We start from the raw sequence: 65,640 nt of genomic DNA on the forward strand, positions 1-65,640 counted from the left end.
TGGGTATACAGTTTTATACTATAAAGTATTCAAAGATAGTCTACTTCCTTACCTACTCCGTGCCTTTTCAGACATACAACAAGGCTCTAAATTCAGCAAACACTCACTAGAAGCTCACATAAGCTTGATATTGAAACCGGGCAAAAACAGTGTTGATCCAGGTAGCTACAGACCAATCTCGCTGATCAATGGGGACATCAAACTCCTCGCTAAGATTATTTCCAATAGAATACAAACAGTACTACATAATCTAATCGACCAGGAACAGGTAGGGTTTGTCCCACACCGAGAAGGCAGAGACAATACCAACAGACTGATCAACATTATGCACTGGTCTAAACATCACAGCCTACCGCTTATGTTATTATCGACAGATGCCGAAAAGGCATTTGACCGGGTTAACTGGACATACATGTTCGAATGTCTTAGTTACATAGGCCTTGGCCCGAAAACCTTAACCTGGATACGAGCACTATATGACTACCCCACTGCTAGAGTACGTGTTAACTCTCAGCTATCTAATTATATAGATATACTTAACGGCACACGCCAAGGGTGCCCCCTGTCACCCACCCTATTCATTCTTACACTGGAACCACTGCTGTGTCACATTAGACAACAACCAGGCATTTCAGGAGTCAATATAGCTGGCAGACATCATAAAACTGCAGCATATGCAGATGATTTGCTATTTTTCATTACACAACCCATCACGTCCATACCAGCCCTCAATCAATTATTAACACACTTTGGCTATTTTAGTAATTTTAAAATTAATTTCAATAAATCTTCAGCGCTCAACATCTCACTAACAACAGCAACATTACACGAATTATCCCAAGACTTCCCCTATAAATGGTCCCCTAATTATCTCACCTACTTAGGGGTTAAAATTACCAAAAACTACGAAGAATGGACTCAACGAAATTTGAAGGACATCCTTACAGGTTTAAAAAGGGACCTAGATAGATGGCTAGATAAACCTATTTCCTGGCTGGGACGTATGAATGTAATAAAAATGAATATTATTCCACGTATATTATATATTTTCCAGACTTTACCGCTATACACTCCGGACACAATGATAAACTCTATACAGAACGCCCTTACAAAATTTATTTGGCTAAACAAAAAGGCCAGAATAAAACATAAAACCTTGATCAGAGATAAAACAAAAGGGGGAGTATCGCTACCAGATTGTAAACTATATTATATCTCATCCATCCTCAACCGAATTGTAGACTGGTCCCATCACGCTGATACTAAATTTTGGGTGAATATAGAACAACAGTCAACCTTTACTTATTTACTGCACTTACCTTGGTTGGATAAGAGATATCGTCGTCTGAGGTTTATGGATCACCCCCTTTTGCACCATACCCTCTCAATGTGGGACAAACACCGAAAACAATTTAAAATTACTTATTTCCCGTCCCCCCGTCTCATTTCCAAAACAGATTTTCAGAAGGTTAAACCTTTTACGCAAGTGGATCATTTTAAATTCGCTCAGATAAAACATTTTTATCAAAGCCTAGGAGGTTCAGTCACATTAGGTAGAGCTCTAACACCATTTGAAACAATGTGCTCATCAAGCTCTCCCCCGCGGCACAATATATCACAAATTTATGCTCTACTACGCAACTCTCAGCAATACGTTAGCCCTTCATACCTACATTCATGGTCTAAGGATCTACACATCGACTTCCAAGAGGATCAGTTCAGTAATTTCATGACAAAACTTTTTAAGAGCAGTAGATGTTGCAGAATCCAAGAGACAAACTATAAGATAGCTACTAGATGGTACCTGACTCCCTCCAGGCTTAAACTTATATATAAAAATACCAATGGGATATGCTGGAGATGTGGGGTAGAAATTGGTTCTTTAATACATATCTTCTGGACGTGTCCACTCATACAAGTTTTCTGGGGAAACATCAGAATCGCCATGCGACACATATTAAACTTTGATATACCTGACGACCCAGCATATCTATTACTTTTTCACATGGAAAAATCCCTCCATGACTTCATGTCCACCATAGAGCCACATCTATTAAATGCGGCCAAGATTCTGATCCCGCTTCATTGGAAACAACCTATAACCCCGACATTAAGAGATTGGTATAGGAAAATAGAAGAAATCCATAAATTCGAACAACTTTCTCTCATTTCGGTAGATCAATCCAATACTTACAGCTCAAAATGGTATAGTTGGCTTTCTTTTAAAGAATCTGACTACTATAAAAGGACTATCCCCTAAGGGAAATATACTAATCTGCTCCAGGGATTCTTCTGCCCCTCTCTCCCCTACCTACAAGCTTACATTGTAACTATGTGCAATGTTTCTTTCTCAGATTACTCATCATAGACTAATGTAATGTGTAAAAACATGTATGTTGATGGTCTTGTATCCTTCATCCCCCTTTTCCTTTCTGTATCCCCACTTCCTACGTTGTTTCAAAATTTAATAAACAGATATTTGAAAAAAAAAAATAAGTATAAAACTATAAAAAAATAAATAATGAAAATCAATTGAAAAGTTGCTTAGAATTGGCCATTCTGTAACCTACTAAAAATGACCTTAAAAGTGAACCACCCCTTTAAGGTTGCAAGGTACTTTTTATCTAAGACAGATGACAACACAGAATATCAGGTGGATTTTCTTTGTAAATTATTAAAGTTTGTGTTATATTACAGGGCTCAGGGCTGCCATCAGAAATCACGGGGGCCCCACACAACAAAATTTTTTGGCCCCCCTTGCCACTCCTCCCTCGCCCATAAGTACAAAGGCCACACAAGACACAAGCATTAAAACAGTAAGTACCCCCTACAAGTTTAAACAAGAGCTTTGGTGCCCAAAGCCCTCTACAAGTTTTGGTGGTAAGTGTTACATCTCAGTAATGCAGACAGGCTGTTATCAGTTCACCATCTTTATTTCAAACACAGAGAGAGACTAGCTTCCCAGTCTCCTCCCACTATTCCCAAGGCTGCAGCCTTCTAACATCCTTCAAAGGTAATTAACTTTATAAAACTTAACACAGCTTATGCAAATGCACAACATCTTCCCCCCCCTCCATTATGCTTCAAAACCTGGAAACCTTATAAAGTACATAGTCATCCAGATGCCTAGGTAAGTTGCTTGTGCGTGCTGAACTTCGGCATATTTCAGTTGCCCGTTCAACAGGGGGTGGAGTATTGCCTGATGGGTTTTCTGGTGTTTGTGGCTGTGTAACCACATTCGGTGTATCATTCCAGAAATGCCAGTTAGAGGCAGTGTCCCGCACCTGTGAAGGCTCAGAAACAGGTACTAAACTGCTCACATGCCAAGTAGATCCATCCTGCAATTTGTAGGTGACTGGTCCCAACTGATTGTGGATCTGAATGGGGTCAGACAATATGGGATCAAATTTTGACCTGGTTGACGGTTTTCTTATTCTCACCCATTGCCCAACCTTAAGGGTAATTGTCTTGGCTTTTCTTCTTGAATCATGGTAAGTTTTTGTTTTGCCCTGATTTCTCGCAAGTCTCTGGGTTCCATTACTTTTACCCGTGGACGTAATCGTGTTAGGGGCAGCCATAGATTACGGCCTATCATCAGTTTTGCTGGTTATGGGGTGCAGACCTGTAGTGCTGTAGAACTGTAGTTAAAGCCTTGCTGAATAGAAGGCCTTCATGTAGGTGTACCTTAAGGCCATTCTTTAAAGTCTGATTAAAACGTTCCACACCTCCATTGGCCTGTGGATGGTATCGCGGTGTTAAAATATGCCTTATGCCCTTCAATTGAAGGAAATCTTCAAATTCTTTTGACACAAACTGTGGGCCATTGTCTGTAATGATTTCTAATGGAAGTCCCCACCGTGAAAACCATCCTTCTAAGGTAGTGATGACAACTTTTGAGGTAATGACCCCTGCTGTAGCTACCTCTGGCCATTTAGAGTATAAATCATATGCAACCAACAAATACCTCTGGTGTTGTGGTGCTACGGTTATTTCTCCGCATATATCCAACTGAATTGTATCCCATGGGGCTTGGGGAAAAGGCCTAACTTCTAGTGGAGCAGCCGTTTTCTTCAAATTTTTCCCACTGAGTAAGCATGGTTCACAGTTTCGAATCAAGGTTTCAATTTGATTGTCTATGCCAGGCCACCATACTGCTTCTCTGCAAAGCTGTTTTGTTCTTACCACTCCCAAATGTCCTTCATGGGCCATCCTGAGGACTCCTGGCCTCAGTGCAGTTGGAATTACTGCCCTGTGCCCTCGTACTAAACACACATCTTTCCAGGGTGACAACTGTTCTCACTTGGTAGTATGACTGTAGGTGTCCTGGTAAAACAGAAGGCCATTCTCCACGTAAGTAGTTTAGTATTTCTTGAATCACTGGGTCATTCTAAGATGAGGTCACCAAATCTTGTGGTGTAACTGTGAAGACTAAGGAATTGGACATCATCAATGTGTCTTCTTCCTCCTGTGCAGTCGTCTCCTCAGACTTGAGGACTATACGTGACAGGTAATCTGCAACTTGATTCAATTTTCCTGGTCTGTAGCGAACTTCAAAGTTGTATTGATATAACCTATCTGACCATATATGAATACGAAGAGGTAGATGGCCAGATCATGGATGTAGACAGCAAGGAAGTTAGGGCTTGGTGATCAGTTCTCAGGGTAAACTTCCTGCCATAAAGGAAATGATGCCACTTTTCACAAGCCCATATACAGGCCAGTGCCTCCCGCTCTCCTGCTGCGTATTTCTGCTCAGCTGGAGAGAGCTCGAGAAGCAAAAGCAACAGGGTGCTCCACTCCATGCTGAATCTGTGATAAGACTGCACGTATGGCAAGAGCTGAAGCATCACAAGAGACAAATGTAAGTGCCTTTGTTGAAAAATGCGCAAGGGTTGGTGCTGAAGCAATACGATGTCTCTGCTGGTGTCCACTCCCAGTGCACATCTTTTTTAAGTAAGGCACGGAATGGTGTTGTGATTTCTGCATAGTCAGCTACGAAACGTAGATAATAGTTTGTGAATCCTAGAAATGAAGCGAGTTCTGCTCTGTCTTTTGGCTCAGGTAATTGATGTATGGCCTCAATATTGGATTGCAAGGGTTGAATTCCTAGTGATGAGAGTCTATGACCTACAAAGTCAACTTCAGTTTGTGTGAAAACACATTTTGTTTCATTCAAGGTGAGGTTATAGTCCATCAGCCTGTGAAATACCTGATCAAGGATTGCATTGTGTTCCTCCAGAGACTGTGCATGAATGAGTATGTCATCCAGATAAATGGTTATCCCAGGTATTCCTGCAAAAACAGTTATCATGATTTTCTGGAAACAGCTTGGAGCAGAACACAGCCCAAATGGCATGCGTTTGAAACGGTAAAGGCCCTGATTTGTAATGAAAGCTGTCAGGTTTCTGGTCTGCCAAGAGAGGGGTATTTGTAAATAGCCTTTACGGAGGTCCAGCTTTGTGATAAATTTTGACCCATGGCATTGGGAAATGAGGTCTTCTGTAGTGGGCAGAGGGTAACAGTCAGGTATTATTGCTTTGTTTACCTGACATAGGTCCACACATAGCCGGATTTGCCTATCTTATTTTTTAGCGATTACTAGGTTGGAAACCCATGGGGAAGAGTCAATTGGTTCTATAATATCCTCCTGCAACAGCTTATGCAGCTCTGTTTCTACTGCAGCACGGATCGCTAGAGGGGGCCTGCGCAGAGGCTGCATCACTGGAGATACCTGGGTGTTTAACATTGGATTGTGAGAAAATTTGCATATGCGACCCAGCCCAGTAAAAACCTGGGGATATTTATTCTTCCAGATAGTGTCTACTATGTGTATTTCAGTATTTGTCTGACCAAGAACTTTAAATCCCAGTGCATGAAACAAATCCAGGCCCAGTAGGTTTGCACCCTTCTCTGTGACAAAAAATGGAAAGCTTCCCAAATGCTTGTTTTGGTGTGTAACAGGTAAAATTTGGGTATTACTGTAACCTGTTAAGCATGTTAGTGTATCTTGGAGTGGATAATGCCGAAAATATGCATTGTATGTAGCAGATTTATAATAGAAACCTTTGCTCCAGTTTCCAAAAGCAGTGGAATTGTGACATTAGCAATAACACAGTGGCAGAGTTTGAAATTTTCAGTATCATTACCAACTGCATAAATCTCACTATTATCAGGTGTAAAGTCATTTTGTTCTAGATTATGAACTGGTGTGTCTGGCACTGAGCGGCAGAATTTAGCAAAATGGTTCAATTTGTTACAGCGCCTGCAGCACTTCCCTTGTGCTGGGCACAGTTTCATGCCACCTTTATGGCGGCTGCCTCCACAATTGAAGCAGTGTGCATTAGTTGTACTGTCAGTCAGCTTGGGTACATGAACAGGGACCTCACTCCCTCCTGAAGTGGGCAGCATATTCCTGGCCTCCAGCAAAGCCATTTCCATTTGGCACCCCAGCTCCACAGCTTTTTGTAATGTAAGTGTATCTGGTTCCATAAGCAACCTCTCTCTAAGTTTAGCATTTGTAGTTTTTTCAATAAGTTGGTCTCGAATCATTTCATCATGCAAGGGACCAAATTTGCAGGGGACTGCTAGCCGCCTCAGCTCTGCAACATAGTGACGTATAAGTTCCCCTTCAGCCTGACAGTGCCTGTGAAACTGAACTCTGGCCACTAAAGTATTTGGGGCAGGTTTAAAATAATTCTCCAGAGCCTGTACTGTGGCAGTTTATGAGGAATCTGCTCCCAGAGTTGTGAAAATGCGATATGCTTCAGAGCCCAGGGAGTGAAGTAACAGGGCCCTTTTTCTCTCAGGGGAGGTCTCATCCAGGCCAGATGCCAGTAAATAGATAGAAAACTGTTCATACCAGAGATCCCAAGACACTGCAGGCTCTCCTGGGTGCTGCAGAAACTTTTCAGGGGGATGCACAGAGGGTTCAGATGTCCTTGTCGCCATTGTTACATCTCAGTAATGCAGACAGGCTGTTATCAGTTCACCATCTTTATTTCACACACACAGAGAGACTAGCTTCACAATCTCCTCCCACTATTCCCAAGGCTGCAGCCTTCTAACATCCTTCAAAGGTAATTAACTTTATAAAACTTAACACAGCTTATGCAAATACACAACAGTAAGGACACCCTACAACATACCTCCCAACTGTCCCGCATTACGTGGGAGAGTCCCGATTTTGCCTGCCTGTCCAGCCGTCCCGGATAGTCACTAAAGATGTCCCGCGACCTGCCCGACGTTTCCACTGTACGGTACTTCCTGGTTGTGACGTCCGGTCCGAAGACTCGCGAGAGCATATGCTGCAGGCGCTGCCCAGCCGGCGCCGCCATCTTTATTTTACTGACTGCGGGTCACAGAGGGCTGCAGCCAGAACCCGCTCCAGTCAGCCACACTGACACTCTCTCACACTCTTGGAACAACAGGCCCTTTCTCCTCTGAGCAGCAAGGGCTGGCTGAGAGAGGAGAATGGAGAGCGGGCAGGCAGAGCGCATAGGAGAAAGGAATGCGGGGCTGGCTGAGATCAGAGGAGAAGGCGGGGGGCGGAGAGCAGAGTAAAGCATGGACATGGAACGAAGGGAGGGTGAGATATTGAGCAGCAAGCACGTCGAACACAGAAGGTAGGGCTAAGCAACTAACACGGACACAAAAGGGGGGCTGACAGTAACAAACAGGGACACGGAAGGAGGGATGAGCAACAAGCAGTGACACAGAAGGAGGGCTGACAGTAACAAACAGGGACACAGAAGGAGGGCTGACAGCAACAAACAGGGACGCAGAAGGAGAGCTGACAGCAACAAACAGGGACACAGAAGGGGGGGCTGACAGCAACAAGCACTGAGGGGAAGGTAGGGCTGAGCAGCAAACATGGAGGGAAAGGGAGTGTGTTTAAACTTTCATAACCAGCCAAATTTTGTAAACTTAATATGGTAATTAGGAGGTGTGGTCAAAAAATGGGCGTGACCAAAAATCTACGCGCTACACGCGCCAACCGGTTTTGTCCCTCTTTCTTGCTCTGAAATGTTGGGAGGTATGCCTACAAGTTAAAGAAAAAACATTGGTGGCCATGGACCACCGACAAATACTAAAAAAAAACCATTGGTGCCAGGGCCACTACATGTTATTTTTTTTTTTTAAATCATTAGTAGGGCCCCTACAAGTTATTAAAGGGGACCCGTCACCCAAAAAAATTATTTCAAATCCTATTTTATCATGTTAGTCAAGCAAAATGAACTTTACACTGTATAAATTATTTGAATCTTGTTTCCATCAGTCTGGGAATTCATAATTATAGCAAGCAGGCAGGAGCCATTTTGTGGACACTGTTATTAAGGCAAGCCTTGCATCATCTCAGAATCTTATTTGTGCACCAGAATGTGGGACCTGATGTCCATTCCCATGCCCTGGCTACACAATTAAATGGTTAAGAGAACTGGGGCAATGTAGGGAGAGCAGTGACACCTAGGAAGTCCCTAATGGAAAGTGAAAGTAATTGCTTGCCCCGCCTCTATGCCTAGGCATAGAGGAGGGGCAGGCAATATTTGATTGACAGCTGATATTTTTAAATGAGCTTACAACAGCTATGAACACTTTAATAAAAAAAAAGAAATTGGATTTCATATTTAATTTGAAAAGGACTTTTATTATACAGATTTTTATGTCTGGGTGACGGGTCCACTTTAAAAAACATATGTGGCCAGGGCCCCTACAAGTTATTTTAAAAAAAATATTAGTGGCCAGGGTCCCTACAAGTTATTTAAAAAAATATATTAGTGGCCAGGGTCCCTACAAGTTATTTAAAACAAAATGTGGCTAGGGCCCCTAAAAGTTATAAAAAAAGAACATTGCACTTAAGGTGGCCATACACGGATAGATCCGCTCGTTTGGCGATGTCGCCAAACGAGCGGATCTCCCTCCGATATGCCCACCTTGAGGTGGGCAATATCGGGCTGATCCGATCGTGGGCCCTAGGGCCCAACGATCGGATCCTTCACGTTCGCAAACGGGCGGTCGGATCGCGGGACCGCATCAATGAACAGATGCGGCCGCGATCCGACGGGATTTTTAACCCCATCTGATCGAGATCTGGCCGATTTTCGGCCAGATCTCGATCGGGGAAGCCCGTCGGGGGCCCCCATACACGGGCCAATAAGCTGCCGACTCGGTCTGTCGGCAGCTTTTATCGGCCCGTGTATGGCCAACCTTTACTTTAGCTAGGGAACTCAGGTGCCTGTATCTTCAATTTCCTGTGCTCTGATTTTCCAGTGAAGTGTAAGTCCCGGATAAGCCACATGGTGATTGGATAAACTGAAGGGGAGGTCAAAACTACACCCATACAATCCCCATGCAGCTTTACCGGGAGTTAGACTTCACTGGCGAATTAGAGCATGGGATATAGGCACCAGAGCTCTGGCCTAACCTCACTTTGGAAGTCTGCAGCTCACTGATGGCAGGGGCTATGCAAGTTCAGCACAGCCGGGCCCCCGTTAACTCCACAAACCATCCGGGCCAGAGACAGCAGTACCTTCTTTCCCCCCCGATGGTGGCCCTGATTATAATTATTTCACCTTTAATGGGTAATTCTTTCTTCAAACACATAGCACTGCCATGGGAACTGCCTGTGCCAGAGCCGGGCCAGGCCAGCCAGGCGCCCTAGGCAACATGGCCAGTGGTAGCGCCAGTTGGGTGCCTGCATGTGTGAATTGACGCTCGTGCAGCGTGCGTATATGTGCAGAAGTGAAATTACACTGAGAAATAGCAGTGGCAGTCGGGGAGAGAGGGGACCAGACATGGGGTAGGCGACAGAGAGGGTACGTGTCTGGTGCCCCCCCAGCTTTGAGCCCTAGGCACATGCCTACTCTGCCTACCCCTAGTTCCGGCCCTGGCCTGTGCACTAGAATATGCCAATCTATTTTTGGGTCTATGGGAAGAGACTGTGGTGTTTGGCCATGGTTTATATAACCATCAAAGAAATATTTTGAAATGGCTTGCTGGACTTGATTGTTGTGTTTTTCTTGAAGATGTTTCACCAGTCATCTGACTGGCTTTCTCAATTCAGAATTAAAAAATCAAATTGGGAATTGAGAAAGCCAGTTGTATGACTGGTGAAACATCTTCAAGAAAAACACAGCAAGTCCATTTGATTTGACTTATTTCTACAGATATCCCAACCCCTCTGTAAGATAGAGGGTATTCGGATAAACAGCTAAGAAAATGTTTATTATGGGACATTGCATTCTGAGAGAGAGAAAATTTTTGTTGGCAAAGAAAGAAAAATCTGATTATAAAAGTGGTGTAAGATTCACAAGTACCTACAGTACAAATAGCAAGGAAATCAGTAATATTCTGAATTCACTTTGGATAATGGGTTAATGGATGAGACTTTGAGGTCAATCTTGCCAGATCAGGTAGAAGTATCTTATAAGAGAAGCTCTAATATGAAAGATATTCTATGCCAAAGCCATTATGGCAGCCAAATAATGGCAGAGAAATTGAGCGGGTCCTCCTATCTGTGTGGAGATTGTAATATGTGCAACCAAATGCAAAAGAAATTTCATTGATATGTTCAGGAAAAAATGGGATATAAGAAATGATATTAGATGACACCAAACTATCCAGCACAATTAATTCCCTCCAAGATGTGATATCTTTTTAGATCTTGACAAACTGGCAATCTGGGCAGCTAAATGCCAGATGAGATTCAATATTAATAAATGTAAAGTCATGCACTTAGGATCTAAAAATATGCAAGCCACTTATACCCTAAATGGGACTTCACTAGGCCAATCCATAATGGAAAAGGACCTTGTGAAAATAAACTTGGCTGTAGCAAGCAATGCCAGTCAGTGGCATCAAGGGAAAATAAGGTCTTGTATCAAAATGGGCCTAGATTCACAGGAGGTGGGGTTATTCTTCCTCTGTACAAAGCACTGGTAAGGCCCCATCTAAAATATGCCATACAGTTTTGGTCTCCAGTGCTCAAACAGAAAGGGTCCAGAACTAAACTGGTAAAAGATATGGAAAATCTTAGCTATGATGAAAGACTGGCCAAGTTGGGGTCGTTCATAATGGAGAAGAGGCAATTAGGGGGTGGTATGATAACTATGTTTAACTATATAAAGGGGATCATACAATAACCTCTCTAATGCTTTATTTAACAGTAGGTCCTTCCAGCTGACAAGAGGGCACCTATTCTGATTAGAAGAAAGGAGGTTCGATCTAAATATTCTAAAGAGGTGTTTTGACAGCGAGAGCTGTGAAGACGTGAAATTCTCTCCCTGAATCAATCATATTGGCTGAAAAATTAGATAGCTTTAAGAAGGGGTTGGATGGCTTTTAAGCAAGTGAGGGAATACACTCACTTTTCCGATTGCCATCTTGGAGTCAGGAAGGATTTTTCCCCCTCTGAGGCAAATTGGAGAAGCTTCAAATGTTTGTTTGCCTTCCTCTGGATCAACATCAGCTAGACAGGTTATATACAGACTTAAGTTTGACCTTGATGGGCATGTCTCCTTGTTCAACCTAACTTACTGTGTTATATTGACTGCAAGACAAAAGGAGTGATTTATTGCATTGAGTGTCAATGCCAAATAAGATATGTAGGGAAGAAGGGAAGAAGGGATTACATAGTCACATATAGTTACATAGTTAAATTGGGTTGAAAAAAGACAAACTCCATCAAGTTCAACCCCTCCAAATGAAAACCCAGCATCCATATACACACCCCTCCCTACTTTTACATAAATTCTTATACCCATACCTATACTAACTATAGAGCTTAGTATCACAATAGCCTTTGATATTATGTCTGTCCAAAAAATCATCCAAGCCATTCTTTACGGCATTAACTGAATCAGCCATCACAACATGAACCGGCAGTGCATTCCACAACCTCACTGTCCTGACTGTGAAGAACCCCTTATGTTGCTTCAAATGAAAGTTATTTTCTTCTTATCTAAAGGGTGCCACCAGGTCTTATAGTGAGCAGAATTATGGGCAGACAAGGTAACCAAATGTGTACATGAAGAACAAGGAATAAGGAACGTGGTCCAGTGACAGGCTGGGTCAATACAAATCAGACAGAGCAGAACTAAATCAGGAGTCAGGGACATAGTCGAGGTAACAGGCCAGGGTCAAAACCAATAGTAGCTCAGTACAGAAACAGGATCTGAAAGAATTGTCAATAAACAGACAGAGGTTAGTACAGGCAGCAAAACAGGAATGGTCAGAATACAGGCAAGGGACAAGAACACAAAATCAGACACAGAGCACACCCAGGATCTATTAAACATAGAACGACGTTAGACAATGTGAATATGGACGTGGTGTTTTTAAATAATTCGCGCCAAGCCCTATGATGTCAGAGGCAGCGTCCGAAACCCGGAAGCGGACCAAGCACGCGTCACATGCAAATCAGCACGTGACAGAAGAGGAAGACACAGCACTTTTTAAAGAGTATAATGCACTGGCACATCCTTGTCTTTAACACAATATTGGGAAAATGTAATATTGGTTGGTAACAGAAAAATCTTTGCATTGCAAACAATTTTGCCTTTGCAAGCCCTGTGCCCTTTACATGACAGTAGGATAGGGTTTGCCAATTTTATTATAGTTTTAAAGTTTTTATAGTGTGCAGTGTATATAATAAAACAGCACTCCATATAAAAAATGTGGCTTTATTGCAGCACACTGCTGGTCATAATGACTGACGCATTTCGGGAGACACTCCCTTAATCACAGGCTTACAGAAATTATCATACCATTGCCTTATATACACAAAATCACAGCGGCCCCTACTGGGCATTGCATAAAAAATATTTTAATTTACAAACTGTTCTTAGTACTGATGATCTTTGTGTCCATCAATTCCTCTCAATATAAATAAGCTATGTCATGTTGTGTATTCAATCCCTTAGTTACCCTTGTATCTAGCATTACGATCCAAAAGGCCTCCCATAGATTCAAGGAAAGCATACATTGTCACCTCTAAGGGGTATTTTCACCTATTCTATAACTTTAATGCTGAAATCCTTGATTCCATTTGGGGAACATTAAGAAAAATGCTTTCCTACAGGAGACCCCTCATCTGCCTTTTCAATTCCCCTAATGTCCCCTAATTCTTTCCTTCAAGCAACAAATAGTATGGCCAACATATTGCCTATGGCAGCATCCACATTCCAAAAGATATACAATGCATGTTGTATTGCAATTATAAAAGCCTCTGTTTTGTTAAATCAACTCTGTATTACTTGATTTAAACCCATTACTTACAGTAATGACTTGAAGAGTCTTGCATGTAATCACTCTTAGGGGCATATTTATCAAAGGTCGAAGTTCGAAGTTAAAAATTTTTCGAACTTCGAATTCAAAGAGACCAACCAAATGGTGGTCGAAGTTTTTTGGGGTCGAAGTGGGCCTACTTTGAATCGTATGAAGTAGCGCTACTACGATCTACTTCGATTCAAAGTTTTTTTAACTTCGACCTTCGATCTCCTAAACTCCCCCAATTGCCTCCATACAGATTCTAGGAGGTCCCCCATAGGCTAAAACAGCACTTCGGCAGCTTTTAGGTGGCAAATGGTCGAAGTCGAAGTTTTAAAGAGTTTTAAAGAGTTTTTTTCGACTTCTAATCGAAGTTGGACTATTCGATGGTCGAAGTACCCAAAAATGACTTCGAAATTCGAAGTTTTTAACTTCGAACCTTCACTTCCACCTTTGATAAATCTGCCCCTTAAAGTTATGTGGGATGGAAGAAACCAGACTGGGTGCCAAAATCCTGCCCAAAGTGGGCACTTTCTATCGGACACATTTTACATCACCAGAAGACAACACTTTAGCAAGTTTAGTATCATTATATAAAATGAGGAGGTATTTTCTTACTATCCCACACATCTGGTTATATTCCTTGCCTCAGGCAGCATGGAACGGCCAGTAACCAGGGGCGGTAAAAAGCCAACTCTGGTAACTTTGAGAGTTGAATTTCTATTTTTAATATTAGCAGTGCACTAGTGGTTGACCTATCCTGGATTCACTCTGATGCTAAAAGTTGAAAGCGTGGAGTGGGGGCGACATAGGGGCTCAGGCGGCAGCAGCAGCCCATGAAACACTGCTGTTCCTCATTGTATTCAGTCACAAAATAAATCTTGTTCTAATTGCTATCTAATGTCCACTTGTAGCCAGCCGACGTATATTTCTTATTATTTACAATACCCCTGCTGGCCTTTTCATAGGATTCCTAAAAAGATCCTTCACATAACCCCTCCTATGCAATCTACAACCCAGATCCCTGAATTGCAAGAAAAGAAGCTCCCCATTTCATATAACGATACTAAACTTGCTGAAGTGTTGTCTTCTAGTGATGTTAAATGTGTCCTGAGACTTGTGAAGTTATTACTGTAAGTACTGGGTTTAAATCAAATGTCACAAGGTTAATTTATTAAAACAAAGGCTTTTATAATTGCAATACCAAACGTATTGTATATGTTTTGGAATGTAGATGCTGCAATAGGCAATATGTTGGCGTACTATTTGTTGCTTGAAGAAAAAGAATAAGAGAGCGCATTAGGGCCTTGAATCTAAGGGAGGCCTTTTTGATCTTAACGATAGATACACGACATTACATAGCTTATTTATATTGAGAGGAATTGGGGGGCACAAAGATCATCAGTAATATACAATAATATAATTAGAAAAATAGTATTTTCCTTGAGTGATTCCTTGAGTTCAGAATTTTTCAACAAGACTGTGCTTCTGAACTCCATCCGCCAGTGGGTCATTCAGCTGCCTTACTGAGCCACATATACCAGATTAATCCGTATGGGAAAACTTCGCCCATGGGTAGTCTCTGCTCATTCACAAACTGTTACACTGCTTCTGACAAAGCTGCCATAGTGATAAAATATGGTTTAATGGATTGGTATATAATCTGGTATATGTGGCTATACAAAACATAACTGAGTCTGAGAGTTTGTCAGACATCATTGAAGGGATATTAGACCAATTATAATGATGGGTTAGGCTGCTGTGTAATGTGTGATAAACTGGCTGGTAGTGGATTAAATGATTCTGCTGTGTTACTTCAGGCAAAGCAGCCAGACAAGCCCAATAACTTCTGGACTCCGTGGCATAATTAGATATTACTGGGCCCCGCAGCAAATTATTTTTCAGGCCCCCAAAATGTTTAAAGGTTGACTTGTTTTACCAATATTTATTGAAACTGTTTATAAATTAGTGCCTCATGGGGCCCCTATACTTCCTGGTCCCCCCCTGCAGCCGCAGGGTCTGCTTCCTCTGTAGTTACACCCCTGCTTCTGGTACATTTATTATAACATGGCAGGTAGGTGTGGCCTGTCCCATTATTGCTCTCAGCTTAGACAGGAAGAGGGAAACAAGAATGAATGAAGAACATGGCAAAACAGCAGGAATGCCCTTAATCAAAATGGCCACACAAGCAGGTTACTGTAATAAGAATAGCCATATCACCTAAAATTATCATATTTATGTTTTGCATACTTTTCTTTCTCTACAATCATTATAAGTGCAGCATTATATTTCTCAGCAATTTGTAAAAACTTCCAACTATGAACCTGTAGTGTTTAACAGCAGCTCTTTTAGTAAATGTTTGTTCATGTTTATTACTATGCAGCAGAGGGGACATTAGAGAGCACCCTCTATAGCAGGCAGGATACTATGCCTTAGGGATGATGCAGCCATGTAGAGCAGAGCTGGAACTTCTCATCTTCTTTGTTATATGGCAATAAGCTTTGTTCTTATTGGTTCAGGAATGTGACTGGCTGTGTTGCTTCACAGAATGGTTATTTTATCTGTTTTGTGAAACAAAACTTTCATTTTGTGTAAAGAATGAATCCTGTACTATAAAAATCTTGCTTTCTGTCACAAATATCTATTTTGTCATTCAAATCTAGCTTGACTAGTTAGTTACACTATTATATATTATGTCCAAGTTTTTTTTTACATAATACATTTTGTAAGTAACTTTGCACATAGTGATTTAACTTCACGAGGTGGGGACCGCTCCAAGTTCACACTCCCTATTCGCTGCTCCAATCGGGTGCTCAGTCCGCAGTGTCCCCACTGCTAGAATTCACTTAGACATCAAAAAGGAAGGACGGCACTCCGGTACATGGAATATGCTTTTTATTCCAGATTCATACAAGGATCCAACGCCCTACGCGTTTCGGGAATCACTCCCTTAATCATAGGCATACACCTTGGACCAAACAGACAGGTTATATACAAAACATAAATAGCGGCCCCTACTGGGCTCGATGTAGTAATACAGTTTAAAACACATATACTTTATTATCTATTAAAACCAGTCTACTAAAGGTCAAAACCTCGTTTTCCATATTAAAACAGACAATCCTTGTAAAAATGTGTGAATTTTACTATACGCCTTGGAGAATGGGTAGCCAGTAATTAATTCGTTAATAATTCATAATCAAAGAGCAGGAGGGGAACCTTTACAATAAAAAAGGTTTCAAATGTATATATATAATATATTTAGATATGTAAAAAAGTAGAAAGATGTAAATAGAGAAGCATCAATATATATGAAAAAATAAGCAAAAATGAAAATAAAAAATAAGAAATAAGGAGGGTGGGAGAGAAAAGTAATTATTACTAAATACCACTCCAGTTAGTGGCCCCAGCACTCTAATATAGATATAACAAATCATGTCTAGTGTTCAGGCCATTAGATATCCTAGTCTCCAATTTTAGGATCCAGAACGCCTCTCTCAAATTTAGTAAATGCTCTGCATCTCCACCCCTAAGGGGTAGTTTCACTTGTTCAATGACTTTAACCGACAGATCGCGGATTCCTTTTTTCGAGCATAGTGCAAAATGTTTACCTACGGGAGTTCCCTCATCCTTATTCTCAATCGATCTAATGTGTTCTCGTATCCTTTCTTTTAACAACGGGTAGTACGGCCCACATATTGCTTATTGCAACTTAAACATTCCAATAGATAAACCACATTCTTGGTATTGCAATTGAAAAAGCCATTACTGTGGAACACCCTACCCGTTGCACTAGATCTGAAAGTCGCCCCCGTGGAGATAACCTTACAGGTTTTACAAATGTTGGCCCCGCATCTATAACTCCCCTTAGTGGACAGCCAATTACCCCTGTGGCTCTTACTCCCTGTAACCACTAGGCTGGGCGCCAGCATTTTCCCTAAAGTGGGTGCTTTCCTCGAGACACATTTGACGTTAGTGGCAGATAAAACTCCTGACAATTTTTCATCATTGTACAGTACTGGAAGGTATCTTCTGACAACATTACAGATTTTCCCAAACTCCTCACTGTACTCTGTGATGAAAAATATATCATTATTACTCCCATTAGTGTTCAATTCCCGATTTGAACTGGCCAAGGTATGGGATCTCTCATTGATGCGAATTTAACTCGCTTTATCACATGATGTTTTAATCATCTCCTTGGTATATCCACGCCTCAATAGTCTATGTCCCAAAAGCCCTGACTGTTCGTTAAAGGTGGTGTCCTTGCTGCAATTTCTCCTATATCTAACAAATTGACTGTATGGTATACCCCGTATAGTATGCTTAGGGTGGCAACTGTTAGCCCTTAAAATAGTATTCCCCGCAGTGGGTTTCCTGAAAATGTTGGATTCAATTTTACCTGTGAATATATCCCCTTCCAGTGTGAGGTCCAGAAAATTAATCTCTGATTTGTTGTGATCAAGTGAAAACTGAAGGTTGTATCGGTTAGTGTTTAAATAAACGTGAAAGTCATTAATCAATTCCTCTGGTCCATTCCAAATGAACAGAAGGTCGTCTATGTAGCGACCATACCAGATGATGTGCTCACGATAGGGGTTTTTAAATCCATAGACGTTGGACCGCTCCCACCAACCCATGTACAGGTTGGCATAGGTGGGGGCAAAGGAGGCCCCCATTGCGGTCCCCCGTCTCTGGAGGTAAAAATCCCCATCAAAAAGAAAAAAATTGTGCGTTAGGAGGAACTCCAGAACCAAGAGAGTGTAATATGTGAGATCCCTTGTGAAATGTTGTGTATCCTTTAAAATTTCCGAAATAGCATGTATACCCAAATCATGTGATATAGTTGTATACAATGATTTGACGTCCATAGATATCCATCTATATGTGTCCAGCCATGTCACGCCAGACAGTCTATCCAACAGGTGTCCTGAATCCCTAATATAGGAGTCCAGCCTAGGGACAAGGGGCTTGAGACATGTGTCAACCCAATCGGAGAGGCCCTCATTGATTGACCCTATACTCGCAACAATGGGCCTCCCTTCAGGGGAAGTGCGGGATTTGTGGATCTTTGGGAGGTGGTGGAAAATCGGGACCACCGGCTGGTGTCTGACTAAATAGTCAGTGTCCCGAGAATCCACCACGCCCAAAGACACCCCATGGGCAACCAACCTCTCAATCACTTTACTGTATTCCGATTGTGGGTTGGAAGGTAATTTAAGGTATGTTTCTTGATCATCAAGCTGTCTTCTAGCCTCACATAGGTAGTCGGTGGTGTCCATCACCACCACACACCCACCTTTGTCCGCCTGTCTAATCGTAATCTCTATATTTTATCTGAGTGTATTAATAGCTTGCCTCTCGGTAATCCTGGCATTCAACTTGGTAAGATCTTTTTCGACGAGTTCCTGGAAAGTGTCCATCGAGGTGCATCTAGATTGTAAAGGATAAAACCTAGAGGGTATCTTTTATCTTTAGGCAATTTCACCTGGTCCAGCTGCTCACCCGTAGCCTGAAACTCATCCAGGCTCTCACGCTGTAGCGAGTCCAGATCTGCAAGACAACAATGTTCACGAAAAGAAACAAACGTCCCCTCAATCCCTAACCCCACTAATATATACATTTGAAACCTTTTTTATTGTAAAGGTTCACCTCCTGCTCTTTGATTATGAATTATTAACGAATTAATTACTGGCTACCCATTCTCCAGGGCGTATAGTAAAATTCACACATTTTTACAAGGATTGTCTGTTTTAATATGGAAAACGAGGTTTTGACCTTTAGTAGACTGGTTTTAATAGATAATAAAGTATATGTGTTTTAAACTGTATTACTACATCGAGCCCAGTAGGGGCCGCTATTTATGTTTTGTATATAACCTGTCTGTTTGGTCCAAGGTGTATGCCTACGATTAAGGGAGTGATTCCCGAAACGCGTAGATCCTTGTATGAATCTGGAATAAAAAGCATATTCCATGTACCGGAGTGCCGTCCTTCCTTTTTGATGTCTAAGTGAATTCTAGCAGTGGGGACGCTGTGGACTGAGCACCCGATTGGAGCAGCGAATAGGGAGTGTGAACTTGGAGCGGTCCCCCCCTCGTGAAGTTAAATCACTATTTGGTCCCAGGACCAGCTCGTTTACCTCCCGCGAGAGGATAACCTATACAGCACATGAGAAACCTGCAGAGGGATTGTCCGTTAAGGGACTTATGAAGTGAGCAAGCCGTTTACTATATTGGCGCTCCGTCAACTACCTCTACAGGTGCGGCGCCGTTAACTTTGGAGCCGATTGGCAGCAGACTGGGCTAAGGAGGCGCTTGGAGCGGACCGGTAGCGCGATAACTGGTGCCCTTACTAAGTGAGTAAAGCCGTTCTTTACATTGGAGCTGAGCTCCGCTAATTACCTCTACAGATGCGGAGCCTCTAATTTTGGAGCCGACCCGCAGCTGACTGGTCCAAGGAGGCGCTAGGAGCGTACTGATCTGGCAGCGCGAAAACTGGTGCCACGAGGATTTGGCGTCTGAACACAGGAACGCCGAGGCACTTGCCGCGCCGGTCCGAGGTTTAACTGCTGCATGTTTCTAAACGGCTGGCTATAGGAGACATATGCGACTTTGGTTGGACTATCTGCAAGTTGAACGCAACAGAGTGGTGAGTCACAGGCTTACTGATATACCTTCTATGCTATATGTCACATTGCTTTTCCTCTGATTGCTGCTTGTAACTTTTAAATATTGGTTTCAACATCAGTCACCGTCTTAAGTGCTGCAGTCTCATATATAGCCTGGTTACTGATTTTATTGGCTTTACAATATGGCAGCTGGCGGTGCTACAAACCCGTTGGAGACAATAGGGATGTGTGCCCTGGAGAAGCTGGAAGATCGTGTGAGTAGATTCAATAAATATGAATCGATGCTGGGGGACATGGTTCTAGAGGAGGATGTGTCTGATGTTGCCCCAACACTATTTAAAAACCTTGAAAAACAGATGTCACACGAGTTATTGGTGTGCAGCGCTGCAGGGGCACCAGGAAAATACCTTTTGTTGGAGTCGAGGTTGCTGAGGACCCTGAGGAATTGAAAATTGTTGCTGTACAACATTGTTATGGGAGACACATACCGGTACCTCCCACAAAGTCCTCCATCACACCCCTCAATAGTAGCGTCTAAGTAGAACATCACTGCGTGTGGAGTGACGTGACGGCCTCGCAAGATGAGACTTGTGACATCAGGAATAGCTGTCTGGCTGGAGTCTATGTGGGACATTCACTAAGATTCGTTGTTGCGCCAGCGTTCGCTTCGCCGCACTTCGCCAGTCTGGTGTAAAAGGTAGCGTTCAGAAAAATAAGCACTTTAGTGAATTTGCGTAGTTACGTCCGTTGCGCAAATTCGCCAGGCGTAAGGGTGCGAAGTAACACTAGCGAATTTACACCAGGGTCCGTTAGTGAATTGGCGAATTAACGAAAATGCGCTGCGCTGGCGCATTCACGCTAGCGTTAGGCGCTTTGTCGTTTAGTGAATTTGCCCCTATGCGCTAGATGTTAACGGAGCTGTCGGACTTTTAAACAGGGACCTGGGTCTACTGCCGGCTGTGTTAAGAACAATTGGAAAGATTGCTATGAGGTACCGGTATGTGTCAGGTGTCAATATTACAGGTACTGTACCTGTATAGGTTTAGCCCTGTATGAGCTGGGAGGGTGGAACTCGTCAGTGGGGTTATATGCTGGGAGAGAGCAACCTTCTAATAATGGGCTACACACCTAGCAGGATTGCAAGCTGACTGTGCAAGATCATGTGCCTGCATTCATGCTGTGCCAGTGGCTGGCATATGAATAGACTCCTTACTAACTGCCACTACTTGACCTGTAGTTTTACATATAAAAGTATAGTCATGCAGAGCAGCCCAGCCAGTCGTTTGGAAGTAAAAAATTTGCCGGTGTATGGTCACCTTAAGGCACTCATTCAAAGCACAATTCTGCTCATATCAGATAATTACCATAAATTTGAGGTTGAGGGTATACTCAGAACAGAGGATCATCGTAAGCTAGTTACAAAATTGTACAGAACTCAACAGAAATTGTTGCCATCCCCATTTGACCATGCCCGCCGTAAATGGCAATCAATCTTGCCTGAATTGTCTGATGACATATGGAAAGAAGCCACAGACACAATATACACCTTTCTTATCTCAACCAGAGATAGACTAGTAAATTTTAAGATCCTTCATCTCTATTATTTTACTGCTATAAGATTACATAGGATTCTCCCTCCTGCCCCAGATGGCAATATCCCGCTGTGGATTTTTTTCATATAATATGGTCCTGTCCACACATTGTAAAATTCTGGCGGAAGGTTGTGAAATGCCTCGGTGATAACCTGGCGTTGCCTCAGGGCGTCTCTCCTGAAGCTTGTCTACTAGGTGTTGTGGATGACCTGGTTCCACAAGCTCATGTTAGATTAATGTATCGTACTCTCTTATGGAAAAAGCTATTGTTTTACACTGGCTTCAAACGAAACCCCCATCCATTTACCTACTGGCTGAACTTAGTTAATTGTATATTGCCACTTATTAAGCTCATGTATGAAGCACGGGGTTCTCCAGCTAAATTTGATAACACATGGGAGAGTTGGCTTGAGGTATACACGATTTCAACAACTATATAGATGTCTGATGTATGTATTACTCCAGTGTGTGCTTATGTGTAATATCACATATGAGCCTAATTCCAAGTATGTGTAGACTGTATATGCTTAACTGAAAAGTGTAATGTTGTGCTTTGCCAACTGTCAAATAAAAAAAAAAAAGTTATGGAAAAGAAGATAGAAGATAGAAAACAGAGCCAGAGAGAATAATCTAAGATTTATTTGAATCTTATAATACAGATGCTTTGATACTAATTACATTATTACTGATGATTTACTATTGATTGTCCAAGAACCTCATAGGTCAATTGGGAAAATTTTTGCCTTTTTCCAGGATTATAGTTCCATTTCTGTTATGTTATTAACTCATGCAAAACCAAGAAACGAAATATTCATAATACTATTCCCAAACAAACACTGCTGGATTTAAAGATAAACCCCCAGGAAGTTCTAGTAAATATTAGGATTTAGTATTCCTTCAGATCTATCCAGGTTATACGCTCTAAACTTATCCCATCTCACCGAATCTCTCTGTAGTAAATGGATAAACTTCCCTCTTAACCTTATTGGAAGAGTTGCTTTCTTCAAGATGTTAATTTTCCCAAAATGAACCTATCCTCTGCAAAATCTTCCCCTTTCTGAAAAAACATTCAAATATTATAAAATTGGACCAAGCCCTTTCTAAATCTAAACCTATTCCAGCTGTCCTAAATGCAAGGATAAGAATGTATGTATGCTTCACTATTTGTGGGAGTGTCCTAATATTCTTGCTTTATGGAAATCAATTGAAAGCTTTCTTAATGAAAAACGACATAAATTTATCTCCTGAATTTGCTTTGCTTGGCCTCCCTATAAACTCTAACTAAATATGTCCCTAAGAAAAAAGGTTTCACAAAAACAAATTTTTGTTTAATTATATATTCTTGACTCTGAAGATAGGGAGATTGTCAGAAAGTTCATGTATACACTTCGGGGCAGATTTATCAAGGGTCGAAGTAAATTCGAGGGAATTTTCTAAGTAAAAAATTTTAAATTCTAAGTAATTTTTTGGATACTTTGACTTCAATTCAAAGTCTCTTTAAAAAAACTTCGACTTCAATACTTTGCCAAATTAAACTTGCCGAAGTGCTACGTTAGCCTTTGGGGACCTTTTCTAAGTCTTTGGAAGTCGAAAGTTGAAGTAAAATCATTCGATCGATTGCTGAAATCATTTGAATCGTTTGATTTGAAGGATTTAATCGTTCGATCGAACGATTTTACTTCGACCACAGGATACTCAAATTCAATGAAAAAAACTTCAACTTCGATATTCGAAGTCGAAGTATTTCAATTCGATGATCAAATTTCGAAGTATTTTTAAATTCGAAATTCGAACCTTGATAAATCTGCCCCTTCGTCTCAGTCCCTGATGTTCTTAGATTGATTAAATAGTTAATTCATATGAGAATGCTTTTCCTTTTTTATTGTCTTACTTACTCTTGTCAATGCCAGAGAGGGAAATGTTATTTTTTTTGAATAATGGTTTATAGTTCTGTAATATACTCTTTTAATTTTACACTGAATTGTAATGTAACTTTCTTTCCTTCATCTCATGTAAGTTTACAGACTTTTGATGCAATTTAATTGCTTTGTTAGTTTTGTCACACTGTTTATTTACAAAATGCCAATAAATATAATGGGGGAAAAAATAAATGGACACTGTGATATATTGTGTGGTTCTATGCTGCATGAAACCAGAAGAAACTTTTCTCCATCTGTAAGTATAACCTTTAATCCATGTTTTCAATCATATTTTATATGAGCTGCATTTCATCATGGTTAAATATTAATTAAACCATTGCTATACCAGCCTTCCTGCTATAGGTCCAGGAGTAGTAAGGACAACATACTGTATATATATTTGGCCCAAATATCAGCTTCATTAACCTTTATTTCTGTTTCATTAAAAAGTGTCAAACAAATCCATCAACCTGTATTACTCTAGTGACAAAAGTCTTTGCTGATCCAGTGACTATGCCCAATATTTCCATGACAAGGAAGGAAGATAAATTGTGTTTATTACATTTTTGCATGGAATATAAAGGAAATTATTAAAGATGCAATATTCTATAAACTGTACACTTGGCATATGACTAAAGATACACTTTGGGGCACATTTACTAAGCTCGAGTGAAGGATTTGAATGAAAAAAACTTCGAATTTCGAAGTTTTTTTTTGGGTACTACGTAGGCTACTACGACCTTCGACTTCGATTCGAACTAAAAATAGTTTGACTATTCGATAGTCGAAGTACTGTCTCTTTAAAAAATACTTTGGCAGTTTAAACCTACCGAGGTACAATGTTAGCCTATGGGGACCTTCCCCATCACTTTTCTAACCTTTTTTTGATCGAAGAAAAATCCTTCGATCGATCGCTTAAAATCGTTTGATTAGAAGGATTTTATCGCTTGATCGAATGATTTTTACTTCGATCGATCTAAGGATTTGCGCTAAATCCTTCGAATTCGATATTCGAAGGATTTAAATTCGAGGGGCGAATTTGAGGGTTTATTAACCCTCGATATTTGACCTTGATAAATGTGCCCCTTTGTGTGTCACATTAATATAAATTGAAAATGTACTAACCTTTATATAGTGACATTAGACATTGTTCAAATGTTGCTTTTCATTCTCTCTCTTTAGTAAATGTAAATACCATAATCTGAGGTTTCAAATACTTTGCCGGTATAGAGAAATTTTCATATTTTTCATGGATAATACAGTAAGTAACTCCAGGTTATTTGATAACAGCATTAATATGTATTTTTGTACATAAATATATATATACTGTAAACATTGTTACTTTGATATTCATATAAATGTTTCTGTAAAACATTTCTTTGGAATATATCTATATGCTTTATCTGTGATTCACCTGCAGTGCATTATCCAGATGTTACTTGGCAATTGCACCGCTCATGCTCCAATACATAGTCAAAGGTTACCCCATGCTGCAGTTCTGCAACATCTGAGTATCAAAAATTAAAAAAACACAGCTACATGTGTTTTTAGTATTATTAGTTAACCATTTGGTTACTGAACATTGTAATTAGTATGGAGGGAGCCTGTGATTGTGCTTAACTGTCCATAATCTTATCTAGATGTTGAACATTTGATTGGATATAGCAGAACAATCACTATAAACCATAGGTTGTCAATTTTCCTTTAAAAGGGAAAGTTACCAATGAGAGATTTTTCTTCTGCTTTCTGTGTTCCTCTTGAGATTATGCACACTGTGAAATCAGGCCATATTTTAAACCTTATTGCTCAGCACCCTGAGCAATTTTACATTTCATTTTTTTCAAGGTTTATTTATCCTTTCAGGGCCATTCCAGAAGAAAGAAAAATGAAGTCCCTCTTTGGTGACTGTCTTTTTTAAAAGAAAATTGTCAACCTTTGTATAGAGCAATCACTAAAAACCAAAAATCAAATAGGAATAAGCAGTCTACAGAGCCATCTACAATTTCCAGTTGTTTCCATAAACTCACAAGCTTTTTATGAGCTGTCATCAGCTCTGAGCCATTCCTAGAAATATCCACAACTTCCACCCCTACCCAAGACTATCTTCAGGTTCCCTGCTATTTCCAAAACTATTGATGCTCACAGAGCGGATTTTGGCTCCTGCGTATTGGTGCCAAAAGCGTGTTCCTACACCTTGCCCAACGTAATGGTTCCGAATGCAGGCAAGAAACAAGGCTAGTTTCAGCCCTAGCATTAGCCTAGAGTTTAAGAGCAGTTGGGGGGTTGCAGATAACTCTGGGTTGAGAGAAGCAAAAGTTTTGGGATTGATAGAGAACTGAATATAGTTTTGGGTAAAGGTGGAAGCTGTAGATATTTCTGGGAATGGCTCAGAGGTGGTCATACCTCGTCTGGTATCAGCCTTAAGGTGGCCACGAGATACAGGAAGAAACAATAGAATTATACCTGTATCTGACGATTCAGCACTAACAATGGCTGATGTTCGGGTGCCTTCAAAGGTGCCCGATGAGAATTTTCCTGCCAGTCCAATCGGCAAGTGACTGATATGCAAGTCTTCTGCTGATATCGGTCAGCTCGTCTCCCACCATACACGCACCAAATATTATATGAAAATTTATTTTGTAAGATATTATCGGTGCGTCTATGGCCACCTTTAAGCTGTTGCTGTGAGAGAGGCTGTCCATTGAGCTCTCATTCTATTTCCGTTTTCTTTCAGAATACCTTATATTACTGTTCCCCCCTGGGGAAGAATGATTTTCAGGCACCCATTTCACTTTGGTAGTTAAATAGCCCCAGAATGCAGGGGCTATTTCCCAATGCATTTGCTGTTGGGAATGTCACATTATATTGGGCTTAACATTAGCTTTAGATAAGTATACTACATATTGCTTAGCTGCTACATGGTTCAGGCAAAGAGATGAAATTGTCTCCCTTGCAAAAGGGAATAAAATTAGTGGAGAACAAGCACCACCTCCACCTTCACATTAATTCAAGAACTTTACATTTCCTTTCCAGTAGGATATAGGGGTTCTAAATATTAAGAAAACATACACCTGCCATCAACAGGTATAATATTTAGTTTTCTTAACTAAAAACATCCAAACGTGTCCATATACCATTGTTTCCTCAGATACTTTCTGTCCTCAGGTGTCTCCATTGAAATGTGTTGTTCAGTCTAAAATCCTCCTTCTCCTGCTCTTTGGCCAACTCAATAAACACCTGGGTAGTGAAAACACACAACAACAAAAAATGACCATGACAACTTATGCACACAATGAGCTTTAGGTTATTATGCCTATGGGACACCATAGACGCGTGACTAGAAACTGACATCAAGAAATACCAATGGGAAATGTTGGGAACAGACATCAAAGTTATTGTGGGCACTGAATTCCTACCTGTATGGTGGGAGATGAGCCAACTCATATTGGCAGAAGACTTGGATATCGGTCAGCACTTCGATCGGGCTGGCAAGAAAAATTTGATTGGGCGCCTTTGAAGGCACCTGAACATCGGCCATTGTTAGTGCTGAATCGACAGATTCTATTGTTTCTACCTGTATATCTGACGATTCAGCTCTATACGTGTGTATTGAAAGGAACAATCTTTCCTGGAACGATCGTAATTGTTACGTCTATGCCACCTTAAGTCTGAAATATGACACTTAAATGAATAGCCCAAATGGAAATAATTCTAGTGAGCTTACTTGTGATCTTCGAAACACTCGTGTCAGCCATAACCATCTAATGCTGTCACAAGCTTAATTCATATCACCTCATAAAGTAAATTTGCATCCCCCAAAGAAAGCATCATTGGATAGGAGTATGGCAGAAGTCTAGTTATACACACACAAACTTCTATTTCCCAGGACCTAAAATATTACCTGTTCCAAGGTCGACTGGGAGAAGCTGTATTCTTCAATGTTATAGGCCCGTTTCGCTATAAGCATAAGATAACACAATTAATCATTTTTTTTATATGCGTCGTTTATAATTCTCCATTGTACCATAAATAAATAGCACAAATAAAGTACATATTCTGGTGCCATACACTATATCAATTAAGTTCTCAGTCTGCCCGGAGGGGCTGATTAATGATGGACCCATAAAAAACTTGACCAAGGCCTATTTTTCTGCTTCCCTAATGATTTAGACTAAAGGGCAGACTAAAATCAGTTAGCACCCAAGCTGTCATGTGATGAATGCAAAAAACACCTATCATGTCGTAGCAAACACAAATTAAAATGCAGCAAGTATGTTTGTATGCCTACAGTAGTAAAAACAAATAGTATAGGACCTGTACCCTCGATGGTAAGTGCAGAGAACCACAGGCAAAGAAATAGTTAGAAACAAGACTTATTTGAAGGCTTACCTTCCTGCAGCAGTAGAAAAGCTTGAGACAAGGACTGCACATTATCCTTGGGAATCTTATACACAAGCAGGGAAGAGAATCTGTAAGGTATGAAAACATTATCATATTCATTGCATTCACTCATCTGTCAGAATGTGTGTGTCTTTTTGTCATAAGAATTGCCCTCTGCTCCCTGTACATGTAATTTAGTTACCATAAAGTATCAGGAATATATGAGATTCTGCACAACATACAGGTTCTCAGCCTTTGTCTAGACTTCCTTCAAAGTAGAAAAATAATGTGAGAAATGGTGCTAGTGCATTCAAAATTGCAAAATTTCACCCCTAAGAGCATATTTGCCAATTACTCATGCTGTACTATTTGATTCCAGTACACCTTGCATGCCCTTGGTCTTCCTTCCTTACATTACATATTGGGGATTTAAACCCTTTTGCTGACAGTGTTAGTGTCATTGCATTCCAGGGAGGATGAAATTGAAAGATGGACAGGAACCAAAATCATGAAGCTTTGCACCTTGCCCCCTATAAATTCTTATCTCTCGGTTCATCAGTGCAGTAGCACAAGTTTTTTACATTTTTTACATTAAGAATTTTGGCCAGTTAACTTCTGAAATATATTAACACCTAAAATAATGTCACATGATTCGTCAGACAGAAAATATTTGCAAATTAGAGTCGGACTGAAGGGTCCGAGACCCACCGGCGATTCTGACATATGGGCCCCCTCTAGGCCCTCCCCGCATGTATCTGTTCTCTCAATTGGGGTTGGAGGAGAGCAAGATCAGAGGGGAGTGTGGGCAGCAGAAAGGTGCGGGTCTGGGGGGTTTTTTTTGGTATCCTGCCGGCCCAGTCCATCCCGATGCAAAAAATGGGAGATACTCTTTTTTCTTTGGAAACGTTTATCTTTTTTTTTTAGTAGATAAAACAGCTCTGCCGGCATAAAAAGTCTCACTATTCACTATGTGAGTTACCTGTCCTGCCTGGCTGCATGAGGGAATATACGTATTATCTCCTTGTGAATCTGATCCACTTGGTGAGACTCTTTTACTTTAATCTCAAGGAGATAGCCTTTTCCAAACTTGCTCTTCAGCTGTTGGATTGATCCAATGCACCTGAAATCAGTATAATAAACACCAATAATATGAAGACGTGGAAAATATCAGTCAAATTGTCTGTATCCCCCAGCAAGGAGCTGTCTATTTTTTGGGGAATTTCTAATGGTACAGAATTAGCAGGCAGACCCACTCTATTACATTTGCAGCTCTCCTGTTTGAATAGGATGTGGTAAAGCTCTCAGTGACCTACCCTTTACTGTTAACTGAACTAGGGGAGCCCTAGGAAGTGTCACAATGATGACTATCATTTTATGATGATCTAGGCCAGGCATGTCCAAAGTGCGGCCCGGGGGCCAATTGCGGCCCGTTTTCAAATTTACACCTGCCCTCAGCCTCCATCATGAAATTAATAATAATGAGGCCCCCCAGCACTGTGCGATCAGGAATCCCATAGCAGTAATATTTGGGCACATTAGTGAAATGATCTGCCACTTGGTCTATACTGCTGCCTGTGTGCTGAAGGTATTAGCAATAGACACGTACTGGCACATACTGACGCGCCGCTCTCTTTAGGGCTGAAGGTGTCAATAAACGTACTGACGTGCCAGTACAGTAAATTACATGCCAGTACGTGTCTGTTGCTAACACCTTCAACACACAGGCAGCAGTATAGATCAAGTGGCAGATCATTTCACTAATGTGCCCAAATATTACTGCTACGGCTACTCAATTCCTGTAATTTAATGTTAATGGTTCAAAGAATGTCGGGCTGAATGGTCGTCCCCCACACATTTTCACCTCATCAAATCTGGCCCTCGTTGAAAAAAGTTTGGGCTCCCCTGATCTAGGCTAATAATGTATGAACATTACTGTACAAGAAGAATAAAACATCTTATTTACATCATAACCAATCTCTCACCTGATCTTCCCATACACCATGATAGCCACCCGGTCACAAACAGCCTCAGCTTCCTCCATGTAGTGAGTGGTCAGAATTGCCCCTCTGTCTTTATTTTTGAAAGCTGCTCTTATTGCTCTCCTTAAGCAAGAATACAGTTACCCATTAATGTCTGAGCTGATGTTTTTTTAGGAATTAAAGCCTTATCACGATGCAGCTTAAAAAACACTGAATTTACAATGATGAAAAAAACTTGCAAAATATTGTCCTACCATAAAACAGGTTTGCTAACAAGAGAGAATTGTATTTGAATAATGGGCAGAATGTAAGGTGTCAGTTATGAAGACGGGTCGTGTCGTACTCCACTATTTTATCTCATGTGCCTTTAACATAGTACGTTAGGCAGAAAAAACAGAACCTTGTCTATATAACCGCTAGTTGATCCAGAGGATGACAAAAAAAAACCATTGAAGCTTCTCCAGTTTGCCTCAGAGGGGAAGAAAAATCCTGATTCCAAGATAGAAATCGGACCAGTCCCTGGATCAACTTGTACTATGAGCTATCTTCCATAGTCCTGTATTCCCTCACTTGCTAAACACCATCCAACCCCTTCTTTAGAGAGAGAATTCACAGCTCTCAATGTAAAAAACCCTTACGAATATTAAGATGGAACCTCTTTTCTAATTGGAATGGGTGCACTTGTGTCTGCTGGAAGGAAGATTATTATATTATCCCCTTATATATTTAGACATAGTTATCATATCACCCCTTAACCCCCTCTTCTCCAGGGTGAACCCCAACTTGGCCTCATAGCTAAGATTTTTTATACCTTTTATCAGCTTAGTTGCCCTTCTCTGTACCCTCTCTAATTCAATAATGTCCTGTTTAAGCACTGGGGACCAAAACTGCACAGTATATTCTATATATAGGGCCGCACCAGCGCTCTGTACAGTTAAAGAATTACCCTTTAGTTCCTTTACTTACCAAAGACGCTGCTGACCTTTGGGGTCCAACCCAGTAGAAGGTTCATCCAGAAGGACAATATTGGGGTTACCTAACATGCTTATGGCAAAGCAAAAAAGAGGACAATTCAGGCGTTTTTTTATTAATGTAATTTGTTTTCGGCTTAAAAACACAATTACCATAAACACCAAGTAAAGGACACTGTGTCTCAAATAAAAAGGCAGCCATTATAAATGTATTTCTCTATATGAAGTCAGCATATTTACAACAAATATGAATTTTTAGTACAGTGCAAAAAGTTTTGCTACTGCTCTAGAGGTTCTCACCTGTAATTTTTGTTTCTTACCTAATTAAATTCATATATAGAATATATTTTTAAAGGGGTGGTTCACCTTATAGTTCTTTTAGTATGTTACAGAGTGACCAATTCTAAGCAACTTTTCAACCGGCCTTCATTTTTTTTTTTTATAGTTTGTCTTCATCTTCTGACTCTTTCCAGCTTTTAAATGGGGGTCATTGACCCCTTCTAAAAAAACAAATGCTCTGTAAGGCTACAAATTTAATGCATTGCTACTTTTTCAATGCATGGTTGCTAGAGTAATTTGAACCCTAGCAACCAGATTGCCGAAACTGCAAACAGGAGAGCTGCCAAATAAAAAGCGAAATAATTCAAAATAATAGAATATCTACATCAGTGATCCCCAATCAGTAGCTCATGAGCAACATGTTGCTCTCCAACTCCTTGGATGTTGCTCCCAGGGTCCTTAAAGCAGCTGCTTATTTTTGAATTGCAAGCTAGAAAGCAAGTTTTAATTGCATATAAACTAAGTATAGTGCCAAGTAGAACATCTTGTAGGCTGCCAGTCCACATAGGGGCTAACAAATAGCCAATCACAGGCCTTATTTGGCACCCCAAGAGACTTTTTCATGCTTTTGTTGCTCCCCAACTCTTTTTACATTTGAATGTGGCTCATGGGTAAAAAAGGCAAATAATCCCTTAAATCAGTGTTTTTAAGATCAAGAATGTTTTATAGCACAAATATGTGAGATGTCAAGGTTGGAGGTACAAGACCTAGTTAAACAGAAAAATTACAATCAAATTATGTTTAATATGTTAACCGTTAAGTTATCAGACTCAGGTGGTGCTGGGTGACTATGGGGGAGGAACAACTGTTGGCCAATTTCAGTGCATGTGAGCAAGACAGATCATCTTCTCAAAAGTATGGGAGGGCACTCAAACATGCTGTGGAGCCAGTAACTTATTTTTTTCTCCACTTAGTGGCAGAAATGTAGTATTTTCAAGCTAAACTGCTTTGTAGAAACCCTTAATGAGATACTGATATTAGTGATTATCTGCTTTCACTCTATAACATGGTATATCATAACAGGGTCGGACTGGGGGGCCCGGGGCCCACCGGGACTACTGCCCAGGGCCCCCCCGATCCCCTCGACCACCTACCGTGATGCGCACTGCGCGCCTGCGTGACGGCACGGCTCGACGCTCCTTCTTGAAAGGCGCCGCTCAGAGCTCTGTATGTTGCTGCGCGCAGATAGCGCAGCGGGGCGCCTAAAGAAATCTTTTTTTTTTAACAAAAAGGTCGGGAGAGGGGTCTGGCCCGGCGGGGGCCCATTAAGGGTTAGGGCCCACCGGGTTTTTTCCCAGTCCAGTCTGACACTGATCATAACCTTTTTCTTATACAAACAAATGTGACCTATGAATGCATCTAACATGCCAAATCTTATTCCATAATGTATAAGAGAAACTTGATCTTTATTTGTGGGTCTGAGCAGAGCAGACATAACCTTTGTCCTAGATCTCTTCTGGTGTATCTGCCCCCATCCCACAAAAAATACACAGTACTGTAGCCAGGGTAAAGACTCTCTGCTTGTGATACATATAGCAAAAAACGGTTTACTGTACTCAGTAGTATTTGTAACTGGCAATGTACTAGAAGATGTTTGTATTGGAATTTACCCCTCTCAACTCCCAGCACCTCTGCTAAATGTGCCACCAAAGCAGCAACATTGGAATAGTGGATTATATGTTCACCTTTCTGGACACGCCAAGAGACAGTTTTCTGGCTGCTTTTCCCATATGCTCTTTAAGCTCCAAGGCTTCTGCAATTCTGGAATATTAAGGCATAGGAAATAGAATGAGCTAAGTGCATTTGGTTACAATGTTTTAGAAAGTATTAATATATGTACAATATCTGGAGGATGACACACCACTTAAATTCATAACCCGGGTGCACGGTAACATTTCATACAGCATTCAAAAAGACCAGCAGCTCCAGGATTTTAGAGCAAAGCAAAAATCTGTGAGGTTATACAGATATATATAGATATACAAAGTCGATTGCGGCACTCTCAGCATTTTAGATTAGTGTTTAATCAGCAGGATTTTATTTATATCAACGTTTCGATCCCTCAGGGATCTTCATCATAAGTAAAGACACAAACAACCAGAGCCCATAGTAGTGCACTTTTGGGACTTGCACATATATATATATATATTTTCCAATCAGGGCAGCACTCTGCTTACCCGGGTGCACAGTAAGAAGTTCGATGTATGCTTAAAAGACCAGCAACACCGGTATTTCTTATGATCAAAATGAATGTATCATAAGGTGCATGTACAGCAGATGTGACGTTTCGGTCTCATCAGGGATCTTTCTCAAGGCCTTAACATTCATTTTGATCATAAGAAATACCGGTGTTGCTGGTCTTTTTAGCATATAAATGTATTCAAATTCTATTTATTGTGTACAAAAAAACAACGTTTTGGCCCCCATTGGGGCCTTTTTCAATGGGGGCCGAAACGTCGGATTTTTGTACACAATAAATAGAATTTGAATATTGCAAGAAAAGGGCTGCGGTCTTTTCAAAAATTATATGCATAAAGCTTTGGACCTTGCACCCGAATTGAATAAGTCCGGTTCTTGAGTGCGGCTGCTATATATATATACACACACATATATACACACACAGGGCCACCTTCAGAATTTTTTAAAAAAAGGTTAAAAAATAAAAATGTTGTTTGGCATGATTCAGTTCATTTTTTAGCATGGATTGATCATACTTCAAGGGGGCCCGGCTAATCCAGAAAATGCCCCCTTTACATATAGAAGCCATAGGGCCTGGAACAATTGTCCCCCGAGTACCCCTTGATGATGGACCTGTTTACACATGGCGGTAATTTCATATGTAAGAGAGGAATGACCCATTCACATTTAAGTGAGAAAACCAAGCAAATAAGTACAGTATCAATACCGTCTGATTGCAACACCAGCATCTTCCTTCTTCATGCCCTTAACAGCTGCATAGATCTCCAGATGTTCTTTCACTGTCAGATTGGGCCATAGAGAATTGTTTTGGGGACAGTAGCCAAGAATACCAGGGGACTCGGCTGGGACATTCCCGCAGAGTACTACCTGAAAGGAATTGAATACTTGAGGTCTGAAGTTTTTTGGGATAATGGTTTTATATATATATAAGTATCCATGCCTTAAGTCTACCAAACAGTATTTAAACCATTAAACCCAAAATTTTTGTCTCCAATACGTATTAATTATATCTTAATTGGGACCAAATAGAAGGTAAGGTACTCTTTTATTATCGGAGAGAAAAAAGAAATATCTTTTAAAAATGTTAATTATCTGATTACAATGGAGCATATGGAAAGTTTGCAAATGGCCTTCCCATAATTCAAAGCATTCAGGCTGTGTCTATGGATACCATTGCCTGGTCCTAAGTGAACTGATCATTAATTCCATTATTGACCCCGCACATATTTGTGCCTGGATTTCAGTGACATTTTTTGCAGTTATTGATGTTTGCCATGTCACACAAATGTCTCACTGTAAGTGACTGCTTAGCATTCTGGTTACCTCTCCTGCAATTGGCTTCACTTCTCCAGCCAGCATGTACATGGATGTGGTTTTTCCAGCTCCGTTGGGTCCTAACAATCCCAGGACCTCACCTTAAAAGAACAGTAGATTCAAATAAAAATGGGAGAAGTGCAAGCTTTGGCAATTTGTTCACATGTGTCTGTATGAGCTTGTAATCATACATTTAAAATTTGTAGCAAATATAATTAAATCACCAAGCACACATAAAAACAACAAGATCACTTGTATAACTGATCTAAAACTGAGATTATTGGTGGTTTGAACTGTCCAAGTATGAAACTATAAGTTATAACATAAAATGGGTCCTCACATGGCAGCAACCCTGATGCTGCCCCCCCAGTAGCTTAAAACGTTAGCATTGGAGCAGGTCAAGGGTTGGGCCAGATTGCTCAGTTCCAAATTTCTGTCATGATTTTTATGATGAATTTTTTATTTCTAAATTACACTGTCTACACTGCAAATAATTCACTCTACAATATAAAATTTCATTCCTGAACCAGCACGTGTTTTTTTTTTTGATTTCTCCTACTCAATATAATTGAATCTGATCCAGTGGGACCTGGCTTTTTCTATTGAGTGTTGTTCTTAGATCTACCAGGCAGCTGTTATCTTGTGTTAGGGAGCTGTTATCTGGTTACCTTCCCACTGTTCTTTTGTTAGGCTGCTGGGGGGGAAAGGTGATATCACTCCAACTTGCAGTACAGCAATAAAAAGTTACTGAAGTTTATCAGAGGACAAGTCACATGACTTGGGGCAGCTAGGAAACTGACAATATGTCTAGCCCCATGTCAGATTTCAAAATTAAATATAAAAAAATCTGTTTGCTGTTTTGAGAAACTGATTTCAGTGCAGAATTCTGCTGGAGCTATTAACTGATTTTTTTAACTTCACTTTTGCTGTTCCTGGTAACTCACGGCTCACTACTTCCTCATGGTAGGAGGGGTAGGCACGTGCCTAGGGTGCAAAGCTGGGCAGCACCAGGCACGTACTGTCTCTACCTCCTACCACCTAGTCCGGTGCCCTCTCTCAGTTAGTTGTGAGGGCCTATGTGGGCGCACACGCTTATTGGTGTGTGTGCGCATTCGTCTATCCGTGAGTGCACCCAGTGTCGGACTGGCCAGATCCCCTCACCTGACATTCCGTTTTTCATAAAACCTTTTTTTTTCGGCACATCGTTGTTTGCACATGCGTGCCGAGTGATGTTGTTTGCGCATGTGCATGTCGCTGTCAAGCGTGCTGAGTGGCGCCTTCGAGTCACAGTAGGGGGACACTGGACAGCAGTCCCGGTGGGCCCCGGGCACCCCAGTCCGACCCTGCGTGTACCTATTTGCAGACAGTGTGTAGCTGGGGCAAATCAGCAGGGTCGGACTGGGTCGGCTTCTTTCTGACTTCCCCCGCTACATCAGGAAATAATGCTCATTGAAGAAGATAACCACTGGCAAGGAAAGGCAGAGGGAGATTTGTGGCGGTGCCTGTGGGGGTGGCGGAGTATATCAGGGGTCCAGGATGTGTGGGCTCCTGAGTTGGAACCTCCAGTGTTCCAAGACCCCCGCTGTCCGACACTGCAAATAAGCAGTGTGTTTATTTTACTAATGGTTGCACAGAATTAGGCTCAATATAAATAGAATGAGGTTTGTGTTTTGTTCAGCTTCCATCTAATTTGCCAACGGAAGGTAGCATTCAGTGTTTTGCCACAATTTTGTATTTTTTTCCACACAGTACAAACCTATAAGGCCATACAGATGAAAATCATAGGTTGGCTGCACCAAAGCTTCAAAACATAAGCCAAAAATCAAGCGTGTTTTTCAGGCTTTTTGGGCTTAGGCTCCCTTTGTGCGTCAAGATTTACTTAGACACCCTAACCTCATAACAGGGTTACAGATATGTAAAAACATTATCTTATTGGTCACCTGATATAAATACATAGGAAAGAAAACAGGAAATTTTTTATTACTTACCGTAATTTCTGTTTCCTGGTCACTTTCCATGGCAGCATTCACCAATGGGTTAAATCCTCTCACCAGGCCAATGGACAGGAACCTCCCCAAGCAAATTAAAAGCGCCCGCCCCCTTATACTCACTGTCTTAGTTGAACAGCTCACACAAAAAAAAGGGGTGGGTAGTTTTTGGTGAATGCTGCCATGGAAAGTGACCAGGAAACAGAAATTACGGTAAGTAATAAAAAATTTCCTGTTTTCCTAGTCACCCATGGCAGCTATTCACCAATGGGAACTACCAAAGCTACAGGGAGGGACTTGACACATAATGCAGTAACATAACACACTTTATTTAGTTATATTCACAACAGACTGCAAAATCTTTCTCCTTGCATTCAACAGAAAATCTACCAACTTCTCCTTGCACATTAGTTTTCTCAGTCTCCTCCTCTCAACCTCCAGGCCGTCAAGCAAAGGTGATCTTCCTTGTGAAACTGAACTAATCCCTGAGTCAACCAACCTGGGAACCTTGGAATCTGCTTGGGCTGTACTAAGGACAGTCTGTGTAGTAGAGGAAATCAAGGTCTTCTTGGCCAGTATGGTGCTATTACTATAGCATTGGCCTTTTCCCGCTCTATCTTCTTTAGGACCTTCCAGACCAGGGGAATTGGAGGAAACACAAAGATTAACTCTCTTGACCAGTCCTGCCTTAGACCATCTATGGCTTCTGCCTCTGCGCATGGGAATCTGGAAAAAAACCTTCTGTACTTCCTGTTGTGAATGGTAGCCATGGCATCTATCTCCGGTACTCCCCAAGTATCTACCAGATCTTGAAAAATATCCTCGTGAAGACTCCACTCTCCTGGATCCACGAAACTTCGACTTAGAAAATCTGCTTTTTGGTTTTCTATTCCTGGAAGATGTACTGCAGTGATATTTTCTAGGCATGACTCTGCCCACTGAAAAATTGGTTTTACTTCCTCTGACAAGACCAGGCTTCTTGTACCTCCTTGCTTCTGCACATAGGCCACTGCTGTGGTATTGTCGGAAAACACCTTTACACTTCTTCCTTTCAGATGGTCTGCCAAGGCTAATAGAGCCTCTTTTATTGCTTTTAACTCTATGACATTTGAGGAGACGTGACTTAACTCTCAAGAACCTTGAACGCACACATCTCCTATGTAGGCTCCCCAGCCGACTCCTGACGCATCTGTTGTAACTGTTATCCAGTCTGGCTCCTCTAGGGGGGGTACCTCTTCCTAAATTCTCTGGAACACACCACCAACTTAGAACGTTTTTTAATTCTTGAGACAGAGTCAATTTTTTCCGTAGGTTTTCTTTTTCTGAGCACAAAATTTTGTAATGGTCTTGAATGCCACCTCGACCATTTTACGATCTGAATCGTTGAGGACATCAATCTTCAAACACTGGCGCACTGAGACTACTTCCTGACTTCTGAAGTCTTCTATCGCCTGAATAATCTTCCTTTGTTTTAGAAGAGGAAGACTTACCAAATTCCTTTGTGTCTGGAAAAGAGCCCCTAAAAAAACAAGAGACTTTGATGGAACTAGACTGCTCTTTTCCAAATTTACTATCCAGCCGTATAGCTGTAGCGATTCCAACACCCTCGTTGTTTGAACCTCTGCCTCTCTCTTTGTTCTTGCCGTTACCAGAATATCGTCTAAGTAATGAAAGACTGAAATTCCTTCCTTCCTTAATTCGGCTATTAATGTTACCAAAATCTTGGTGAACACCCTTGGGGATTGCGACAGGCCAAATGGGAGACATCTGAATTGCACATGTATCCCTCCCACTTCGAACCTCAGATACTTTCTGTGGTCTTGAAAAATTGGCACATGAAAATACGCATCCTTCAAGTCGATGTTGGTGAGCCAATCCCCCACCGAAATCGCCTGTATCACTGATGCTAGGGATTCCATCTTGAATTTCTTTTTTTGTAGAAATTTGTTTAGACTCCTCATGTCTAATACTGGCCTCATAGCGCATGAAGCCTTCTTTACTAGGAACAATCTTGAATAAAACCCCTTTCTTCTTTCGAAAGGAGGAACGACTTCTATTGCCTCGGAAGCAAATAGCTGATCCATGTACTCCTGGAACAGACTTTGCGCTTCTTCTGACTCCTGCAAAGATGAACTTAGAAAATAATCTTCTTTGGGAATTTTTGAAAACTAAACAAAAACCTCTTTCTATTGTATCGCATACCCAGCGATCTTGTATGTTTCTGGCCCAGACTTGAGCGAATAGCGCCAATCTGCCTCCTACTTTCGTCTGAGCCAAGACACCCTCATTGCTGCTGAGCCGTTGAGCCTGAGGTGGAGAAACCTCTAGATCTCCTGAAATTGCCTCTTGAGCTTTGACGGCCCGATCTTCATGACGACTGTCTGTTAAATTCTTTCCCTGGCTTATATTGTTTGGATGTTCTAAATGATCTCTCCTTCTCTCTGTGAAAAGATGCACCAAACCTCATCCTTTTGTTTCTACCTGTCAGGCCTTTACCGTTTACGCAAGTCCGTGCGTTCCAGCGTCGTCATGGAGGACGCGCGTCGACGCGGGTGCGCGTCCGTCGCGACGTAATGACGCCGACGCAAGCGCGCCAAACGTGCGCAGCTTCTGACGTTGGCGCTGGTATTTCTTTCCGCTTCGAATTCCTCTCAGTGCTCGGACATCGCTCTAAGCTGTTGTAAGAAGCCTTTGAATTATTCTATTTGAAATACTGGTTTTGACCCTGCTATTGCTTTCGACTCTTCTTCTGTGACAACCCTTGGAACTTCGCTGGATCTTCTGACTCTCTGTTGCCGACTTCTGCTTCTCGTTTGACTACGCCTTCGCTTGAACCCTGGTGCCTCGCTGAACTGGATTCCTGTTGCCAAACCCTTGCCTGTCTCTGATTACGGTCTGTGTTTAACCCTTGATTGACTGTTGCTTTTGAACCTCTGCCTGCCTATAACTAAAGTCGTGTTTAATCTGACCAAATCGAACCTGCTTACTCGCTGGCAATCCTGCTACTGTCTTCACTTCGCTAGCTGGGGAAATACCAACTCCTGTGGCATTAACACCCAAACCGCTGTGCCATTATCAACGTACTGTTGTTTCCTGCATCTTCGCTCACAGTTTATCCAGGCACAAGACTCTACACTTCACCAGCCACAGGCTCCCATACTACACCCCCATTGGTCTCCCTAGTCCCCAGCCAAGGGTGTATTAGTGGGGGAGCCGTAAGGGTTGCCTTCTTACCACGCCAGTTTCCAGCACCTCCTCATCCGTGGTTCCGCCTGGTTCGGTAAGTCTGACAGTATGTCCGAGCCCTATCAACATGAACCACTGGAGGAAGCTGGCATTCTAGAGACTTTGTCCCAGCAGATGTCGGTTTTGACCAGAGCTGTACAAGATTTGCAAGGTGGTTACCAGGACCTCCGTGCCCGCTTAACCGATCTTCCTGCTGATGAGGCTGGGGCATCCTCTCCCGGGCGTCTGGAGCCGAAGATTTGTTTACCAGAGAGATTTGGTGGGGATCGCAAGCAATTTCGGTCCTTCCTAAATAGCTGCAAATTGTTGTTCGCTATGAAGCCTAGAACCTATCCCGATGAAAAAGTCAAGGTGGGAGCAGTCATTTCTTTCCTGCAAGGCGAACCCCAAACTTGGGCTCATCGCCTTCTGGAGTTGAATAGTCCCCTCCTGAAGGATGTAGAGACTTTCTTTGCCACAATGGCATCCTTATATGATGATCCGCAGCGTCCAGAGACCGCAGAAGCTGCCTTACATGCCCTTACACAGGGGAAACGTCCAGTGGAGGACTATGCGGCTGAATTCCGAAGATGGGCGGTCGACACGACTTGGAATGAGTCTGCCCTCAGACACCATTACCGAGTGGGGCTCTCAACTCAGTTAAAGGATGAGCTGGCTCGGGTAGGTGTTCCGGTGGCTTTAGATGAATTAATTCTACTCACCATTCAACTCGACAGACGCCTAAGAGAAAGAAGTGCCGAGAAGTCTCCTTCATCTGTATCTCCTGTATCCTGGATGGTCCCAAGGGCACCCCTTCTGGGTACCTCGGTTGCTCCTCCCTCTGTTTCAGCAGCCGAGCCAATGCAACTTGGTTTGACTCGTCCCAGCTTGACTCCTGAGGAAAGGTTAAAGAGAAGACGCCTGAATTTGTGTCTCTATTGTGGTGCTGCTGGACATTTGCTGCGGACTTGTCCCCTTCGTCCGGATGGTAACATTTTTTCTACAGACTGTGGTACTAAAGTTTCTGTTCAGTCTAAAGATACACACATTTCTCTTTTGCTCTCTCTGCAGTGGACAAGAAGACGAGTGCAAGTCTCGGCGATCATTGATTCCGGGGCTAGTGGTTGCTTTATCGATTCTACCTTTGCCCGCAAGCATGACATTCCTTTGCGCCCTAAATCCAGATTAGTGATGGTTCGGATGGCGGACGGCTCACCCCTCAGTTCTGGACCTGTTTCTCTAGAGACTGAACCTCTAAATGTGTCAATAAACGGGTCACATCATGAAATCCTTAGTTTTGACGTGGTTCCTTCGCCTCTGTTTCCAGTTATTATTGGGCTACCGTGGTTAAGGGTTCATAACCCATTTGTTGACTGGGGCTCTGGGAAGTTATCTTTGTCTTCTTCCTTTTGTGTTAAGAATTGTGTCCAAGTGAAGTCATTTTTCCCCTTTCTGAACCTGAGCTTAAGGTATTACAAGAATACATTGATGCAAACCTCGAAAAAGGGTTTATCAGACCCTCTACTTCTCCAGCTGGGGCAGGAATTTTTTTCGTGGAGAAGAAAGACAAGTCGTTGCGCCCCTGCATTGATTATCGGGAACTGAATAAGGTCACCATCAAGAACAGGTACCCGCTTCCCCTTATTCATGAACTTTTTCAGAGATTACGTTCTGCAACTATTTTTTCGAAACTGGATTTGAAAGGGGCCTACAACTTGATTCGTGTAAGAGAAGGGGATGAATGGAAGACGGCTTTCCGAACTCGATATGGACACTACGAGTATCTGGTTATGCCGTTTGGGTTGTGTAACGCGCCCGCAACGTTCCAACACTTCATTAACGACATTTTTCGGGACATCTTGGACTCTTATGTTGTGGCATATTTAGATGACATTTTAATCTATTCTTCCTCTTTAGAAGAACACCGCAGACATATGCGGGAGGTTTTTCTTCGTCTTCGTGCACACTCTCTGGTGGTTAAAGCAGAAAAATGTGTGTTTGAGAAAGAACAAATTGAATTCCTGGGCTTTGTCATCTCTACTGGTGGTGTGGTCATGGATGCAAAGAAGGTTTCAGCTATCCTGGATTGGCCAATTCAAAGCAGTTCAGAGATTCATTGGGTTTTCCAACTTTTATCGTAAGTTTATACGAAATTTTTCCGGTATCATCAAACCTCTTACTGACCTTACCAAACAAAAGATTAAGTTTCAGTGGTCGGTGGCGGCACAATCAGCCTTTGATCGCCTGAAGGAAGCGTTCACCTCAGCTCCAATTCTCGTTCATCCGGAACCATCTCTTCCTTTCATTGTGGAAGTGGATGCGTCAGAAGTAGCAGTGGGAGCTGTCCTGTCTCAACGATCTATTCCACAAGGGTCATTACATCCAGTAGCCTTCTTTTCAAGGAAATTGTCAGGGACGGAACAAAACTATGATGTGGCTGACAGAGAATTATTATCGATCAAGTGGGCCTTAGAAGAATGGAGGCACTTTCTGGAAGGTGCGGCGCATCCAGTTTTGGTTCTTACCGACCATAAGAATTTAGAGTACTTACGCTCCGCCAAAAGACTCAGACCTAGACAAGCTCGTTGGGCACTTTTCTTTTCACGTTTTCAGCTCCACATAACTTATCGTCCGGGATCAAAGAACATTAAAGCTGATGCACTGTCTCGGATGTTTTCGCAAGAGTCCTCCCAGTCTTTGGAAGCCGACCCGGTTCTTCAGCCAAAATTTTTTCTTTTACTGCAGAAGTCTTTTCTTCAAAGGGTGAGAGAATGTTGTACTCCAAATTCTATTCCCAGTAACCCGATATTAATAGCCCAAGATGGGTTGTTTTATTTCAAGAACAGACTTTTTGTGCCATCGACTCTCAGGGTAGAAGCTTTAAGTTTGGTTCATGATCTTCCACTTGCAGGACATTCTGGGTTTCGTAAAACTCTTGATTTGGCACGACGTCATTTCTGGTGGCCCACGTTGGGAAGTGATTGTGCAAGATTTGTACGCTCCTGTGAGATCTGTGCTAGATGCAAAGGAATCCCCTCCAAACCTTTAGGTCTCCTTCATCCTCTACCTGTGCCAGATCGTCCGTGGTGCTCAATTTCAATGAATTTTATCACAGATCTTCCACATTCTGAAGGTTGTTCTGTCATATTTGTAGTCGTTGATAGACTGTCCAAAATGGCTCATTTTGTTCCTCTCTCTAGCATTCCTTCAGCTTCTGCATTGGCCAAGACGTTTATTCAAGAGATCGTTCGCTTGCATGGAATTCCGAAGAACATCGTCTCAGATAGAGGGGTGCAGTTTACATCAAGATTTTGGCGAGCACTTTGTGAAGGTTTACGCATTGACCTGTCCTTTTCTTCTGGTTATCATCCCCAAACGAATGGACAGACAGAGAGGACGAATCAGACGCTGGAACAATACCTGCGATGTTTTTCGTCTTTTCTTCAGGATGATTGGTTCTCACTCCTTCCTCTAGCGGAATTTGCCTACAACAATTCCATACACTCCTCCACCAAACAGTCTCCTTTTTTTGCCAATTTTGGGTTTCACCCAACGATGATTCCCGGGATTTGTCAGACGGTTTCAGTTCCGGCGGCTCAAGAGAGACTTCAGTTTTTATCATCTAACATTGAGACCATTCGCCAAAATCTGCAAAAGGCTCAGTCAAACTATAAATTCTTCGCTGACAAGAAGAGAGCTCCGGATCCAGGATTTAAGGTGGGGGACAAGGTTTGGCTTTCAACTAATAACCTCAAGATTAGTTGTCCTTCTAGGAAACTGGCCCAACGTTTCATTGGTCCTTTTAAGATCATTCAGAAAATTAATGCTGTTGCTTTCAAACTTGCTCTTCCAGAATCCTTGAAGGTTCACCCTGTGTTTCATACAGCATTACTAAAACCTGTGGTTCCGAACCAGTTTGTGGGGAGAAGATCTTTTGCTCCTGATCCTGTTGTCATTTCAGATCACGAGGAATATGAAGTTGAATCCATTCTGGACTCCAGGGTTAGAGGCAAGAAGCTTCAATACCTAATTAAATGGAAAGGGTATGGGCTAGAAGAAAATTCGTGGGAACCCGCTTCACATCTTCATGCTGCTGACCTTGTAAAAGATTTCCATCGAAAATTTCCAGCCAAGCCCTCTCAAGTTCACGTCCAGAGGCCGCTCCTAAGGGGGGGGCAATGTCAGGCCTTTACCGTTTACGCAAGTCCGTGCGTTCCAGCGTGCGTTCCAGCGTCGTCATGGAGGACGCGCGTCGACGCGGGTGCGCGTCCGTCGCGACGTAATGACGCCGACGCAAGCGCGCCAAACGTGCGCAGCGTCTGACGCTGGCGCTGGTATTTCTTTCCGCTTCGAATTCCTCTCAGTGCTCGGACATCGCTCTAAGCTGTTGTAAGAAGCCTTTGAATTATTCTATTTGAAATACTGGTTTTGACCCTGCTACTGCTTTCGACTCTTCTTCTGTGACAACCCTTGGAACTTCGCTGGATCTTCTGACTCTCTGTTGCCGACTTCTGCTTCTCGTTTGACTACGCCTTCGCTTGAACCCTGGTGCCTCGCTGAACTGGATTCCTGTTGCCAAACCCTTGCCTGTCTCTGATTATGGTCTGTGTTTAACCCTTGATTGACTGTTGCTTTTGAACCTCTGCCTGCCTATAACTAAAGTCGTGTTTAATCTGACCAAATCGAACCTGCTTACTCGCTGGCAATCCTGCTACTGTCTTCACTTCGCTAGCTGGGGAAATACCAACTCCTGTGACATTAACACCCAAACCGCTGTGCCATTATCAACGTACTGTTGTTTCCTGCATCTTCGCTCACAGTTTATCCAGGCACAAGACTCTACACTTCACCAGCCACAGGCTCCCATACTACACCCCCATTGGTCTCCCTAGTCCCCAGCCAAGGGTGTATTAGTGGGGGGGCCGTAAGGGTTGCCTTCTTACCACGCCAGTTTCCAGCTCCTCCTCATCCGTGGTTCCGCCTGGTTCGGTAAGTCTGACACACTTTTCCCTCCAGATACCTTCTTGATGATTGTATCCAATCTCTCTCCAAACAACATTTCTCCCTCAAATGGCAGTTGGCATAAGTTGGATTTCGAGGCTGCATCTGCTGCCCAAGGTTTAAGCCACAACGCTCTCCTTGCTGCCACCGATAGTGCCATGGATCTTGCCATAAAGTGGACTAGATCAATAGAGGCTTCTGACATAAAATCAACCGCCAATTTACAGTCAGCCAGCATTTCCAACAATTTAGGTCTTTTTACATTAGACGAGATTGCTTCTTCTACCTCAGCCAGCCACACTTTTAAGGCTCGCGACACTGATGTGAGTGCCACTGCCGGTCTACAGGCTGCACCTGCTGCTCCAAAAGATTTTTTTAAGATTAAATTCAATCTTTTTCTCCATCAGTTCTCTGAAAACTGCCGCATCATCCACCGGTAAGGTGGTCTTTCTTGCCAGTCTCACAACCACTGCATCCACCTTAGGGGATGAATCCCAAAATTTCGAATCCTCTTCTGCAAACGGATATTTCTTAAGAAATTTTCCTGCAGTCTGAGGTCTTTTTTCTGTTTTTTTCCATTCTGCCATAATAATATCTTTTATTGAGGCGTGAACTGGAAAGCATACCGACCTCTTCTTCAGAGAAGGGAACAACTTATCAGCTGAAGATATTTTGGCAGGTTCCATGGGGAAGGTCAGTGTCTGCCTAACTGCTTTTATCAGAGGATCGATCACTGCAAGATCAAAATTGGAGTCCTCCTCCATGTCAATCTCCCCTTCTTCCGAACCGAAAGGAGAATCTAATTCTGATCCTTCCGAAAGTTCTCCCTCCGAAACGGAATCTGTTTGTCTGGAGTAACCATGTCTCGTTCTCTTTTTAGAAGTCGCTACTTCCTGAAAACCTTGCACCACCGCCTGCTTAATGACCTCAGCCAAAGATTCAGCAAAAGTTTGATTTTCAAGAGAAGTTGACACTCCTGGTTCTCCTTGAGCTTGAACTGACGTAGCCTTTTCTGGCATTTTGTCTTTCTTTTCAGTGGCAGGAAGGCTGTGTAATTATATAGAAAAAAACAAACATTAACTTCCTGCACAATTCTCTCTCTCTCTTAGCACACAGGCAATTAGAACATGTCTCACCTTTTCCCCTTGGGGTGAGGTGGTTTGCCCCGCATTCCCGACTCCATAGAGGTGCTGCATAAGAACATAACTTTTAGTCTACATTCCAGACAAAAAAATCTCCTGGCAGCATAACCTTACTGCACATACCTGTATCAGCAGAATAAACAGGCTCCTGCAGGACCCAGCGTCACAAGTAGTGAAAAAACTTTTATAAGAAGGGCGTCCCTTCCTACCTGAAACGCAGTAAAATACTATTTGGCGCATCTCAGGCGCGAAAACCCCCACTTCCGGTTCGCCATGCTGCCAGTATCCAAAATGGCGCCTGACGTACTTCCGCCCATCCAGAGCTCCGCATCCAGCCCAGCATAGGAAGTTCTCGCGGCATTTGTGACGTAACTTCCGGTTTCGTTGCCACACTGCGCAACACCTCCTTCGCCTCCCTAACACGCATACTACGGGAGGTACGGCTGGACCCAGGATGCCTCCACGCAATCGACTGGTCCCTCCCTTGCTAACCCCAACTCCGGGGGAGCTATTGGGACTTCAGCTTCTGTAAGGGGGAACCGAGAGAGAGAGCAGAGAGCCCCCTTACTGCTGGGAATCATCCGCCTGCACCATCAGCCCGTGGACAGGAAAAAAGACAGTGAGTATAAGGGGGTGGGCGCTTTTAATTTGCTTGGGGAGGATCCTGTCCATTGGCCTGGTGAGAGGATTTAACCCATTGGTGAATAGCTGCCATGGGTGACTAGGAAAATAAATGTTTAGTCCAAAACGTCACCCAACTTTTCAAGCAGGGCTCCTCCCACCCAAAAATCTGAATTGCAACGTAAGCCAATTAAATGCATTTATGCATGTGTGTGAGTGCTGTTCCTGTCATTAATTTAAAAAAAAATATTGCATGGGTATGCCTAGTGGGGACATCCAGGGAGCAAGAGCACCCCAAAACATTTGCAAAGGCTGGCAATGTGGAATTTACGGTTAATAAAGATGGTGATGAAAAGGTACATTTTTGATATACATCAAAACTAAATGAATCAGGTTTGTAGAATTTCATCCAGGCCTAGGGGTTGAAGGTCAATATCAATAACCATATTTTTTCAAATATAGATATACAATACTATAGGTTGGACACATGTACATGACTCAAGACTACCGACTTTTCCTGACACAAAACGAGATGTTTTTAGTGGCAGCTTTTCTGTTTTTCTTGAAAAAGAATCCTCCTTTCTTGACTTTATACTCCTTGCGCAGACTGTCTACAATAATCACTGGTTTCTTTAAAGAAAACAAACAAAACAATGCAACACAAAGGAAATCAGATACCATGATATATTATGTTTGGATGCCAATATTCACGTCTCTAAACTGCAGGATGATACTAGGCTACATATAAATGTGTGGGGAATATTTTTTTTTGTATTTGCAATATTCAAGACAAAAAAAAAATAGAAAGTAGAGATCATCTCATAAATGCCCTGTAACACCAATAAAGTTGCAATATTTACCATAAAATCTCTAGTCATTGTGTTTTATTAAAATGGAAGGGAGAGGTTGGAAAAGAAGTAGGGGGACGGAGGAGGGTTTCGGGGAGGAATAATAGGACAAACACAGGATTGTTTCTCCTGAGGTTTAAACATGTCAAATTGCAGGCAGAAAAACTAAATACAACAATTCTAACCATACACAAACAAAGAAAGAACAATAAGACAGAGACTTGCAGTGCCTCCTCTTTCCTCCTGGCCTCCAAGATTTCCTCAAAATCAAATAAATAGAAACCACTAAAATGTTTAAGCCCCACGCAATCATCCCTTTGATTTGATTTTAAATGTAATCGAGCACATGTGTCTGACCCCTCTGGGTATCAAAATATAGGACATGTTCATGAGCCATTTCTAAAATAGTCATAATAGTGAGAATATTTACTCTAAGATAGTTTAACATAAATGTTCAACACAATCTAGATATTACAGACTCAAATACTCTGAGCAATCTCTGGGGAATTGAGACTATTAATTCAAAAGGCACGTAACAAGGGTATATTTGTATTAATTGAAGAATATAATTAGTTAGAAAAAGGTAGGGGTAAGGGGTCTACTTAGAATAGAAGAACCTCTCAAGACACTTTGGAGGAGGGAATTTTTATGTGAAAAATCATGTGGCATCAAAGTTGCTATTTAAACCTGATAATTGGTTTGAAGAAAGTAGATCCATCTGGTTTCTAGGAGTTTGGGGATTTGATCCCCACTCTCTTTCCCCCTATAACTCTATATATGCATGTTACTAACAATTTTGTAGGATCACCTCCATTGCATGAGACAAAATGTGTAGCAATGTTGCCTGGATTTTTTTTACTATCGAGAATATGTCCTCACTCCTGTATGAGGGGAAACATCATAGTAGCGGAATTTATGGTGTTAAATTCCATTATTTGAGAATACGATGTTAAGATTTCACCGAACATGTCCGTTACAATTATCTTAAAGTACACTAAATACTCTTACTATTATGACTATATTTTAGAAAAGCCTGTCATCTGACTTTATAAGTTTCATTCACCCAAATCCAGTTTGTTTTATTTTTAAAGTTGTTATAATGGATGCAAAGGAGGTCTCATCAGGACTTTGCTGCCATAAAGATTTGGATACTGAGTAATCTAGAATATTTATTGATATTTGAGATTTTATTGCCCAACAATGCAAGATTCAGTTTTTGACAAGTTAATTTTAGTAACTGAATAGGTAAACTTACATACCATAGTCGACTCTAGGCTCTTTGGGGCCTAGGGCATGGTCAGCAGGTGGAATGCCATGTACTCCACTACACATCCCCTATGTGCATAATGGACTATAACTACAATTTATTTTATGTAGTCTAGCTGGAATCAAATACTAACCTGGAGAACCTTGTACTGTAGAGACATGTTAATAGAACAATGAGCAGTTGTGTCCCAAATATATCGCCAGTACTGTCCTTCTATAGTCAGGCTCGGACTAAGCTGGTAGGACACCGTAAAAAAAATCTGATGGGCCCTGGCCCTCATGGAACCACCAACCCAGACAGGATCCCTGCTTGCCTCTGTCGTTGCTCCCGCCTGCCCTCTTCATTCGCTCTTTCTGCTCTCCGCTGCCTTACCTCCACCAATCGAGAAAAAAGTAAGTTAAGGTGCAAGTACAGGGGAAGGGGCTGGTGGCGGTTGAGCGAGCAAGCAGAAGGGGCACCAGAGGTGGTGTGGTTGCCCCTGGGGTGGCAGGCCCAGTGGGGCCTTGTTCACCCCAGTTTGACTCTGTCTATGGTGCAGCCATGTCCTCACATAGCAGAAAGTGAGAGTGTAAGTATAAAACCTTTGCCACTAGCATAAATAGTACAAATCATCTCCAGATAGGAGCAATTAGGAGTAATAGGACCCTCATATTTAGATGTAATACAATGTTGTAGCTAGGGATGCACCGAATCCGCTATTTTGGATTCGGCCGAACCCCCAAATCCTTTGGGAAAGATTCGGGCAAATACTGAACTTCCTTGTTTTCGGACAAAAGTCACGTGATTTCCCTCCCCATCCCTAATTTGCATATGTAAATCACTATCCGGTTCAGCCTGGCAGAAGGATTTGGCCGAATCCGAATCCTGCTTGAAAAGGCTGAATCCCGAACCAAATACTGGATTCGGTGCATCCCTAGTTGTAGCTGCAGAATTCAAAATAATTCTGAGGAAGGAATTGAATATATATTGTTAGTGTGTGAGTTAGTGCCATTTAATACATCCTGAGAGCCCTTAAAAACATCTAATGATAACAAGCCACCCTTGAAAAGCTTGCCTATCCAATTCTGGAATAAAGGCTGCATTTCAAAGTGTAGAATCTGCACACTAATGTGGAGAAATCAATTTTGTTTAATTTATTCTAAATATTTAAGCTATGCTGAATCATAGGAGTCAAGTGTTGAGGTCTTGATACCAATGGGATCTATGGTACAGGCAATATTGGAGGGATCAGAAATTCCCCCATTGTAATCCATTTAGGAGGAGGGTTTGCATGTAGAAGGGGAAGTGTGGATAACTAAGGAGCCCTTTAGATCTAGCCCTGATCTAGATCTCCTGATCAAGATTTTGGGGGCCTACATTTCCAGATAAATGTCATAGTCTATTGTTAGAGGGCCATTAAAAACGTTTTAGGAATGGTAATGGTAGTGTCCAAACATAATATAAAACCATTGGAAGAAGTGACATTTGCATGGAATGTAGCCTTCCCACCAATTAAATCTTGTATTTGGACCAAGGTTTGAATGTGTTCTGTGTAACTCTCCATAAAAGTGTAACTGACTGTGTATGAATTAAAAAGATGTTGCCAATTCAATTCCCAAATATTTTAGATACAAAGATTGCCTTTTAAATGCAAAGTTTAGCTGGGTAAGTAAATTGTATGGTTCAACAGAGTTACATTCAGAGCTTGAGTCGCGGAGGCCTATTTATCAACCATCTCATATTCACGGATTTTGAAAGCACAACTGAACTCACAAACTCTAAAACTACAAATGTCATGAGATTTATTAAAAATTTACTTCTAGGGGCGATTTACTCAACTACGAATGCAAAAATCACAAAAAAATTGTGATTTTTTTATTCTAAAATCTGACTTTTAAAAAATCACGAATTTTTCGGAATTTATTAAACACAGAGGATGGAAAAGTCCCAATCTGAAAATCCGGCATCTCAGACCTGTCGAGTTTGCATATAAGTCAATAAAAAAAGTTTGATGTGCGCTGGGTTTTGGGCAATACCACAAAGTTTTTCGGTGAAAATTACGACCCAGACGTGATCCCTGCCTGCCCTGCTCCACCACTCCCCCCCCCTTCACCTGCCCTCTGCTGTTGCCGCCCACCCTTCCTTCCTCCAATCTCTGAACGAAAGGAGCACACAGGGTGGGGAGGAGCTGCTGGTGGGTAAGTGGGGGCCCCGGGTTAGAAGCCCCAGTGGGACTCTCACAGCCCAGTCTGTCCCTGTCTAGAATGGTTAAAAATGGTCCAAAAGGATCAGTGGAGCTCCCATTGACTTCTATGGGACTTCAACTGCTTTTACTTGCCCCACTTTTGTATTGTTTTTTTGTGTTTTTTACACTTAATAAATCTCGAAAAAAATTCGTAAAAAAAAAAAACCTGGAAATCCAAATTTTAGTAAATAGGTTCCATAAGGGTGAAACTTCAAAAGAAGGTCTATTATGTACAGATTTACCGTACTACAAAATATTAAATATCCATTCTTATTAATATACATGAGAGGATAGTGCACTAGTACTTTCCTCAAGAAATGAAAAGGGGTCACACATTATGATTTATTTACCTCTTCCACATTGGTAACATTTGCTGCCTTTTTGACTCTCTCTTTTTCTGCCAACACATCTTCATCCACATCATCACTCAGTTTTTTTTAACTTCGACCTTCGATAAATATGCCCCTAAATGTAATTGTAGAGTCACATGACTGCTATAAAGACCTCAGCTTGCAGCCTTACACCGGATTCTAATAGATTCTATTCTATTGCTAACAGGGAAACTCACACTCGGCTAAAAGAAATGGGATAATGCATCATTTACTGAAAAAGAGAAAAGTCATTGTAGAGTCACATGACTGCTATAAAGACCCCAGCCTGCAGCTTTATGCCAGATGATACATAACCATATAAAAACAGAAATTATTTTTCTAACCTGAATAAGGGATCTATAGTCAGGCATCTCAACCCAAACCTCCATTCCAAAAACCAAAGTAGCCCAAAGAATATCATGATATGCAGGTATGGCTGAAAAATAAGCAGAAATTACAGCTGATGGTACATCTGAGATCTCCAAAAGATCAATAAAAATGGATTGCTTTGTGAGTGTGTAGGTTTTGAAATTAGTATCTGCTTAGTGGTTTTATCAAAGGAAAAAGAAAGTCAAATCAGAGAGGTTTTCTAATTCCTTTTTAAAAAGCTCGAAGAGAAACTTTGGTAAAAGTAGTCAAGGTACAAGAATTGGTAGGGGACTATGCCACTACTGTATAAACTACTACAGGTATGGGAAACGTTATCCGGAAACCCCATTATCCAGAAAGTTCCGAAATACGGAAAGGCCATCTCCCGTAGACTCCATTTTATCCAAATTTTTAGAAAAGATTTCCTTTTTCTCTGTATTTATACAACAGTACCTTGTACTTGGACTTGGTACAAACTAAGATATAATTAATCCTTATTAGAAGCAAAAAAAGAGCCTATTGGGTTTATTTAATGTTTACATGATTTTCAAATATTTCTAATGATTTTCAACTTAGGTATGAAGATCCAAATTTCGGAAAGATCTGTTATCCACAAAACCCCAGGTCCCGAGCATTCTGGATAACAGGTCCCATACCTGTACTATACAGTATATAGGGTGGGCCATTTGGTAACAGATATCCTTGTTTTGCTATAGTATAAGTCCATTGCTATGTTTACTGTGTTTCTTACACGCGATAAGAACCGCTCGTTTGACGAGGTTGCCAAACGAGCGGATCTTAATCCAATATGGCCACAAAAGGCGGGTTATATCAGCTTGGCCCTAGGGCCAAACGATTGGATTATAACGAAGGAAATGGGTGCCAACGGGTCATAGGATCGCATCAAGTAGGTGTGGTCTGCGATCGCAGGAAAAATCCAACCTCCCCGATCGACAGTAGGCCGATTTTTGGCCCCACACACTAGCAGATAAGATGCCAAATCGGTCTAAAGGACCAATATTAGCAGCATTAATCTGCCCGTGTATGGCCACTTTAAGGGTCAATTAGATCTGATCTGTTATGGGAAGGCTCCATACAGCTCATTGGCTCGCTGTAGTCCAACCAATGAAACTGGTGAAGTTAGAGGGTTATTTTGTGGTAGTTCTACATAAGAAAAATTCTGTAGTTGCGTTTGAGCAGAAACGTGTTAAGAGTAGCAGAAAACTAAGCTTTATTGTTCAAAATAATTATATTTAGTAATGGGAATGGAGATATCCTTTAACATAAGTAGATAAAACCACGTACTATACACAGCAAGATAATCTCTGTAGCGTCTGCTTCTTCTGGAATAAACTGAAGCTTTTGCTGCAGGAGAAAAATGAAAACACATACATGTTAGTGTTATTCATCCAACAAATTACTTGAAGGGGTTGTTTGCCTTTCAGATAACTTTTAGTATGATGTAGAGAGTGATATTCTGAGACAATATGCAATTGGTTTTCATTTTTAATTATTTGTGGTTTTTGAGTTATTTAGCTTTATATTCAGCAGCTCTCCAGTTTGCTATTTTTAGCAATCTGGTTGCTAGGGTCCAAATTACCCCAGCAACCATGCACTGATTTGAATAGGAGAGGGCCTGAATAGAAGGACCAGTAATAAAAAGTAACAATAACAATACATTACTAGCCTTACAGAGCATTTGTTTTTTAGAAGTGAAAGCTGCAAAGAGTCAGACGAAAAAAGCAAATAACTATAAAATGATAACACATAAATAATGAAAATCAATTGAAAAGTTGCTTGGGATTGGCCGTTCTATAACCCTATAAAAGTTACCGTATAAATATAAATAATACATTCAATTACAGATCTAATCATGATGTAGAGCTTTATATAACTTGCTATATCAGTCATTCAGCAGGACTAACAGGTAACAACAGTGGGACTGAGGACTTTCACAGCCCTATGCTCTTTCCAATTGTAAGGAAGGTAATTCTGGATGATGGATAGTGATGGGCGAATTTGGCGCGTTTCGCCAGAAAATTTGCGAATTTTCCAGCAAAATTTGTGAAACGCCGAAAAATTTCCAAACCGGTGCCGGCGTCTCGTTTTTTACGCTGACCAGGGTCTCGTTTTTTACGCTGGCCGGCGTCCTTTTTTTTTTTGACGCCAGTGAATTTTCGCGGCAGTTTCGCTAATCTTGGTAATTCGCAGCAGATTTACGCCTGGCGAATAAATTCGCCCATCACTATAATGATGGATTGTTTTATGTTGATGGAAAACTTTCATTTTTTAAGCCCAATTTAAAGGGGTTGCTCACAATAACATTAACTTTTGTTATGGTGTAGAGAGTGATTTTCTAGGACAATTTCCTATTGGTTTTCATTTTTTATGTTTTTTTTTAGTTATTTAGCATCTTTTCAGTTTGCAATTACAGCAATCTGGTTGCTATTGTCCAAATGACCCTAGCAACCATGCACTGATTTGAATACGAGACTGGAATAGGCGAGGCCCTGAAAGAAAGTAATAAAAAGTAGCAATAACAATACATTTATAGCCTTACAGAGCATTTGTTTTTAGATGGGGGTCAGTGACACCCCCCCCTTTGAAAGCTGGAAAGAGTCAGAAGAAGGCAAATAATGCAAATACTATCAAAAAGAAAAAATGAAGGCCAATTGAAAAGTTTCTTAAAACAGACCATTCTATATCAACATTAACAACTCTTCTGTCTCTAAACTTCTTTCACTAACCTCCTCCCTAGGCTTATCTTTGTGCTCAGACTCCCCCTCTCACTCCAATGGTAATGCTCTGGATCTCATACAGATGGAGCCAGAAAGAATTGTACATCTGGCGCGCTGTAACGGATCAAGATAAATGCGCTAGTCGCGTCACATGCAGGGAAACACGATGCCCCGACGTTCTCCAAAGAGAGGAAAATAAATTAAAATAGGCGCAATTACACAAACGGCCACCAGGTGGCGCCTGATCGGCACTTCATTTACAGTGTACATCTCTAATACACGTCTCCCTCTCAGATCCATTTTTACTTTCTCCCCGATTTTTACTTAATCTCCTGTGTCCATCTCAGACCAATATTATATCTGTCCCATATCTCTATTTTTTTCATCTGCCTCAGGGTATCTTTCACACTACAAACAGAGCTATAGCCATATTGTAGTGAAGTGTGGTTAGGGTGCTGCTTTGGTAATTTAAAGTCATAGTTTTGAATCCCCCTCTGCCTAATTTTCACTTTATCTCCTTTGTCCCTCTCTCAGCCAATTTTTATTTTGCGCTCTGTCCCTCTGCCTCCCCAATTTTTGCATTATCCCATGTGTCCGTCTCAGCCTGAACTTACATTTGTTCCCCGGTCTCTCTATTTTACTCCGTGTATCTTCTGCACCAAAAGCTATAGCCCAATAGTAGTGTAGTGGTTAGAGGATTGGTTTTGATAATGGAAGGTCATAGGTTTGAATCCCTCTCAACTTGATTTTTACTTTATTCCCTTTAAACCTCTCAGCCCAATTTTTTACTTTATACCCTTTGTCCCTCTGCCTCCCCAATATTTACTTTTTCCCTGTGTCCCTGTCTCAGCCCGATTTTTACTTTATCCCTGTGTCCCTGTTCTCAGCCCGATTTTTACTTTATCCCTGTGTCCCTGTGTCAGCTCGATTTTTACTTTATCCTGTGTCCCTGTGTCAGCTCGATTTTTACTTTATCCCTGTGTCCTTGTCTCAGCCCGATTTTATTTTAACCCTGTGTCACTGTCTCAGCTCAATTTTTATTTTCTGCTCTTTCCCTCTGCCTCCCCAATTTTTACATTATCCCATGTGTACATCTGTCCCCGGTCATTTTTCTACGTGTATCTTCTGCAAAGAAAGCTGTAGCCCTATTGTAGAGTAGTGGTTAGGGAACTGGTTTTGATAATGGAAGGTCATAGGTTTGAATCCCCTCTGAACCCGATTTTTACTTTATTCCCTTTAAACCTCTCTCAGCCCAATTTTTACTTTATTCCCTTTAAACCTCTCTCAGCCCAATTTTTACTTTATCCTCTTTGTCCCTCTGCCACCCCAATATTTACTTTTTCCTTGTATCTCCTCTCTCAGCCCGATTTTTTTCTTTATCCCTGTGTCCCTGTCTCAGCCCGATTTTTATTTTCCGCTCTGTCCCTCTGCCTCACCAATTTTTAATTTATCCCATGTATCCGTCTCAGCCCAAAATTACATCTGTCCCCCGGTCTCTCTACTTTGATCATTATTCTACGTGTATCTTCTGCAAAGACAGCTGTAGCCCTATTGTAGAGTAGTGGTTAGGGAATTGGTTTTGATAATGGAAGGTCATAGGTTTGAATCCCCTCTGAACCCGATTTTTACTTTATTCCCTTTAAACCTCTCTCAGCCCAATTTTACTTTATTCCCTTTAAACCTCTCTCAGCCCAATTTTTACTTTATCCCCTTTGTCCCTCTGCCACCCCAATATTTACTTTTTCCTTGTATCTCTCTCTCAGCCCGATTTTTTTTCTTTATCCCTGTGTCCCTGTCTCAGCCCGATTTTTATTTTCCGCTCTGTCCCTCTGCCTCACCAATTTTTAATTTATCCCATGTATCCGTCTCAGCCCAAATTACATCTGTCCCCCGGTCTCTCTACTTTGATCATTATTCTACGTGTATCTTCTGCAAAGACAGCTGTAGCCCAATTGTAGAGTAGTGGTTAGGGAATTGGTTTTGATAATGGAAGGTCATAGGTTTGAATCCCCTCTGAACCCGATTTTTACTTTATTCCCTTTAAACCTCTCTCAGCCCAATTTTTACTTTATTCCCTTTAAACCTCTCTCAGCCCAATTTTTACTTTATCCCCTTTGTCCCTCTGCCACCCCAATATTTACTTTTTCCTTGTATCTCTCTCTCAGCCCGATTTTTTTTCTTTATCCCTGTGTCCCTGTCTCAGCCCGATTTTTATTTTCCGCTCTGTCCCTCTGCCTCACCAATTTTTAATTTATCCCATGTATCCGTCTCAGCCCAAAATTACATCTGTCCCCCGGTCTCTCTACTTTGATCATTATTCTACGTGTATCTTCTGCAAAGACAGCTGTAGCCCTATTGTAGAGTAGTGGTTAGGGAATTGGTTTTGATAATGGAAGGTCATAGGTTTGAATCCCCTTTCAACCTGATTTTTACTTTATTCCCTTTAAACCTCAATCAGCCCAATTTTTACTTTATCCCCTGTGTCCGTCTCAGCCCAAAATTACATTTGTCCCCGGTCTCTCTATTTTTCCATCTGCCTCCATGTATCTTTCTCACTACACATAAAGCTGTAGCTGTTGCATAGCAGTTAGACAGTTAAGGCCCCCATAGACGCGACGATTCTTCGTTGGCGAACGACCGATTTCAGCGCAGCCCGACCGATCCGTCAAATTATCGTGAGGTTAGTGGGATTCGAACGATGGAACATCTTACGATTTTTCATCCGACATCTGTCAGGAAATTGATCGGCCAGGTTAAAAAATCTTTGTCGGTCCCAGTACAATGTATCTGTGTTTGCAGGGCCAAGCAGGCGGCTCCCCTTTGTTTTCCTGGCAAATTGGTCGTTCTAGTTGATGGACAATTCGAACGTTTGTACGATGGTTCTCAGAAGATCTTGGTCTCACGATGAGGATTGGATCTGTTAAAAATCTGTACATCTATGGCCAACTTAAGTTTTACAAACTTAAAAAAAGTACATTTTAATTACATGTCACTGAGCTACATTAAAGTAAATGGATGTACATTTCAAACTTGGCTTAGCTACCCAGATAAAAAAGCTACTAGCAGCAATTACTTGCCATGGATACAAAATACACAATAGTGATAGCTGGTAAAAGTGTCTTACTTAATGATCACTATTGTCTTTTTTATAGTTGTGAGAAGTCGTTGGTAGTAGTAATTCTCTTCACCCTTCACTGTTTTCTTTGCAGAATCCACAAATAAGTGTGTCAGTCCAAACCCTTTGTTACATTTAAGTGGTGCCAATGATGTGTGAATGCTCAACTAATCCTTGTGCTTTAAAATGCTAATTAGCTGTGGTTCTATTCGGCTACCAAGATCATCTGAACAAGGGCAGACGGAGCTTGATCTCTGCTAAACAAAAGCTATTTAAAACAAGGCAAATGGTTTGCAAAATGGATGTATATACAGTAGTTCCAGTACATGAAAGTAATACTGCTGTACAAGCCCTTTGGGCCTCTAAGACTAAATAGATGAGCCAAAATGGAGGTTCTTTAGTTAAATGTTTATTCAAACTACACAGACAGTACAAGCCCAAGGCAGATCTATTTATTGCTAAACAGTGTATGTGAAGCCAAACAAAACAAACGCACCAATGCAGTAAATGAATATACTCTAAATTAGCCATATTTTTATTAAGCTACACACACGATGTGAATCATTTTTACATCCCTGTAGCCTGTCCTCCTCTCTCTATAGCAACAGGCAGGACGTTTGCTAAATGATCGATGCATTTATTGCATAAGTCCACACTTAAAACATTTAGCCAGTAATCCCGTATTCCATTTATTAGTTCCTCTTTTGTTTTAGGCTTATACACTGTCCTTATATGATACTTTAAGTTTGCCCATATCATTTCTATAGCATTAAAATCAGGAGACTCTGGGGGTGTTCTCTCCCATCTTATGCCCCGCAGCTCCAAGTGGGAGGCAGCAGCAGAGTGCTTGGGGTCATTGTCCTGGAACAGTCTGTGGCCGGAAGGCCAATGTTGCTGGATGTATGGGACTAATGAACTGTCCACAATATTTTCAATAAAGAATGCTTTATCCATTATACCTTCAAATATAACAAGTGGTCCTGCACCTTTCCGAGAAATGCCCCCCCAGACATGAACTTTTACTGGATGCTTTGGTCGTGGCTTAATGGACAGATGGTCTTTTCTATTGAAGGCAAATCTGGCAAATCGCTCCAAAGCTACAGAAGTTTCATCTGTAAAAATGACATCATTAAATGTTTCACCAGAATTGAGCCACTGCTGAGCCTGAATCACCCTCTTCTCTTTGTTTACATCGCGTATCATTGGAGAGTATCTGCAGAAAAAGAAATAAGAATTAAAATGATTTGCCAATATTTGGATTTCTGAGAGACACTTACATTAGGCTAATGCCAGATATGGTCTCTTCACTGGAATCTTTCTACTTAAAGGAGAACTCAAGTAATTTGGCGCAAAACTCCCCCCCATCCCCCCTTAGCCCCCTCCTCCTCCCCCCTGGCCTACCTCCCCCTTGGGCAAATGCCCCTAAGTTGCTACTTACCTCTCTGCGCAGGTCCTGTCCACGGAGTTCACAGGCACCATCTTGTCGCGAGCGCTCTTCTTCCTGCTTTGTCTGCGCATGCGCAGTAGATGGCATTTGCCGGTTCAGCACTACTGCGCATGCGCAAGTTTCCGGAAAAAAAAATCGGTAATCTTCGTGACTTTCGGCGCATGCGTAGTAGTGCTGAACCGGCAAATGCCTTCTACTGCGCATGCGCGAAAAACGCTGGACAAAGCAGTAAGGAGAGCGCTCGCGACAAGATGGTGCCTGGGAACTCCATGGACAGGACCTGCGCAGAGGGGTAAGTAGCAACTTAGGGGCATCTGCCCAAGGGGAGAGGTAGGCCAGGGGGGAGGAGGGAGGGGGCCTATGGGTGGGATGGGGGGAGTTTTGCGCCAAATGACTTGAGTTCTCCTTTAAGGGTAATTACACATGGGAATTTCTTCACACCCACTGAAAATGATTCCAGTATTGTACATACCTGACTTTTCCATATCTCCAACCAAGCTTGCGACGCATCCGCCGAATTGTAGAAAGTGAAAGGTGTTGTTGATATTTTGTAGCAAGGAAAACTTTGATTTGTCTGGCAGTGGTTTCATCATTTTCCTTTGTTATTTCCTCCACAAGAGACATCGTTTGTCTGTATACTGTACTGTACAGTGGAGTAGAATACGTGAAATAATGAAACACTGTGCTACATAAAATATCAATACAGCAGTAGGCAGGATGGTGGAACAGTGGCACATCATGTTACTGGCCCAACTGTAAAATATTTCTAGCCCCTGCCAAATTTTGAAAATAAGACATTTTACTTAAGGCCATATTAACACTGCTTATATGTCAGTTTGTCAATTCCATCCCCTATGTGCCATGGGTTCCCAGAAGTCACATGGACTGCTTATTTATCTGTGTGTGAAGATCTTAAGCTGATCATAGACTTGCAAATACAGTTTAAAGGATACCAATAGTGAACTTACTTATTTGTCGTAGTTGGCCTGTTGCAGCCTGTTTTTGCCTTGCCACTGGCATGATAACGCACAGTTTGTCTTGATGCAGTGATCCCTAAAGTCTGTAATTTTTGGTGAATAGCAGGAACAGTCATTCCAGTATGTGCCATGTCTTCTATCATTTTGTGCACCTCTTTGCTTATCCGCCTAGGCTTGGATTTGTGCATATTGGCGCTGCTCATCATTTAGTACTGTTGCTTGATACAGAAGCTTGGTACTGTAGCTTTACTGCTGTACAAACTGACCACTTAACTTGACAAGTGCTAATAAAAGGTGGAACCTTTGTTTCAACCAACCACATTATCTGACACAATCATTAAGCCAATCAAGTAATGCTAGAATGAATACAATTACTAACACCTACGTACAATAAATGGCAGGTAGCCACTGCATAGCTAAACAAACATTCAGTGTGCTGCACAGTACAGAAGAGTTTGTATTATACCGTTTTGTGTCCTTCTGCAATCAGAATGAAGTTTTATGGAGCACAAAAGAAAAGATCTGCAATTGAAGCAAAGCTGACCTCACAAGTCCCTGCTACACCTGCTAATAATTTGCCTATGCAGGGTCTGAAACGTCCCCTGAGAGAAAACACGGAAAATGTTTCACCACTATGCAAAAAGAGGTCACATCAAAAGACTACAAAGAGGCCAGTGGCAAAAAATAAGGTCCTGTATACATGGAGTACTAATTTCCCATCTATTGCACCATCACTGGATAAAAATGATAAAACTCCTCCAAATGAAACTGTTCCACTTATACAAAACTGCACGAAAGAGCAGGAATCCAGACAAGTCATGTGGACATACCAGACGCAGGGAGTTGCTGCAAATGCGAATCAAAAATTGACGATTTAAAAAATGAAGTGCTGGCTCTCAAGCAAATGCATTCTGATTTTGCCACATTCTTCAAGGACACAATGGAGCAATATGTTGCCATGTTTAGGACGAGGCCCCCTCCAAGATCACCAAGGTCCCCTTGTGTTATCATTGATCAATGTGATATTGAGGACATCCCTTCTGAAACACTTCAGCAGCAGCAGTTGGTTCAATCTCCACAGCCACCAGTGAATTTATCTGCAGATCAATTCCATTCACAGCAACCTCTTGTTTGGAGCTCTGTAGATTTCCAACAATCAAGCACACCCAACTGCAGCACCTCCAGGCTCCAACAGGAGAACCCTTCTGGTTTAACAGACACTGACTCTTCAATCCGCAGATCATTAAGTTTCAATGAAACATGTCAGCAACTATGCTCTGTGGATTTTAGAGTGGGGCAACCCTCATTGTCTATGACAAGTGTTGTTGAGAATGCATCAGGGTCCATAGAACCAGCAATCCCCAGGAACAGTTCCAGTGAAAGGAATGACCAGGAGTGTACATCTGGTTTTTGGAGAGGCACTGCCTAATATCCCCTTGGCACCTATTACTGTTGAGAGAATGGATTTTTTAAAAGTACAAGGTTGTCATAGGCCTCAGCGTTTTGCCCAGCTGATTTTTCAGCACCACGTGCCTTTTCCACTTTATAGTGAGTGGTCAAAAAAAGTGAACTGGGATGGGGCCCGTGGAAAACAAGCACTGCCACGGAATCTTGTAAATGAAATACTGTACCAGACAAAGATTCGTTTTCTAGTTGGTCCAGAGGAAATAAAAAAAATTAAAGACTCCGTTAACTCACTGCTCAGGATAAAAAGAACAGTTGCATGGACAACATATGTATAGGCTATCTAAATATGCAGTAGACAGGCAATAATGTGTTTTGCTTACTTTGTTATTTTATTTAACAGTGAAAACATTTCTGTGATTTGGGGTCTTTCAGTAGTGAAGCGTTTACTCAGCACACAAAGGAAATTGCCCAGATGCACTGCCCTGAGCCCTCAGCATGTGGGGGTGACAAACAAAGATAGAGCAGGCACTAAGTGAAGGCAGACTTCCAACAGGCACTGGTTCAGAGTAAAAGTTTTATTGTGTCCACAGCCTGATGCGTTTTTTGTTTTTTGTTACAAACACTCATACTGTAGGCTAATTATTTAACAGTGTCATTTTTAAAAAATCTTCTTTTATAGTGTTTTGGTGAATATCACTCTGTACTAGTGTGCAAAAAAATAAACAATTTTCATTTTGGGAATATATTTTGTTTCCAGTTTATTCACCGACTAGGGATTCCATAGTTCTTGCACATTGCCAGCCAGTGGCGGATTAACACTACATGAGGCCCTTGGCTACATTTTCGGCAGGGTCCCCCCGACCCCTAGTTAGTTTTTTAATCAGTTCCTTGGACATAATTATACAGAGGAATATTAGATAAACATTTGTGAACAGATGTGCAAAGCCTGCCATGCCCCGCATATATAACAGAGCATAGATAGCTAGAAACTCAGCTGCCATAAAGCAGGACATGACTGCTGCTTACAATGGGGATCAGATAGGATCAGATCAGATAGGCTATAGCCTATGTTAGCCTATTCATTAACCCGCCCCTGTAATGCCAGCATCTATTGAGTGGATTAACAGTATAACTGTAACATACTATGATCTTTTATGAATAGTGAAACATTGTGCTTTACACATTGCCAGTGTCTATTGAGTGGATAGAGACAAACATTGTGCAGGTCCATGTCTTTCCCCTTCCCCCTCGAGTGTCAGCAGACACTGGCAATGTGTAAGGCACAATGGTTTCACAATGGAATAGAACCAAAGCTAATTAGCATTTGAAAATACAAGGATAAGTCGAGCATTCACACATCATCGGCACCACTAAAATGTGCCATAAAGCAGGACAGGACTGTTGCTTACAATGGGGATCAGACAGGATCTGTGCAGCCACTGGGACTGAATGCTGTGTTATACAGATAGCTAGAAACTCAGCTGCCATAAAGCAGGACAGGACTGCTGCTTACAATGGGGATCAGATATGATCTGTGCAGCCACTGGGCCTGAATGCTCTGTCATACAGATAGCTAGAAACTCAGCTGCCATAAAGCAGGACAGAACTGCTGCTTACAATGGGGATCAGATAGGATCAGATCAGATAGGCTATAGCCTATGTTAGCCTATTCATTAACCCGCCCCTGTAATGCCAGCATCTATTGAGTGGATTAACAGTATAACTGTAACATACTATGATCTTTTATGAATAGTGAAACATTGTGCTTTACACATTGCCAGTGTCTATTGAGTGGATAGAGACAAACATTGTGCAGGTCCATGTCTTTCCCCTTCCCCCTCGAGTGTCAGCAGACACTGGCAATGTGTAAGGCACAATGGTTTCACAATGGAATAGAACCAAAGCTAATTAGCATTTGAAAATACAAGGATAAGTCGAGCATTCACACATCATTGGCACCACTAAAATGTGCCATAAAGCAGGACAGGACTGCTGCTTACAATGGGGATCAGACAGGATCTGTGCAGCCACTGGGACTGAATGCTGTGTTATACAGATAGCTAGAAACTCAGCTGCCATAAAGCAGGACAGGACTGTTGCATACAATGGGGATCAGACAGGATCTGTGCAGCCACTGGGACTGAATGCTCTGTTATACAGATAGCTAGAAACTCAGCTGCCATAAAGCAGGACAGGACTGCTGCTTACAATGGGGATCAGATATGATCTGTGCAGCCACTGGGACTGAATGCTGTGTTATACAGATAGCTAGAAACTCAGCTGCCATAAAGCAGGACAGGACTGTTGCTTACAATGGGGATCAGACAGGATCTGTGCAGCCACTGGGACTGAATGCTGTGTTATACAGATAGCTAGAAACTCAGCTGCCATAAAGCAGGACAGGACTGCTGCTTACAATGGGATCAGATAGGATCTGTGCAGCCACTGGGCCTGAATGCTCTGTCATACAGATAGCTAGAAACTCAGCTGCCATAAAGCAGGACAGAACTGCTGCTTACAATGGGGATCAGATAGGATCAGATCAGATAGGCTATAGCCTATGTTAGCCTATTCATTAACCCGCCCCTGTAATGCCAGCATCTATTGAGTGGATTAACAGTATAACTGTAACATACTATTATCTTTTATGAATAGTGAAACATTGTGCTTTACACATTGCCAGTGTCTATTGAGTGGATAGAGACAAACATTGTGCAGGTCCATGTCTTTCCCCTTCCCCCTCGAGTGTCAGCAGACACTGGCAATGTGTAAGGCACAATGGTTTCACAATGGAATAGAACCAAAGCTAATTAGCATTTGAAAATACAAGGATAAGTCGAGCATTCACACATCATTGGCACCACTAAAATGTGCCATAAAGCAGGACAGGACTGCTGCTTACAATGGGGATCAGACAGGATCTGTGCAGCCACTGGGACTGAATGCTGTGTTATACAGATAGCTAGAAACTCAGCTGCCATAAAGCAGGACAGGACTGTTGCATACAATGGGGATCAGACAGGATCTGTGCAGCCACTGGGACTGAATGCTGTGTTATACAGATAGCTAGAAACTCAGCTGCCATAAAGCAGGACAGGACTGTTGCTTACAATGGGGATCAGACAGGATCTGTGCAGCCACTGGGACTGAATGCTGTGTTATACAGATAGCTAGAAACTCAGCTGCCATAAAGCAGGACAGGACTGCTGCTTACAATGGGGATCAGATATGATCTGTGCAGCCACTGGGCCTGAATGCTCTGTCATACAGATAGCTAGAAACTCAGCTGCCATAAAACAGGACAGGACTGCTGCTTACAATGGGGATCAGACAGGATCTGTGCAGCCACTGGGACTGAATGCTGTGTTATACAGATAGCTAGAAACTCAGCTGCCATAAAGCAGGACAGGACTGTTGCTTACAATGGGGATCAGACAGGATCTGTGCAGCCACTGGGACTGAATGCTGTGTTATACAGATAGCTAGAAACTCAGCTGCCATAAAGCAGGACAGAACTGCTGCTTACAATGGGGATCAGATAGGATCAGATCAGATAGGCTATAGCCTATGTTAGCCTATTCATTAACCCGCCCCTGTAATGCCAGCATCTATTGAGTGGATTAACAGTATAACTGTAACATACTATGATCTTTTATGAATAGTGAAACATTGTGCTTTACACATTGCCAGTGTCTATTGAGTGGATAGAGACAAACATTGTGCAGGTCCATGTCTTTCCCCTTCCCCCTCGAGTGTCAGCAGACACTGGCAATGTGTAAGGCACAATGGTTTCACAATGGAATAGAACCAAAGCTAATTAGCATTTGAAAATACAAGGATAAGTCGAGCATTCACACATCATTGGCACCACTAAAATGTGCCATAAAGCAGGACAGGACTGCTGCTTACAATGGGATCAGATAGGATCTGTGCAGCCACTGGGACTGAATGCTGTGTTATACAGATAGCTAGAAACTCAGCTGCCATAAAGCAGGACATGACTGCTGCTTTACAATGGGGATCAGACAGGATCTGTGCAGCCACTGGGACTGAATGCTGTGTTATACAGATAGCTAGAAACTCAGCTGCCATAAAGCAGGACAGGACTGTTGCTTACAATGGGGATCAGATAGGATCAGATCAGATAGGCTGTAGCCTATGTTAGCCTATTCATTAACCCGCCCCTGTAATGCCAGCATCTATTGAGTGGATTAACAGTATAACTGTAACATACTATTATCTTTTATGAATAGTGAAACATTGTGCTTTACACATTGCCAGTGTCTATTGAGTGGATAGAGACAAACATTGTGC

At 41.8% G+C, this 65,640-nt stretch overlaps 2 protein-coding genes across 2 annotated transcripts; both read right to left on the bottom strand.

Annotated features, from left to right (window-relative positions):
* Nucleotides 1-25,884: 25,884 nt before the first annotated feature.
* Nucleotides 25,885-47,651, bottom strand: LOC108700973 (ABC-type organic anion transporter ABCA8A-like). The gene is made up of 10 exons (XM_018235047.2): nt 47,076-47,651; nt 34,596-34,687; nt 33,979-34,139; nt 32,758-32,834; nt 30,730-30,823; nt 29,767-29,886; nt 28,764-28,904; nt 27,794-27,873; nt 27,306-27,361; nt 25,885-26,641 (listed from the first exon to the last, which is right to left on the bottom strand). Exons 1-10 carry the CDS (start codon nt 47,242-47,244, stop codon nt 26,549-26,551), a joined length of 1,083 nt encoding a protein of 360 aa, XP_018090536.1. The 5' UTR covers nt 47,245-47,651; the 3' UTR covers nt 25,885-26,548.
* Nucleotides 47,652-57,896: 10,245 nt separating this feature from the next.
* Nucleotides 57,897-60,384, bottom strand: LOC121397938. Its single transcript, XM_041576233.1, has 3 exons — nt 59,911-60,384; nt 59,415-59,585; nt 57,897-58,708 (listed from the first exon to the last, which is right to left on the bottom strand). The coding sequence occupies exons 1-3, from the start codon at nt 60,123-60,125 to the stop codon at nt 58,063-58,065; spliced, it is 1,032 nt and encodes a 343-aa protein (XP_041432167.1). The 5' UTR covers nt 60,126-60,384; the 3' UTR covers nt 57,897-58,062.
* Between the last annotated feature and the right edge of the window lie 5,256 nt (nt 60,385-65,640).

The sequence above is a fragment of the Xenopus laevis genome, chromosome 9_10L (genome assembly GCF_017654675.1).
Source record: "Xenopus laevis strain J_2021 chromosome 9_10L, Xenopus_laevis_v10.1, whole genome shotgun sequence".
Classification (NCBI taxonomy): domain Eukaryota; kingdom Metazoa; phylum Chordata; class Amphibia; order Anura; family Pipidae; genus Xenopus; species Xenopus laevis.

Excerpts from the sequence above, each read along its gene's own strand:
- LOC108700973 (XM_018235047.2), bottom strand. The coding sequence starts at position 47,244 with ATGGTATCTGATTTCCTTTGTGTTGCATTGTTTTGTTTGTTTTCTTTA. Across the intron at positions 34,140-34,595 it reads TGAAGCCAATTGCAGGAGAG|GTAGTACTCTGCGGGAATGT; the intron begins GTAACCAGAATG and ends AATTCCTTTCAG. Across the intron at positions 26,642-27,305 it reads CCCAGTCGACCTTGGAACAG|GTGTTTATTGAGTTGGCCAA; the intron begins GTAATATTTTAG and ends TTCACTACCCAG.
- LOC121397938 (XM_041576233.1), bottom strand. The coding sequence starts at position 60,125 with ATGATGAGCAGCGCCAATATGCACAAATCCAAGCCTAGGCGGATAAGC. Across the intron at positions 59,586-59,910 it reads AGGCCAACTACGACAAATAA|TACAGTATACAGACAAACGA; the intron begins GTAAGTTCACTA and ends TCCACTGTACAG. Across the intron at positions 58,709-59,414 it reads TGGAGATATGGAAAAGTCAG|ATACTCTCCAATGATACGCG; the intron begins GTATGTACAATA and ends CTTTTTCTGCAG.